This window comes from Lactuca sativa, chromosome 4, assembly GCF_002870075.4.
Source record: "Lactuca sativa cultivar Salinas chromosome 4, Lsat_Salinas_v11, whole genome shotgun sequence".
In the NCBI taxonomy this organism is placed as follows: domain Eukaryota; kingdom Viridiplantae; phylum Streptophyta; class Magnoliopsida; order Asterales; family Asteraceae; genus Lactuca; species Lactuca sativa.
In genome coordinates, this window is record NC_056626.2 from 107056008 (window position 1) to 107128096 (window position 72089).

At 36.7% G+C, this 72089-nt stretch overlaps 2 long non-coding RNA genes across 5 annotated transcripts; one reads left to right on the forward strand and one right to left on the reverse strand.

Annotated features, from left to right (window-relative positions):
- Nucleotides 1-14634: 14634 nt before the first annotated feature.
- LOC111886175 (uncharacterized) lies at nt 14635-19571 on the forward strand. 4 transcript variants are annotated; one of them, XR_006190594.2, is made up of 3 exons: nt 14756-14959; nt 15495-19068; nt 19174-19571. It is a non-coding gene; the product is annotated as an uncharacterized LOC111886175 (long non-coding RNA). The 4 variants fall into 4 exon arrangements; XR_006190593.2 differs by having other exon boundaries at nt 14757-14959; nt 15495-18976; XR_002848354.3 differs by having other exon boundaries at nt 14773-14959; nt 15495-15933; nt 18355-19571.
- Nucleotides 19572-29338: 9767 nt separating this feature from the next.
- Nucleotides 29339-30746, reverse strand: LOC111886268 (uncharacterized). The gene is made up of 2 exons (XR_006190595.2): nt 29856-30746; nt 29339-29562 (listed from the first exon to the last, which is right to left on the reverse strand). It is a non-coding gene; the product is annotated as an uncharacterized LOC111886268 (long non-coding RNA).
- Nucleotides 30747-72089: the final 41343 nt, after the last annotated feature.

The following is a 72089-nucleotide window of genomic DNA, read 5'->3' on the forward strand; positions in this document are numbered from 1 at the left end:
GACTCATCAGTAGCAAAACAAGGGCGAGACCCATAATAGGCGAGGCCTTAGGACAAGATCAGTTCGTATGTGTTTAGCTTATGTGGTGATATGTTTATGTGCTATTATTTGCTGGCGGGCGAGGCCCTATGATAGGCGAAGCCTAAGTGAAATAGATATGTATCCGTGCGGGGCTCGAAGCCAAGCGGGGCCTGGAGCGGCAGGGCCGTTGTAGCGGGCGAGGCCCGAGGCAGGCGCGAGGCCCAGGATAGTGGGCGTGGCCCAGTATGTGCACTATGTGGTTATGCATGGTATGTGGTAGGGTGGGGAAATCACTAAGCTTCGTGCTTACGGTTTTCAGTTTTGGTTTCAGGTACTTCCGGTAGCGGAGGGAAGAGCTCGGGGTGATCGCATGGCACACACCATAGATTAGATAGCCTAGGAATGTTTTACTCTGATAACGAACATGTGTTTTGGAAATTAATACTCTGATTATGTTTGGATTGATGATTTTGCTTTAAGTAATGTTTTATTAAAAGAAAATTTTTAGTCTTGAATTTTGGGACGTTACAAGTTGGTATCAGAGCCTTGGTTTGAGGGATTCGGGCATACTCTCGGGTGTGCCTGAACTCAAACTAAGGGGTCGGATAAAAAGTTTTCAAAAATGAAAAGATAGTTTTGTAAAAAGATTTTTGAGAACGAAAAACAGTTTTGGAAAAGCAAAAAGAATTTAGAAAGAAAAGAACTTTGAAAAGAGAAAAGGGGTGTGGTGCATGCAATCAACCGAGCTCAAGTAAGTACCCCAAAATACCCATACAAGTTTATGTTATGATTATCAGATAATAGAACAACATGCTAGATTAGGACTAAGGATCTAGGGATGATGTCGTATGTGCCTATTGTATGTGCTTTTGAGCTGCATGATAGTGCTGATTAGACAATAGTAGGATAACCTGTTTTGGTTATGCCTGAGTTTATGAGTTTGTGTGAGTCTATGAGTTTGTGTTGCATGCTAGTTCAGATTCTTGCTATGCGGATATGATTGCTTGAGTATGTTGTGGTTAGATTTTCCCTTGTCTGAATGTTGCTTGTTTTGTGCATTGTGGGATTCTGAGTGATGGGAGTTAGCCATTAGGTGAATACGTCACGTCACATGTGATCAGGGTTGAATTATCTCAGAGTGTTGGATTGGGCCCTATTGCGCAGCTCTCCTTTGAGTCTAACCATTGTAGGGATGAGTCTTTTACTCGAAGGATTATCTGAGCCTCGTCACATGTGATGGTATCCAGGTAATGGCTAATTGGCATCACAAGGAGACCTTCAACAGCTGAGGACTAGTTTGGTTTGAGTCAGAGGTTTCCCTAGGGTAAGCCTAGGATGAGATAATGTTGGGAGCAGTAGTATTGGATAAGGGACCTGGTGGAGTTGAAGCAATTCCTGAGGAAAGTACGGATATATATGGGAGGTAGTATGGGCCCGTACTACTGAAAGCAGAGGATCCGTACTCGATTCGGGAAAGGCCGAGACAAGACCGGGGACCTGGTAGGGTGTGTTTGGGTCTCGCAGCAGTGATCAGTGTTCTGATAGTGGTTGTGGTATATTTTCATCATGGTGATGTTGCGAGAGAGACCAGCGGGCGGATCAGGCACCGGAGAGGGATCAGGCTCGGGTTCAGGGGCCGAGCAGCTCAAGGAGCGAATGAGGGAGTTGATATCTATCGAGGTTACGCGCAGTATTCTAGATCAGACTCCTGTGATCTTTGGCACGGTCAAGGAGGGTATATTGGAGATTTTGGATGAGAGGCTGGGAGCCTTCCGTATTGAGATGATGGCATTGATGGGAGCGCGTACCTTGACATTTCGGGAATTCAGGGCTTGCGGGGCACCAGATTATCATGGGGCTAGGGACCCCATCGCTAGCAGCAGATGGTTGGCTGATGTTGCCAACGCGTTCCGTACGATTCGGTGTCCTGAAGAGGACAAGGTCAAACTCACTTCCTGTCTTCTGAAGGACAGAGCGAGGGATTGGTGGGAGGAGATTGGTCATGCTCTGGGGATGATGCCGCGTTGGACGCGATGACTTGGAGCGATTTCTCGCCCAGGTTCAGGGCGGAGTTTTCGCTAATTATTGAGGTGCAGTAGTTGGCACGGGAGTTTCAGGATTTGACGCAGACCACTGAGACTGTGGCGGAGATCACCGCCAAGTTAAGGGAGAGGGATCTTCTTGTACCGTAGTATGTCGCGGATGAGGAGATGAAGAAGGCCCGATATCACGAGATGTTGAGGGCTGACATCAGGGAGTTCGTGAGCAGGTCCGGCTGTAAGACGCTGGAAGATATGATTTCTCGGGCCAGTGAGAGGGAAATTGATTTGGAGAAGATCCAAGAGGAAGCCGGATGAGGTTCAAGTAGTCGCGAGTTCGGGAAAAAGGCCCAAGGGATCGGATTCGAGATCGAAGGATTATCAGGACCGCAGTCGATGCGGGAAGTATGGCAGGGCGCACGGGGGCGCATGCAGGAGTGGTAGCGGCGGTGAGTCTGGTTGCTTCAAGTGCGGTCGGACTGGTCATTTTATCAGGGAATGTACTGTTACCACCACTCAGGGATCCGACTTGATATGTTTTCACTACAATCAGCGAGGCCACAAGAAGGCCCAGTGCCCCAGTTTGTTTTCAGCAGGACGGGTGATGGCACCTGCCCCTACAACTTTGAGGATCACAGACGGCCGTCAGGGCCGTGCAGAGGCACCTGCGGTAGGAGGCAGGGTTTTTCAGATGACTACCTTGGAGGCACGAGCAGCATCGGACGTTGCAGGTATGCGATTTCCATTTTCAGTTCTTTTATTTGTGCATGATTATATTGTTATGGTTCTGCATCATTATCGGTATGAGTATTTTTTTGTGCGGCTTGCTTGTGATCGAGTTATATGCCATCTGCATACCTTGGATATTTGAATGGTAGTTAAGGGATGTGCTCTATTGGGGAAGGTTGCTTAGGATGCAGTAACTGTAGCATGCCTGGGAGGGACTTGGTATGTCTCGCTAATTCGGTGCCGTATTATTTTAGAATTGGATTGGTTAGATCCCTAGCTGTGGTAAGCTTGGGGTTCCTCAGCAGGTTGATTATGGAATGGTAGTGAGGATGGGGATTTCTTTTCGAGCATTGAGCAGCAAGGGTTAAGCAGGATCAAAGTGGGGGAGAATCCTCCGAGTGGGTAAAGGTAAGGGAACGCAAATCCAGAATGAGTGAGCGACCTCCGGGAAGGAAAAGGAAGTGGTACAGCATTGATGGATTGAGAAGTTCAGGGTTGGGAGCTTGAGAAACTTCCCCCTCAGCCAGTGCGTGTACTAGTGATGGTTAGTATGTGGTTGGGAATTCAGGATGGGGGATCGCCTGTAGGGCTCGAGTGATTCAGAAGGAAGATCTTGAGAACTGATAGCATGGGGTGCTTTCGCATTAACAGTCAATGGGGGGAAAGTGTTGTAAGACTATGGGGCAGCCGTAGCATTCACCAGCAGTCAGTGGTGGAAAGTGTTGTAAGACTACGGGGCAACCATAGCGTTCACTAGCAGTCAGTAGTGGAAAGTGTTGTAAGACTACGGGGCAACCGTAGCATTCACCAGCAGTCAGTGGTGGAAAGTGTTGTAAGACTACGGGGCAGCCGTAGCATTCGCTAGCAGTCAGTAGTGGAAAGTGTTGTAAGACTACGGGGCAGCCGTAGCATTCACTAGCAGTCAGTGGTAGGAAGTGTTGTCAGACTACAGGGCAGCCGTAGCATTCACTAGCAGACGGTGATAGAAGGTGATGTAAGACTGCGGGTAAGCCGTAGCATTCCTTAGCAGCTTCGATTGGCGGAGTTGGGGCGAGGCCCTTATCTCCTATTGATCGGATAGGGATCAGGAATGGGTAGTGGATGAGAATGATATGGAGTTTGCATGTATAGCCCTAGAGAGGTGAGACCTTGGGAGAGGCCGCTCCAGGATATAGTTGAGTGAGAGCCGTGGGCGAGGCCCATATGAGAATAACAGTATAGGTGAGATCTGAGAGCAAGGTTGCTTAGTAGTATAGTTGGGTGAGACCCGTGGGCGAGGCCCGAGTGAGAATGGCTAGACAAGTAGGACTAGAAGGATAGAGGCGGGTGAGACCCGTGGGTGAGGCCCGTGAGTTTTAGCAGCACAGGTGGGACCTGGTAGGGACCTTAGTGTCAAGATAGGGGATCGGGGATCCCAGGAATTGTAATGCCTGTATGGCAGAATAGATTGAGCAGTTATAGGTGGTTGAAGTTCCTTCGAAAGTCACTGGGAGCGACTAGGAGTTGTGTTGGGTCTGGTACCGGTGGGAGTCGGTAATCCAGATATTGGTAGATTGGTAAGGACCAGGGTGGTCTCAGTTCATCCGGAAGTCAGATGAGGAATAGCAAAATTTCCAGTCAGTAGTAGTGCGGGTATGCAGCGTATGGTGGAATTCAGTTAGTTGATCGTAGGGTGCTCGACACCAAATTATAGTATAAAGAAATGCCCAGTGGATACTGGCGATAATGACCCATACTGGAAGTAGCGGGAGTAATGAATTTGGTGAAGATAGGATCTTCACAGTGGCAGAGGAAGTAGTTGGTTATGGAAGGTTGCCCTGGAAAGGGCGGAAATTGCACAAGGAAAGAGGGGGTGAACCCTTATGGATTCAGTTGCAGTACTCGGAGAGTACCAGAAGGATTGTCAGTTAAGTAAGTTGTGTTTCCAGGATGTTCAGGGTCAGGGTTGACCCGAGATTATTATCCGCAAGGATTGATGTTAGTCAGAATGACCGGGCGGAAGACCAGCGAAGGTAGGCAGCTGGCATTGGGGTAATTAGTAGGGTATTGGGCGCAGATCACAGGCGGTGGGCCATAGCAAACTTCAAGGACGAAGTTTTGTTTAAGTCGGGGAGAGTTGTAACACCCAAAGTTTGGAAGGCCAAGAAACGAAAGAAAACCCTAATTTTAAGGGATGACTCGGCGAGTCCAAGGAGGAACTCGGCGAGGCCGAGCAGGATCCGGGTCGAGGAGTAAGTGACCGACTCGGTGAGTCGGCCAAGGAGACTCGGCGAGTCTGGTCTGTGCGAGGAAAACCCTAAATTCTGGACTTGGAGCCTATTTAAACGTCTCATTCTCTCCCATAGGATTCCTTTACTGCCTCATTCACCCAGAATATTGAACCCTAAGCCCCATTGTTGCCCATTCAAGCTTCCAAGCCATTTTTGAGTGATTTGAAGGAAGAAGAAGAAGGGGAATCATTGAAGCTTCAAGGATTAGCCTTAGATCTAAAGATTGGGGAAACTTTCTGAGCTATTGAAGGTATTAAGTCGTTTCCCTCCTTTAGATCTATTTTGGTTGTGAGTTTTGGTGGCTTTTTAGCCATGATTAACTACCCCTTTTGAGTTAGAAGCCAGATCTGAAGTTGCTAATTCGGATCTAAGCATATTATGGTCTTGAGAAGCATAAAGTATCTGCCTTTGAGTTGATTATGGAGCCTCTTTGCCTTAAACCCTAGTTTATGGTGTATTTTGCCTGGATCTCCTTCTCTACACGTAAAGTTTGCAACTTTACGTGAGGAATAGGCTTGGGAAGGGTAGATCTACAGTTTGGAGTCCATGCATGACTCAAAAGTCCTCTGCATTTATGGAGATCTGAATGGACTCGGCGAGTCCTTTGAGTGGACTCGGCGAGTAGCATGAAGATTTGGAGGAACTCGACGAGTGGGATGAACAACTCTTCGAGTCAGATGAAGTTGGGCAGGAACTCGGCGAGTTAGAAGAACAACCCGGCGAGTCTGTTGAAGGTTGTCTTGGACTCGGCGCGTTTGTTCTTGGACTCGGCGAGTCAGGTCGCGAAACCCCAAAACCCTTCGAGTTGAGACTCGAATCAATGAGTCGAGTGGAGACTCGGTGAGTTGGACAGGCCAGGACTCGGAAATCGGTAGACTCGGCGAGTCATGGACTGACTCGGCGAGTCGAGTCGCGAATGGAAGGACTCTGAACATATGAACTCGGCGAGTCAGTAGGGTGACTCGGCGAGTAGGGTTGACCTGGAAGGTTGACTTTGACCAGGACTTTGACTATGACCAGAGTTGACTTGGTTGTCTTTCGGGGGTCAGTTAGACTCAGTGTTGCATTGATATTGGTAGCTCGGGGAGCGAGTGGAGCAGGAGTTCAGAGAGTTGCCGAGCAGCAGCTAGTGGGATCATCAGCAAGTTCAGCCAGTGCAGGTGAGTTTCCCTTTGTGTGAATGGGTCTAAGGCCATAATGTCGGCCCATGTAGTTATGAGTAGAAGACCCGGGGGTTAGCCATAGGCACAGTATGCTAGTATGATATTCAGGACGAGGTCCAATGATAGCGGGCGGGTGCCCAAGGAATGGTTTATGTGATAGTTTATACTCGTTGTCTATGTGATACTTGTATGTGCCTGGTAGGGAGGTGAGTGTGGGCGAGGTCCCGTAACTCACCAATAGCAGAGTGTGGATGGTGTTCCACATCTCATTAGCAGCAGATCAGGGGCGAGGCCCGAGTTAGGAAAAGAGTGAGTGTGGGTTGGGCCCGTATCTCACAATCAGTAGGAGCATGGACGGGGTTCCATGACTCATCAGTAGCAGAACAAGGGCGAGACCCAGAATAGGCGAGGCCTTAGGACAAGATCAGTTCGTATGTGTTTAGCTTATGTGGTGATATGTTTATGTGCTATTATTTGCTGGCGGGCGAGGCCCTATGACAGGCGAAGCCTAAGTGAAATAAATCTGTATCCGAGTAGGGCTCGAAGCCAGGCGGGGCCTAGAGCGGCGGGGCCGTTGTATCGGGCGAGGCCCAGGATAGTAGGCGTGGCCCAGTATGTGCACTATGTGGTTATGCATGGTATGTTGTAGGGTGGGGAACTCACTAAGTTTCGTGCTTACGGTTTTCAGTTTTGGTTTCAGGTACTTCCGGTAGTAGAGGGAAGAGCTCGGGGTGATCGCATGGCACACACCATAGATTAGACAGCCTGGGAATGTTTTACTCTGATAACGAACATGTGTTTTGGAAATTAATACTCTGATTATGTTTGGATTGATGATTTTGCTTTAAGTAATGTTTTATTAAAAGAAAATTTTTAGTCTTGAATTTTGGGACGTTACAATTTATCATTTTATTTAAAACCGTAAGGTATGTTTTTATATCAAAATGAATAGAACATGTGTGTTTACTAAGAATTAGTGGGGGCATAGTGAAATTCCTAATCTTGTATGAACGAGACATAATTAATCATTTGAAATCACATTTTGACTAAGGAAGGTCATTTTCATATTAACTCGTAAAATATTTCTAAAATGAAAGACTTATGAAGGAGAAGATACATTCTTGGAATGTGAAATCTATAAGGGATAGATATAATGAATGTTAAAAAGTTTCATGTCCTTATACATATATTGGCAATATCTTGAAAGGGATCCAAACACAAGATTCTTTTGGAGAAGTCTTGGCATTGTCATAGGGCACCATTTTGAGCTAGCCTGAAAAGTACATAGCTCATAGGCTTAAACTAGATGAAATGATTTATATTCTATTTTCTTGGCAAATGAATTCATTATTTACGCCATATTATGCATACGACATGATATTTGATCATGCTCTAAGCATGTCATAGGATACTAATTGAATACATTGTTAAGTCACTGGATGACTAAGAGAGCATCCTAAGAGTACTTTAGAAGAACTAAGAGACTGTTTGTGAGACAATCAGTTTAGAAAGGATATTTATGGAAAGAGTTACACAAGGTGTTAATTCAGATATAAATAATTATAAATTATAATTGGATTTTGACTTCATTATGGAATGAAGAGTAAGTTTTGTTGGAATGAGGTCCAAGCAAAACATAATAACACAATCTACTACAAAATAAGAATACACAACTTTAGAAGTTGAACTCAAATATGATTAGATGAATGGGATCACTGGAACACAGTGTTGATTTCTGCCATTCAATGATCACATAGAAATCTTTGTGACTTCGAGAGTATACTTAATCAAGCTAAGAGACTCTATGTCACAAAAGAACACCACTCATATTCTCCAAGAAATTTGACTATAATTAGAGTAAAGTTAAGTATGGGGATGATAGTATTCACATAATTCATACAAATTAAATTTTGCCAGACTCATTGATAAAGTCATTCTTTTGAGCTAGGTATAAATGGTCGCACTTGAGCTGCAAGACTTTATTATTCCAGAAATGAGATTTTGATTTGGATTTGGTATTTGGATATTGGAACATTATAACAATAGCTATTAGATCATGTTATGATATATTGGGATATAGTCATCACATTAATACTTGTTGTGTTCTATATACATGTTTAATCCATGAATAATGTTATTGTTCTAAAGGTTCATAGTCAGTTATAATTGTGGGAACAATTATAAAGTAAGACTAATATAAATTGGATTGGTTGATTCTCTCTAGATGAAAGTAGGCAAGTGGTTGTAACCAAGTTTCATAGGTACTTGTCAGAGAACTAGTATTGAACTGACCCGCATCAAGATCATCTCATGGATCGCTATCATGATTGGTACTTGATTAAAAGGTACTATCTTTGTATCCTTAACACCTGAGATACATAGTGGGACTTAAGTGTATGGAGTACTATGATTTGATATGGTCAAATGTTGTTCCTTAACCGGACAGTTCTAAAAGCCATTTTCAAGTATGGTGTGAACTATGCAAGAGGCTTATATAGTCAAGGTGGGATTTGTTCCTCTTATCTGTTGAGAGTTAGACATCTAAGGCGCCTTACCAAAACTTGAAAAACTAATGAGATTGATTGCGATCTGTATCTCATGTTCAACATGATGTCCGCAACAAAGGGATAACTGATAAACTTACCTTATACACCAATTGTAGCATTGAGATTTTTGGGAATTAGGTGTTGATAGAATGGAACAAAGTCATATGTTGTTGGGGCAGTGAAATGTTGCTAGACGTTCACCAGTGTGTATATAAGTCTAATATTAATCTTACGCAAGTGGGAGATTGAAAGATCTAGTATGCTCAAGAATCATATTAAAGTGATATTGATAATTAACATATGATACTAATGGGTCACACTAATAACAACTTGATATAATTGATTATTTATTAGAAATTGATTTTAATAAATATTCAGAAAACTCTTATAATTAATTGGAAATTATTTATTTCTTGGAAATACTAATTTTCATTGGCAAGTAACATAATATATATCATATGGTATGATTTATTAAGTCATGTACTTTATTTTGGACTAGAAAGACTCTTTTGTCTTTTAGCTAAAAGTTAAAGTTTATATCTTATAAAGAGTTATAAGAATTTTATAAACTTGTATTCTCTTTTATTTATAAAATAAAAAGATAAGCTAGTTTCTAGGAAACAAGATATGCTCTTTTGAATATAATAAGGGAAAGTAAGTATGGCTTAACAGGCATGGGAGACATGTAGGCTTTAGGATATGGAGTGCTTAAAGTGTTAAAAACCCTTGGATAATGATTTAGCTTTATGAAGGCTTTCATCCCTTCATTTTTACTCACCAAAACCGTAGCTACCGCTTACTCTTTCATATTCTCTATTGCAAAGAAGTGTTAAAAGATTACTTGCTTGCATTTTGCTCTCTTTATGTCATATTTGGATATGGACTTAAAGCTTAAGAGTTTTGACTAGCATCTACATCAAGTTGGCTTCATGTTGGTGTCTCAAAGGTTCCACATTCTTCATCAACTTCCAAGTCTCCCAAGAGGACCCAAAGAACAACAAATGTTGTTATTTGTTCATACTTTATTTGGTTGGTGTTTAAATCTTTCTATAACTTGCAAGATGATCTTTGGTGGGTATAAAATGTTTATGTTATGTTCGAAATTTAAAGTCTTCCATTTGCCATGATAAGAGTTTTTAGAAAATATTTTTGAACTAAAACCCAACATGCTGTGGGGCTGGACTTAAATAATGGCATATACCATGTAGCATATGCAACGATAGAGACAGAAATCAACAAGTAGTTGGACCTGGTTCTTGGAACTATTAGGAGAAAATTTGGATCTAGGAGAAAATTCAAATTTTACATTCATTTTTGATAGACAAAAGGTATGTATCACTTAACTATTGGCTTGTTACTATTGCTAGATAGATTTGTGTAATTAATTTTGGTTACATTTACTTTTGTTTAGGGAATAATACCAGCAGTTGTGAAGGTATTCTCCAATGCAGAACACAAGTTTTGTTTGAGGCATATCTAGAAAAATATGAAGAAATAGTGGAAAGAAAAAGATTTAAGTAACCAGATTTGGGAGTGTGGTAGAGCAACAATAGTTAATCACTTTAACAGAGCAATGGATGAGTTAAAGAAGATAAATGAGGAGGCTCATGCTTGGGTGTGTAAGATTCCAGCAAATACTTGGTCTACATCCCACTTCAATGGTATGTTTGTTGAAAATTAATGATAAAGTTCAATCTTGCTTGTTGTCTTTTTACTATATGTGTAATTGTCTTCTCTTTATATGTGTTACATAGGCAGGGTACACACTAATTGTTTGTTGAATAATCTTTGTGAGGTATTCAATTCAAAGCTAGATGAGGGTAGGGATAAACCTATTATCACTTGCTTAGAGTATATTAGTGAGTATCTCATGAAGAGATTGTGTGTGCCTGTGTGGTGCAAAAGGAAATAGATAAGTGTGACGGACTACTAACCCCTACATAAATTATAGTGTTTGACAAGATTAAGACCGATGAAACTAAGTATGTGGCTAAATATAACGGGGTAGGAAAGTACCAGGTGTCAAGCACATGGCAGGATTAGTATGTGGTAAACTTGAATGAGCAAAGTTGTAGTTATAGGTTTTGGTAGATTACAGGTTTTCCATGTAGACATGCAATTTGTGCTATATGGGACAAAATTAAAAATGGAGAACATGCCCCACATGTTGATGAATGGGTCCATCATTGCTATAGGTTATCAACATGGAAAGCCATGTATTCCAACAAAAATTTTCCACTTAATGGACGTTTAATGTGACCAAAAAGTGACTGTCCATTCACTTTAAATCCACCAAAACATAAAACACAAGCTTGTATTTCAATTAGGCATAATATGTACTTTCAATGTGAACATGTAATTGGTTAATTTTTAACTATAATATATCAATATGTGTAGGTTGGGAGGCCTAAGAAGAAAACAAGGAGGGGTGTTGATGAGCCCAACAGCCAAGCAGGTAAATTGACTAGGAAATATCTGACAGTTACTTGTTCAAAGTTTCATAACAAGGGGCACAATTCTAGATCATGTAAAGGGCAGGGAGGCGGTGGTCAAGTTTTAGGGGGCTAAAAACTCTGTTAAGTAGTTAGTAGGATGTTTGTGTTGTAGGTCTTTTGAAACTTAAATCATGTTTACTTGTTTGAAACTGCAATGTCTGTATCGGTTGAGAACTTAAGTGTCATGTTTACTTGTTTTAAAACATAGTAGGATGGTTGTGTAAAAAACTTTACAACTTTACATGTAATGGTGTGTATGCACATTTTGGCAATGAAAGAATCTGTTTTGCGTACTACCCTCCAAAGGTTCATTTATAACAATGTACATTTCAATTGCACATCTAAACCATTTAAAAGATGCATTTACAATACACTATCCAATTGCAAATCAAAAACATTTAATAAATTCAACATCCAACTATAACAAAGTACATTCCATTACCATTCGATAATATTTATTTGTTACAACCTAAAGTTCATTACAATTCCATTACATTGATTTGATACATAAACCAAAATACAACAACACCAATTCCAAAACCCCCTATCTGATTAAAACCCAAAAACCTTGCACCAGTTAGAAACCAAAAACCCAAAATCCATTACCATCCAAACTTTCCAAAGAAACTTACTGGTTAAAATAAAACCGAAAAAGAAAACCCATGAACAAAACAACATCAGCTAGTAGTTCCACACTTTTGCACTCACAATGGCAACCCTATCTTCCAATTGATTCATTGATCTTAACAAACCTGGAATAACCATCAATGCCCTAGATCATATAGGAGGAGTCAAGCCATCGAAGTAACCCACATCTTGTATAGTTCCAAGATTGCCTTCCAGGGTTACGATCCATCAACGAAGTGATCTTTATTGCTTCATTCCCACATTTGTAAGTCACCATATTTGGATGCAAAGCATCTACAACGGTCAACGAACTGTGGAAGGGAGAAGAGAGAAGACAATCGCAGATAAAGGGGCTTGCCCAAAAATCGAGCATGCTATCTTTCTTTTAAAGTGTGACGGTTACGAGTGAAACGACAAAATTGCCCCTGCAATATAATATTGAAAAATGAGTTAACGGCTAAATGGGAACAGAGTGAGTTGGAGGGACTAAACATTAAAAATTTTAAAACCACAGAGACCATCCGTGATGTTTTTAAAAATTAGGGACAAAACTTCAGATTTTATGAAACCACAAGGACCATTTATGAAGTTTTGTCTTTGTTGTATTTAAGCAAATGTGGTAAAGTACTAAACAATTTGTTTTCTCTTAACAAAACCAATTCATTTTTATTTTGTACATGTAAACAAAAGGTGATGCTTTGTGTCTTCAATCATATATATTCTCAACAACTTATATTAATTTTTAGACAAAACTGCAAAATTGGTCCCTATGGTTATGCAAAAACTGTGGATGGAGTCCAAAAAGCTTCTGACTTGCATGGAAGGTCCAAAATCAAAAATTTCCCGTGGTTTTGGTCCCTGGATGAATTGAAAGGACAGTTTTGCCCATTTAATTCATTTTCTCCATTTTCTTATATTGATTAATTAAGTTTTATAATTAAAAAAAATGGGCCCACCTTACACCCATTATACCAGATAGTAACCTCTCCTTCTACTTTCGACTCTCTCTCACCTCATCCTTCTTCTAACCTACCTATTGAGAAAATCGAAGAAATACAAGCACCATGTTGAGTTTACTCTTTGATCGAACAACAACAAGGATTCAAAGGTCTGATTTTAGAGTAGATGAATATGAAAGCAGGTCTGGTGGAATCCCCCTCTTGCAAATCCCTCTTTGACAATCGGTTAGCCGCTAACCCACATTTGTACTTCAACATTTTGCTCTCAACTCCCTGTCTGCCGCCACCTCTAGTTCTCCCTTATCTCACTGAAAATTGATTTGTTGATATGGTTTTGTACAATCCATATGTTCAATCTCAATTGCCATCATCCTTCTGTTCCCTATTAATCGGAGGGGAGGGTTTCGTTTCTGTTTTGGGTAATATATGTCGGAGTTGTAGCAAATGAAAGGGAGTTTATGAAAGTGAAATAGATAGTGTCACCTCCTCAGTTGACGATTCCTTCATGATAATATATGGAAAAATGATTACATTTTGTGAGGGAATAGTTGATTATTGTGATAAATTTAATCATAGATTTTAGGCATATCAGTTGTGCTCTGGTAATCAGATTTTGATTCGAAGGTCTCCAATGGTTTCGATGGAGATGCTCTCAGAAAGTTTCGATCTTGAAAGATTTCGATCGTATTTGATTTCATGAAGTACATCCATCGATAGGGTTAATGGTGGTATAATTTAATTGATTATCGATGTAATATTGCTTTTACCGGTTAACAAAATCAAATAAGAATTTGGGATATTTCTAAATTTATGTCAGCTACTGAGAAAAATTTTACTGGGTAGGGAGGAGTCATAATCGACGAATTTGTCAGTGATGTTTTGGTATGTGTTTGAGTTATATGTGTACGTGTGTTGTTTTGTTAAGTTACAATTGTGTGTGTGTGTGTGTTTGACTTACAGGGGAAGGGGAAAAAGACGATGGACGGGAAGTGGGTTTTAAAGGTTTTCGGGTGAGTGGATGTGTATGTGTGTGTGTGAGAGAGAGAGAGAGGGAGGGTAACATTGTGGTAGGTGGGCCGTTATTTTGTTTTTCTTTTATTTTTAAATGAGCAAATTGTTAAAATAAATATATAAATGCAAAAAAGATTTATAGTAGGGCAAAATTGTCATTTCAACTTTACTAGGGACCAAAACAACAGAAAATACTTAATTTTAGACCTTTTATGCAAGTCGGAAACTTTTTGGACTCTATCCACAATTTTTGCATAACCGTAGGGACCAATTTTGCAGTTTTGTCTAATTTTTATATGTAATATTATATGATAGTATTAATTTGTTAATCTTACTCCAAATTAAAGTAAAACAAATGTGTGAATGCTTTAGTTCTTCATTCCCGTGACTAGCATGCGTCAATACAAAGACATTAGTATTGATAAAGGGGTTTAAGTAGCAGTGTTACGAATATTTTTAGTTATTAATAGAGATAGTATAAGATATAAGTGTTTTGAAATAAAACACAAACACAAATTAAAATCATATTTTCGGATTTCGGATATCTGAAATTTTACAAAATTGTTATCCGTATCTAAATCTGAAAAAATTGGATATCTAAATATTTGGTTATCCGAAATTTCGGATAATTTAAGATCTAATTTTTAGATTTTTCGAATTGGATTTTCCGATGTGGATATATTTGAACACCCATAGGTAGGGGTGGGGTGTTTCTTTTTGTCTTTGTTTTTAAATGTTAAAATAATAAAAAAATAAAAAATAGAAAAACCAAAATCAAATCCATCATTATAAAAAATTTAAAATTTTTTAGACCAAGCTTGCAATAAAATTCATATTTTGGTTGCAATAAAATTTGTATTTTGGACCATCGGTCAACTCTAAAACTTTTTGGACAAAATCCCAATTTTTGACATTCACGGAACCAAATTTGCAATTTTGTCTAATGCAAAGCGAAGAGGGATATACAGACCAAAAAATCAAATCCAGTTCTTCACTTCAGGTCCGTGGCTGCGTGCCCTAGCCTCCGTCCGGCGTCCACCCTCGTTCAGTCGTTCATCTCCTCCAGAAGCACCGGCGACTACTATCTCCGATTTTGTAGGTAAATCATTGCAATCGTCAATCGCTAAACACTCTTTCTATTCTACTGTTTTCGATTTGTTTCCTCTTCGGTTCTTCACCGCTTTATACACTACGCTATGCTGTTTTCTGTTTGAGCAGTTGCCCTTTCTGTTTAAGCACTTGCCCAGAAGCACCGAATGTCACTCTTCAAATGATAATAAGAGGCCATTTGTTGCATCTAATCTAAAAATCACAAATTCTTTGATATTTCTCACTAACAAACTGCTGTTCACACTCTATTATCTCTACGGTCACTCTTAGTATCAATAACACTACAATTATGGATAAGTTCCGATTTCTATCTTGTATTTGTATATAAAGTCTTTCATACACAATAGAATAAGAAGCAGAAAACATAGAATTTTTTTGTTCTACTGCTAACGGAAATTCCAGTTTCACTAAGAATTAATCGTCTCAGCAACTATGTTGCTGTTATTGTTGATGGATTCCATCCTTTGGATAACACACATATTGAAAATTCTTTTTGTTATCCTCATTATGTATTTATATTGCAGGTCGCGAATCAAATACATTTGGTCCATTTCAAACCTTGATCACCCACGTCATGGGTTGAAAGAAAAAGAACAATAGATCCAGCAATGATAAAGCATCCGGCCCGAATCAAGCATCCAACCCGAATCAAGAAACCATCTCAATATTGTATGATGCGCAAAACGGGGATAAAGCATCCGTCTCGAATGAAGAATCCAACCCAATGCTTCGTAATGTAGAACAACCGAAAGAAAAATCCGACCTTAAAGATGAAGATCCCAAGGGTGTTTACTTCAAAAAAGATAAAAAATGTGGGGAAAAATATTAAAAGAATTGCAAGTTATGGGTCCTGTTTTTAACAGAATACATGATCACGACTTCTATAAATAATCCTTGGAGTACAATGAGCGTAAAAGAATATCCAGGCTTCGTTGGGAGAAGTACTCGAAGGATTTAGATGAGGTAAGTAGATATTTTTATTGTTTATTTTTAAAATTACTTGTTAACATATTTTATTTTAAATATATGAAAGCAAAACTTTCTAGGAGTAGAAAAGATAAGAAAAAAACACACCAATCAAAACAATTGGCCATCATTCAAGATATTAGGGACTCTACTACATTTTTTTCTCGATCAGTTTGTTACAAATTATTTACACTATTGAATTATTTTAAAACTTTTGTCTGATTAAAACTCTAATTATTAAAGATGCTAATTGTAGAAATCATAAGCAAATATTTTCTCACACTTTTAACCTGCATGGACAAAGCGAATATTCTGTTTCACGTATCGTTAAGCTGTTGATGCTTTCATCATCAATGAGCAAATGTAAGCTTCAATTTGTTGATCAAAAAATATTTGTATCCAAGCATCTCATCTGAAAATCCGATCCGAAATTTGGATAGCAATTATAAAAAAATTCTATTAACTCCAATTTTTGTATGTAGGTAGCTAATAATCTAAAGTACATTGCTATAATCAGCTAAATACAAAATACAAAAAATAATGAGATACTGCTTAGGTTTTCTGTGGAGGATATGTGACAGAAATTCTGTGTAAATCGTTTATAAATATAAAAATTAAATTATACTTTTAGCAAGTTTTAGCAACGACTACAATTTAATGAAAAACCAATTCTAGGAAAGTTTTAGCAATTATCCAAAATGCATGCTATTAAGTGAAACATCGACAGTTTTTTAAAAATATTTGCAATTTAGTATACTAACTGTTCTAGTACATTAGCTTGTTTAAAATCAAATACATAAAAAATAAGGGAATTTACAAATTGAAAAGGATGCAAATCACCACTAACAACAAATGTTTTTTTTTTTTTTTTTTTTTTTTTTTGTATATGAAAATTGCATAAAAAGTAATCAATCTAGATGTTTTTTCTTGACAAAATTCGTATAATTTTTTGTTTTCTTTTCTGCAGATGCTAAACTTTATGCAATAATAATGCTCAGTTTAAATAAGCTGCAACTGTTGCAACTAATATACTTATGTAAAATGATGAAACTACCCTTCTATTATTACTGCTGCTGTAAACTAGTATCACATCCTAAAATAATTTTTTTTTACAAAATTAACAGTGTACTTTACAAATACAATGCATAACATGACATGCAAAAGTATAATGCTATAACATGCAAAATCTACTATCCGGAATTTCTCAAGTTTATACACTAATGGTATCTTATATGCAACTATCCACGATTTTACACTAATCACAGGCAAGGGAGATGATGATGTCAAATGTGTCGATGGTGCTCATGGGCAGCCGGTGACAAAGCCAGCTGTTGAAGACCTTGTGACAGGTCGTGGAATTACTCTTAGGAATCAAGTTACTACTTGTTTTAAAACAAACCCTCCCTTCATCTGTCTTACCATCAGTAGTAACTGGATTCCTAAGAGTAATTCCACGACCTGTCACGAGGTCTTCAACAGCTGGCTTTATCATCGGCCGCCCATGAGCACCTTTGACACCATCATCTCCCTTACCTGTGATTAGTGTAAAATCGTGGATAGTTGCACATAAGATACCATTAGTGTATAAACTTGAGGAATTTCGGATAGTGAATTTTGCATGTTATAGCATTATACTTTTGCATATCATGTTAAGTCATCCTACTTTGATAATCTGATAGCTACTTTATAAATAAACTAATATCATATGAACCATATCTATTTTTATGCATTGTATTTGTAAAGTACACTGTTAATTTTGTAAAAAAAAATATTTTAGGATGTGATACTAATTTACAGCAGCAATAATAATAGAAGGGCAGTTTCATCATTTTATATAAGTATATTAGTTGCAACAGTTGCAGTGTATTTAAACTGACCATTATTATTGCATAAAGTTTAGCATCTGCAGAAAAGAAAACAAAAAATTATACGAATTTTGCCAGGAGAAAACATCTAGATTCATTACTTTTTATGCCATTTTCATATACAAAAAAAAATCATTTGTTGTTAGTGGTGTTTTGCATCTTTTTCAATTTGTAAATTCCCTTATTTTTTATGTATCTGATTTTAAACAAGTTAATGTGCTGGAACACTTAGTATACTAAATTGCAAATATTTTTAAAAAACTGTCGATGTTTCACTTAATAGCATGCATTTTGGATATTTGCTAAAACTTTCCTATAACTGGTTTTTTATTAAATTGTAGTCCTTGCTAAAAGTATAATTTAATTTTTATATTTGTAAACAATTTACACAAAATTTCTGTCACATATCCTCCGCAGAAAACCTAAGCAGGATCTCATTATTTTCTGTATTTTGTATTTAACTGATTATAGCAATGTACTTTAGATTATCAGCTACCTACATACAAAAATTGGAGTTAATAGAAATTTTTCGTAATTGCTATCCAAATTTCAGATCGGATTTTCAGATGAGATGCTCGGAGACAAATATTTTTTGATCAACAAATAGAAGCTTACATTTGCTCATTGATGATGAAAGCATCAACAGCTTAACGATACGTGAAGCAGAATATTCGCTTTGTCCATGCAGGTTAAAAGTGTGAGAAGATATTTGCTTATGATTTCTGCAATTAGCATCTTTAATAATTAGAGTTTTAATCTGGCAAAAGTTTTAAAAATAATTCAATAGTGTAAATAATTTGAAACAAACTGATCGAGAAAAATTGTAGTAGAATCCCTCATATCTTGAATGATGCCAATTGTTTTGATCGGTGTGCTTTTTTCTTATCTTTTCTACTCATAGAAAGTTTTGTCTGCATATATTTAAAATAAAATATGTTAACAAGTAATTTAAAAAAAACAATAAAAATATCTACTTCATCTAAATCCTTTGAGTACTTCTCCCAACGAAGTCTGGATATTATTTTATGCTTATTGTACTCCACGGATTAATTATGGGGGTCGTGATCATGTATTCTGCTAAAAATAGGACCCATAACTTGCAAATCTTTTAATCTTTTTTCCCACATTTCTTTATTTTTCTTAAAGTAAACACCAATGGGATCTTCATCTTTAAGGTTAGATTTTTCTTTCGGTTGTTCCATTAGTGTATAAACTTGAGAAATTTCGGATAGTGGATTTTTCATGTTATAGCATTATACTTTTGCATGTAATGTTAAGCCATCCTACTTTGATACTCTGATAGCTACTTTATAATTAAACTCAATTACAAATATCTTATGTGTAGCTATTCACAATTTTACACTAATCACAGATAAGGAGATGGTGTCGATGGTGCTCGTGACAGGTCGTGGAATTACTCTTGGGAATCCAGTTACTACTGATGGTAAGACGAACAACGAACAGGGGGAGGGTTTGTTTTCAATTCAATGAAACTTAGAGGGATTTTACCTTTGAAGATTGAATGGTGTGCACCGGATAGCTATTTTTGGGGTTGAGGGGAATTTTATTCGGAAGATTTGACATTATATTTTAGGGAAAACATACTTGAAAAAATTTGTTTCTCACACGTGATCAACATCATTGTCCACTGATACTTCATCTACTCATGTCTACTCTTTATAGAACAACACAATTCATATATATTTCTTTATTTTGTCTGCTATGTATTGATTAATGATAATCATGTCTACTCTTTTTGGAACAACACAATTCATATACACTTCTTTAGAGTGTAATGAGACAAGAGTCAACAACCCATATTCATTTTGACTTTCACCATGATATACTTTATATTGTCTAGCATTTATTCATTCTGACTTTGACCATTGGTAACAACTAACAAGTTAACAACACAAGGACCATTAAATCCTTTGACTTTGAGCCATAAAGTTCGGTCAATAACCATTCATAAAGTTTCTTGTGGCTTTGCGTTTTACGATTGAGAGCTCGAGACAGGAGGGTTTCTAATTAGGCTAACTGGAGTGAGAGGACTAACCCACGCGTCTTGTTGATGTGTCTACCCTAACGACATGTGAACACCGCACCTAAGTGCGGTGGTTTGGGTGTGACATGGGTGCAAGGACGGACGAAGACGACGAATAAGAAAGCAGCAATAGCAACGGTCACATATTTCATCCTTTTTTTCCCTTTTCCTTTGTATCCATCGAAGTAAAAAAAAATTGGTAATGGTAATGACCCGTTTTTCAGAAAACGGGTGAAAAAAAAAACCAAGAAATAATCTGGTGGAAAAAGGACGATTCATATTTGTTTTAATTGGAATTACAAATTTGTTTTATATGAGAACCAAAAAAGGTTAAGAACTCTTAGAACCACTTTAATTTTTTTTCCTTAATGACATTTTGAACAAATCAAATATTAGTATTATACTAAGCAAAATTTTTCATTCACTAGTTTACAACTAGTTGTCATTTTCCGTCAGACCGACGCTGGATCATTGTCGGACAACCACCGGACCGTCGCCGAAGGAACACAAAATCCAGTGGCATTTTTCTGGTCATATTCACATCTTAATAGAAAAAATATTGTAGCTCTCATTTCTTTAATAATACTTTTTTAAACATATTATTTTATTTTTGCAGTCAAATATAAAATTTAAAAAAAAAAAAGAATTATACATCGACAAATTCAATTTTCTCTCTTTTAAATTGTGGATTTCTTTAAAAAGGGTATGTTTATAAGAGATATTCATAGTTTATCTATCATATTCACAGTTTAATAAACATAATGATTCACTAATATACAATTTAACATTTTCATGCATATATTCATTCATATTTTAACACAAAGTTTATATAAAATACATGACTTGTTACATTTCAGTCTTAGTTTAATACATAGAATTAGATTAGAGCCCGCGTTAAACGCGGGAAACACATAAAAAACATATAATCGTTTACAAATATTTCATAATGATTATAAAATATATATATATATGGTTATTGGTATTATTGAATTGTGTAGAAAATACATTGAAAACGATAAATATCTATAATCATTGAAGGACCTCTTTGTAGACAACATTTTATGTTTTATTAGTTGAACGACTTTCCTCGTCTCATATAGTTATAATATTGTTATATAATTATGAGCATTTTAATTAGACGTTCCTTCCATAATAAGGTTACCTAATTTAAACATATATTGACAACCAATATACCGTTTTTTCTACTGCATTAAATATTAACAACTATTTCATTTATTCAAATAAAGTTATATAATATAATTTATAGAATGTTAAATGTTATATGGATTTAATTTTAGTATATCATTAATGAAGATTCTTTTCTAAATCATGATTGGTTTATTTTAAATTGATTATCAATATAAGTGCTACTTTTATGTTTGTTCTTATTTATTTGGTGTTTGCAAGAACTTTGCATTAGTTTTGGCGCAACTTTGAATAATTTTAGTATATCATCAATGTAATTTGGTATATCTTTCAATTATATGAAATATCAAATAATGACATTTCATTACTATTTTGATGACTTAGTTTATATATTGTATTTTTACTAATCTTAACGGTCTTATTTTTTCTAATAACCGTAACGCTTTTACTAATTGTATTTTTTACAAATCTCCTAATATCTTATAATTTTTATCTTACTTTATAATTTTTCATAACTATGTTATTTTCAAGATTGACTGCCTTAATGGTTTTTTTTTTTTCAGTATATTCAATTTTATATTTCATTGTACAACATCATCGATTTGTATGTATTATGAAATTTCACTTTAAAAATGCTTAATGGTTACACCTTGATCTTAATTTTTTTAATAAACCCGTGTTATAATTATGGAATATATATCTCATTTTAATTAACAATTACTTCCTTTATTATATCAAATTCCTCATTAAACGAATATATTTTTGGAAAGTAATAATTATAATGGGGCAGCATTATTTAAGACGTAAATGCTTGATATACTTTTGGAGGAAAAAAAATCAGGATCATTAAAAAAATTTATATAAAGAAAATACAAATTGAAATTTGGTGAAATTATGGATGAAATTACTGGCGAAAATTATTTTGGAGGGAGTTGTATTTCGTAAGGTATAATAATATTATAAAATTCAAAATATGTATATTTGTTGTGTAAATTTATAAATTTTTTTGTTATTATATAAAGATAAAAAAGTAGGTTGATATGATATACAAAAACATAATAATTTCAATGATATTTTAAAGTCATGCCAAAATTAACTGGATTCTTATGACATAAAAACTAAAATAAAATCATAATCATCTGTAATATATAGGAACAAAAAAATAATTGAAAAAAATATAAAAAGCGAAAGAAGGTACTGACCTTCTAGTGCAGAATAGCGAATGTTTGAAGCACAGAATGATGATAAAAATTATAAGCAATAATAATGATGTTGTAGGAAAATGTTTGAATAAAAGAAACGATTGAAAATAAGTGTGAGCCGCGGATTCAAGGATGAATCGTATATGTATGTGATAAGTTGAATATGATTTTTCGGTATTAATGATTTCCTAATAAAAATAGATTTTATATGAATGGTTTACTAATATAAACGGATTTATACTAATGGTTGATATTAATGTATTGATTGAAATGGTTTGTTAGTGATATGCTTTTAAAATTAACCATATTAAAATCTTCATAACCGGAAATTCAATATTTAAAATATGGAAAGCTTTTATTGAATTAAATACATTCCATTTCAACGAATGTAAGTTATTGTTTAACAATTGGAAAACATTTATTGCAATTATATACATTCCATATGAGGAAGATGATGTCAGCAATTTGATCTAATGATGGAAAAAATAAGATTGAAATACAATCAAAGGTCCAGATTATTTAAGATGATGTCATAAGGTTTCTCTTTTAATAATATTTAGAGATTCACTACTTAATACAGTCTGTTATATACTAGTTTATATATTCACAAAAATAAAACTCAAACTCTACCACCACCAACTACCACACACCACCATCAATTACATGTGTCACTATCACAACGATCACTCCTTCCAAATCAGATCTGCACACAAAATCATAAATTCAAAACTTAAGTATTATATTCATAGTTTAATAAACCAGTCAATTCACTAATTCAATGTTGATGTAAATTAATTATAAAAACTAATATATTCTTACATATTTATACAACACAAAAAATAAATATATTCACAGCAAATTAATACAAACATTCTTACATAAATTATTCATATTTTAACACAAAACTCATAGCTTAATATAATCAATTCACAGTTTAATACAGTTAATCCACATCATAATACAATTAATTCACAGTTTACTACAATAAATTCATAGTTTAATACAGTCAATTCACAACTTAATACAATCAATTTACATTTTAATACACAAAATTCTCATCTTAATATAATAAGTTCATTGTTTAATACATAAAAATTATACATTCACATCCATGTTCTCAACTTAAAACTTACATTTACACATTTGAATATGGAGGCTAGTGCTTCTTTTTAAGTTTATTTACACAATATTCACAATTTAAATTTTACATAATTTATTCAAAATTAGATATATATATATATATATATATATATATATATATATATATATATATAATGTTTCTTTCATCTCTTATTTCAGAAGCAAACGCAAAGCTCATAATTTTTTTTACAACTTAATACAATTAATTCACAACTTAATGTAATCATTTCACAGTTTAGTCGACAAAAATGCACAGCTTAATACAATAAATTCACAGTTTAATACTCAAAATTTTTTACGTTCATAACCATATCTCGACTTAAAACATAAATTTATACTTTAATATATGGAGGTTAGTGTTTCTTTCAAAGTTTATTTATACAATATTTATGGTTTAAATTTTACATGCTTTATTCAAAAATAAAGAAAATTATATATGTATATAATGCATTTTCAACTCATATTTCAGAAGCAAATACAAAATACATAAAAAAATTTACAAATTTATACAGTTTATTCACAACTTAATACAATCCATATACAGTTCCGATATATTAATCCAATAACTTTGATATATTAAAATTTTCTCATGGCTAATGATAATAATATTTATTTATACTCTCAATATTAGTTCTAATTACAATTTTCAAATAAATCACATCCTCAAGATAAATACATACAAAATAACGTGTATATATATAATTAATTAACAAAGTTACTTCATCCATATCATAATTATATATAATATAATTATAGTATACGAATATCCACTAAGTGTACTTAATGCGTCTACTTTATTATATACATATACACACGCCTAACATTTATTCCACCCACCCTAAATAATTAAAGTATGTATACTTTAAGTGTACTTAATGCGTCTATTTTATTTATTTTATTTATTTATTTATTTGAAACGACAAATCTAACATACTCCAAAACTACTCCTTAAATTTACCTATGTCCACAACATGACTTGAACCCTCAACCTCAAATAAGGAGGGTAACACCGGATACCATTGGGCTACAAGCCCTTTGGTGTTTACTTTATTATATACATATACACACGCCTAACATTTATTCCACCTACCCTAAATAATTAAAGTAGGTATACCTACGGTAGCAATTAAAGTGTGAATTTAAGAAAATAACGTGTGAATTTAAGAAGGTACCCGGGTAAATCATTACCATTTAATCTTCTTCCTCATGCGACTAGCCATTCACCAGAGTTCATATATGAACGTTACACACACCCTCGGATAGCCTTTTGAGTTGTTATCACCGACTTTCACCATCAACATATACATCCGCCGAATTTGAAACTAAAACAAACGAATATTGTCGATCTCGCAAAGAAACACTGAAGATGGCTCAAACCGAAGGCAAGAGATTTCAATTATCAAAACTCGTATTCAATAGATCTAACAGGATCTAGACTATATACATTGTCGGAGATAAGAAAAAACAACAATAAATCACTCAATCTAATCACATCTGAGCAAAACCAGAAGGAAAATCACCGGAATCATGGATCTGCCAACCGACCACTACAGACGGCACGCGGAGGTGACCAGGAAGACCATTTTTTGTCCGATTTGCGCAAATAGTTTACTACATCTAAACAATTATAAAAAAAAGTCGTGTTTGGAGAAACCAAACCAATAAAATAAAAAATAAAAATTGGAATTATTTACAAATATACATTAATACATAATTAATTACTTGTGCATTATTAATCATGAACACTTTTTATACACCACATTTGATGTATATAATCAATTGTTATTGAATTATTCGTTATGTTTCACTAATAGTTTTGTATTAATACATGAAATTAAGTAAACTAACCATTATAAATGAGTTTTTTTTTTTAAAGAAATCAGTTTTTAAAAATGGCCACTTACTTCCAAATGTCTCATCCCAGATTTAGTCATCAAATTTCGGAGGTTTTTTTTCCAAAGCAATAGCTCTCCTTATGTCTTAAATGTCATTTTTAAAGTGGTTAATGGCACCACTTTTCCATCAAATGTTTGATTCCATGCCCTAAGATCATATATTGTTCAGAATTATTAGGGAAATCCCCGGAAAAGTCTCAATATTTTACCATAATTTACGAAAAACTCTCAAACTAAAATTTGTTTACGAAAAAGTCTCAATTACCGGTAAAAATGACGATTTGGCCCTATTTTCCCGGTTTATCGGTTTCATTACTTACTCGGTTTTAATAAAGTCCCATTATTTTAGCATAATTTAGGGGTGTTCGTTTGGATGGATCGGTTTGATCCGATCCAATCAAGTGAATCCAAATTGATTTCAGTTTTCAAAACATGGATTCGAATACTCCAAACTAAATTTAAATCCAATCCGATCCGATCCAATTACAATTCGGTTGGATCGGTTTTTATTATTCGGTTTTTAAAAACCGAAACATTTTAAAACGACAAATAATTATAATATTACTAAACTTTACACAATAAGCAAAAACAAATTACTTAATTGTGATTTGAAATTTATAAACAACTAATAAGAAGATATATTATAGTTAAATATTTTATAGATAGAAAACTTTTAAGTGAAAATGCATATTAATGTTTTTTTATCGGGTGAAACGTTCCTATTTGAAAAAAAATTTACAAAATTAATAAATAACTATAGATATATATTATAAATAGATAAAAAAATGTTTATTCAGTTTTTTGGACTATTCGGTTCTTATTTTATAAACCAAAACCAATCCGAAATCCAAAATAATAATTCGGTTTTGTTGAAAACCAGTCCAAAAATCTGAATATCCGAACCAAATTGTCCAATTGGATAATTCGGTTTTATCCGAATAGTGAACAGTCCTACCATAATTTATGAATAAGTCCCAAATTATGGTAAAATAATGGGACTTTAATGAAAATTGTCGTAAAATAACGAGACTTTAATGAAACCGAGTAAGTATTGAAACCAATAAACCGGAAAAAGGGTCAAATCGTCATTTTATCCGGTAATCGGGACTTTTTCATAAACCAATTTTACTTTGGGACTTTTTCGTAAATTAGGGTGAAATATTAGGACTTTTCCGAATATTTCCCTATTTATTATGCTTGTTTAGTTATTTGTTAGATTAAATAAAAAATGAATTTTTTTTCTTAAAATTGAAATTTGTTTAATAGAATGTCACTCATTCTTGAAATTCTCGAGGAGGGGGGGTTGTTAAAATTCGAAATTATAGCCTGAAATCTGGAATGTTAGTCCAGAATTTCGAAATGTCGATCAAAACTGTAATTTTTTTTCATAACTTTTTTTCTTAGTCCAGAGTGTTATTCTAAACTAAATGGTTATTTTTTTCAACAACAAATTTTGTCGGTGATTTTCTTCAATTAGGATAATGGCGTGACCTCTGGACTAAGGAACCTCAACCTCAAATAAGGAAGGCAACACTGGATACCGTTGGGTTACAAGCCCTTTGGTGTCTATTTTATTATATACATATACACACGCCTAACATTTATTCCACCTACCCTGAATAATTAAAGTATGTATACCTACGGTAGCAATTAAAGTGTGAATTTAAGAAAATAAAGTGTGAATTTAAGAATGTACCTGGGTAAATCATTACCATTTAATCTTCTTCCTCATGCGACTAGCCGTTCACGAGAGTTCATATATGAACGTTACACACATCCTCAGATAGCCTTTTGAGTTGTTATCACTGACTTTCACCATCAACATATACATTCGCCGAATTTGGAACTAAAACAAACGAATATTGTCGATCTCGCAAAGAAGCACTGAAGACGGCTCAAACCGAAGGCAAGAGATTTCAATTATCAAAACTCGTATTCAATAGATCTAACCGGATCTACACTATATACATTGTCGGAGATAAGAAAAAACAACAATAAATCACTCAATCTAATCACATCTGAGCAAAACCAAAAGGAAAATCACCGAAATCATGGATCTGCCAAACGACCACTACAGACGGCACGCGGAGGTGGTGCTTTGTCGGATATCGCATATATGGAGTGCTTACTGGTTTGCTGGAGGTGATGGGTTCGTCGCCAGACAAGGTGACAACGGTGGTCGATCGCGATGGCGGTGACCAGGAAGACCACTTTTTGTCTGATTTGTTCACCAAAAAGTGGTATTTTGCGTCGTCAAAGGTTACGACAGATGAAGAGAGGTGACGGTGGTTGGGCTACCGTCATCGGTGGTGGTGGTGTGGCCTCCGTCGGCGGCGGCTTTGGTGGTGTTCATCATTGGTACACAAAGATAAGTGTAATAGATGAGTTTAGGGATTTGTTGTTAGAAATAATTATAATCACGTCTAAAACAAAAATCTGACAGATAAAATATAAAATATAAAAGTGGGTTTAAGTTTTATAGTAACTACAAATATGCCATTTGTGTTTTACTTTTTTTAATTTGTAAATATTTATTTGAAAAATGTCAGATATAACATAATAAATAAAGAAAAAAATATTGATTTTTAGAGTTCTTAACATTTATTTGGTTCTTATTTGAACTTATACTAGCCGTTTACCCGCGCCAAGCGACGGGTGCGAATAGTTTTTTCAAAAATTATTTTCTAGATGTAATAGGTTTTTTTGCGCAAGTAGTTTACTACATCTAAACAATTATAAAAAAAAGTCGTGTCTGGAGAAACCAAACCAATAAAATAAAAAATAAAAAATTGGAATCATTTATACATTAATACATAATTAATTAATTGTGCATTATTAATCATACAAAACTTTTTATACACCACATTTGATGTATATAATAAATTGTTATTGAATTATTCGTTATGTTTCACTAATAGTTTTGTATTAATACATGAAATTAAGTAAACTAACCATTATAAATGAGTTTTTTTTAAAGAAATAATCATCTGTTCAGTTTTTAAAAATGGCCACTTACTTCCAAATGTCTCATCCCAGATTTAGTCATCAAATTTCGGATTTTTTTTTTCCAAAGCAATATCTCTTCTTATGTCTTAAATGTCATTTTTAAAGTGGTTAATGGCATCACTTTTCCATCAAATGTGTGATTCCATGCCCTAAGATCATATATTGTTCATAATTATTAAGGAAATCTCCGGAAAAGTCTCAATATTTTACCCTAATTTACGAAAAACTCTCAAACTAAAATTTGTTTACGAAAAAATCTCAATTACCGGTAAAAATGACGATTTGGCCCTATTTTCCCGGTTTACCGGTTTCATTACTTACTCGGTTTTAATAAAGTCCCATTATTTTAGCATAATGAAATAATTTATGAATAAGTCCCAAATTATGGTAATATAATGGGACTTTAATGAAAATTATCGTAAAATAATGAGACTTTAATGAAACCAAGTAAGTATTGAAACCAATAAACCGGAAAAAAAGGGTCAAATCGTCATTTTATCCGGTAATCGAGACTTTTTCATAAACCAATTTTACTTTGGGACTTTTTCGTAAATTAGGGTGAAATATTAGGACTTTTTGCGAATATTTCCTTATTTATTATGCTTGTTTAGTTATTTGTTAGATTAAATAAAAAATGAATTTTTTTTCTTAAAATTGAAATTTGTTTAATAGAATGTCACTCATTCTTGAAATTCTCGAGGAGGGGGGGGGGGGGGGGGTTGTTAAATTTCGAAATTATAGCCTGAAATCCGGAATGTCAGTCCAGATTTTCGGAATGTCGATCCAAACTGCAATTTTTTTTTCATAACTTTTTTTCTTAGTCCAGAGTGTCATTCCAAACTAAATGGTTATTTTTTTCAAAAACAAATTTTGTTGGTGATTTTCTTCAATTGGTGATTTTTTTCAACAACAAATTTTGTTGGTGATTTTCTTAGTCCAGAGGTCACTCCACTGTCATTAAAGATTATGCAAGCACATCAAAACCCCATTAAATAATCAAATTAAATAAGCATTTTTATGAACTAATTTGGATACTAAAAAGCCAACCAGGTTAGTAACTTAATCATGCAAGATTAGATTAACTATATTTGTCCAATAAACTGATTTCGGCATAAAAAATTCATTATCTTGAATTACTTCATGCATTAAATCCCTGCCTCAAGAAAAGCATCCTTGTTAATATAAGAACTGGTTAAAATTTGAAGCTACATTCTTAATGAACATAACAATACAAATATAAAAAAATAGTATACATATCTTGATACTGATAGTTTTTTTGATGATAAAGTCACTTGTTCTTCCATAAACTTTTCATACACATATACTACCTACATATAGAGAGAAACTTCATCTTATTAGCATTTATAAAGGAAACAGGAAAACAAAAAGGAAAAATACAAATATGCTCTTCTTTCCCTCTTCTCCAAGATTGTACTAGGACCTTTCCTTTCCGACTTATGTGTGTGTTGAAGGCAATATTGAAGGCAGTTAACAATGAAAACTTAACATGAAAACTTAGAAGCGTTATAAACATCAAATTAGTCAACCTTAAAACTCACCATTGAAAAGGAAATAAGAATGTGTATCGATCCATGTGGGAAAGTGATAGAAAATGGATTACCTTAAGACTCTCATTATAGGTTTCCTAGCAACCACACCATTCCAGTGAACACAAACCACAATCAATAGATCTTGAACTCTTCCTGAGAGTTTAGTTCTAAATAATTTCATTTGTAAGGTATTTTTTTAAATATTTAAACCAAAGACCACAAAGTCAATAAGAAATCATGCATATGAACTATAAAGGTTGGATCTGACGTTAGATCTTCAAAGTCATACCAGATTCTGAATGAAAGCAAAGTAAAACGATGAGGTTTTTTTACCTTCTATGACCCATAACAATATAGGTGAAAAAATGATACATGAGGTTAGATATTCAAAGTCAAACCACATTATGAGTAAAATCAAGGTAAAAAGGTGAGGTTTCGACCAATTATACCCAAAACACCATAGAAATCATGGTCAAAAATGGTACCTGAGGTTAAAACTTCAAAAATAGAAATCAAGGTCAAATGATGAGAGAATAGAATAGTAGCATATGCTAGATGTTGTTAGCTATTCGAGAGAGATGGCGGTGGTGAACGGTGGTAAGATGAAGTGTGACGGTGATGAAGGTGGCTTGTTTGATGGTAGTGAAGGTTATGTGACAATAAAGTTCACTGTTGGTGGGTTGTGATGTTTGATATTTAGGATTTTGGGTTTCTAAAGGAGAGATGCGAGAGAAGAGAAAGGCGGAGGCGTTTAGCAGCGACTGTGATTGTTTTCTCAATGGTGAATATGTGATGGGTAACTGCGTTGGATATGGGACTATGGGATGAATTTTAGAGTATTTTATAGAGAGGGACACTATTTAAGGAAGGAAGAGATGACGACTCATGTAGGGTTATTCTACAAGGAATGGGTTATGGAGACCGAGATAATAGATGATATATAAATTTTATCTATAGACCGATTCCCACTTGACCGATTCAATTGGCAAAACCTAAGGAAGAACTCGTTCTTCTTTGACCACCTTAGTTTAATTTGAAGATGAGAGCAAAGACCAATTCAAAATGTACGTAATTCAATAGGATAAGATTTGGTATTTTTGTATGCATAAACTGATTGTAAATAGTGCAATAAGCCCTATACCTTTTAAAATTCAGCAAAATCTTGTAAATGCTTTTTAAGGTATAAAGATATATCTTAATTACCTTATAAAGCATTTTTGGTCAAATGCTGAATTTTAAGTCGTACAAACATACAATGTATTTGTACAATCAATTTATGCATTACAAAAAAAGTAGAATACATATGGTTAACATTTGAAAATGTCAAATCTCTTATCCCCTATAAATAAGTTGTTTTTTAAACTTATTTAATTTAATCGGAAAATTTACAAAAAGATCCTTATACTTTGCCTTCATTGACAAAAAAAAAATCATCCTTGATTTTTTTTTGTTAACCATTAAAACCGGTAAACACTTGCCAAATAACCATTGTTACCGGTTAGTATCGGTTTTAAGGGTTAAATTACAATTTAATCTTATTAATGAAAAAGTCTTTAATATGAGACTAAATTGCACAAATGGTCCCTGTGGTTTGCTCAAAATTGTCACTTTGGTCCAAAAAGGTTTGGACTAGCACCGATGGTCCAAAACGTTCATTTGTTGCGTTTTTTGTCCAATTTGTTCTGATTTTTTTTAAAATGACGAATTTGCCCCTATTAATATGATTTTCTCTTTTTTATTATTTGTTTATGTTTTTCAAATTAAAAAAACAAGAAAATAAAAATAAAAATAAATCTCTCTCTCTCTCTCTCGTTTTCTTCTTCTCCACTATTACTGCATCGCCGCCCACCTGACATTCTTGCCAGATAACACCGCCGACCACCATATCATTTTCACCGGAAACACCATCGGCCATTTCTCCGGCCATCAAACAGACGAGAAGACAAAGAAACAAACAGAGATGTCTTCATTTTAGGGTTTCAATCAAAATGGTCTTGATCGAATACATGGATTTTCTATGACTGATTTTGATTGAAGATAATTTTGAAGAATATGATCTAATTTTCGTTGAGAGAGAGAGAGAGAGAGAGAGAGATTTTCTTTTATTTTCTTTATATTTTTTTAGTTAGAAAATAATTTAATAACAAAAAGAAAAAGCAAAAAACAAATGGAAAAAGGTAAATTTGTCATTTTTATATTTTTTAAATTGTTTTGGACCAAAACCGCAGCAAAATGAAAACTTTTGGACTATTGATGCTAGTCCAAACCTGTTTGGCCTAAAGTAGCATTTTTAGACATACCATAGGGACCATTCTTGCAATTTTGTCTTTCTAAATTGAATGAATTTTTTGGGACGTTACAAATATGATATATGATGTTGACAATGTGTTTAATCATATTGAAAATCTATATACTAACACTTTAGTCACCAATAACTTGGATAACACACAAAGTCTTCCTTATCCATTTTGCTATTTGTTTTGTTCTCTTTCGAAAACATAAGCAAAACCACCTTAAGCTCTTTGCATAACAGAAGTAAATAGTCTTTAGTTGTGGTGCGCAAATTTGTTCACCTCGATTAGTTATCGTACAATGAAGATAACCATCTTTCCACTTATTTTTTTCATATATAAAACAAAATATTATTAGTAAAAAACAAATCATAACTTGGTTAAAAAGCTAAATAAAAAATAAATCAATGTTTTTGTTCGAAAATACAAATATGCATAATAGAAAGATTGACCTTGAAAAAACATATGTTTTTTTCACGTCAATGTTTTGAAAACAGGTTTTTTAGTTGAACAAATATGGTGACCGGTTCAACCAGTTCGATCGTCGGTTCAACCGGTTTCTATAATGTTCATAATTTTTTTTCTATTTTTCTACACATATAGACATTCACACGTTTAAACATTTAAAAGACATATAAATACAAGTTGTTGATCAATCCAAATACATTAAAAAATTCAAAACTATAAGTTATTAAGTTTTACATCAATCCACGTACATCAAAAAGAAATTAAAGTATAATACAGAAACAAAATATAGTTTTAAATGAATAAAAACGTATTAAAAAACTTTATAACATGTACCATATATTTTTATTCAAAGAAATCTAAATAGATTTGAAAAAAAACCATAGTTTCTTATGTAAAATGATCAATTTCCACAAGTTTTTATTTAATTAAACCGGTTTTAACTGAGTTTTTTTAAAACCAATTGGTTTATTCCGGTTCAAAAATAGACATAAAATTGATGCTAGTTGAACCGTTCCCTTTTCCAACTCCGGTCTAACCGGTTCGACCGGCCAGTTCAAACCGATTTTTAAAACATTGCTTCACATTAATCATTTTGTTTGAAGCTTCCAATCTACCATACAATCGTTCAAAATTCCTCAAATCCTATCAAAATAATCTCAACATGAACTATATATATTTCAAGATTAATAATTAGTGTCATAAATACCATTAAATGTAATAAGTTATATGACTTCTAAATAATAATTTAGAATAATTATTAAATATATATATATATATATATATATATATATATATATATATATATATATATATATATTAAAGGACTCAATCAGAATTCAGACATGAATGTGTGCTACTTCAATCATCTTAATATCATCTACTAATTTCTACCTCTGATTTCTTCTTTTACTCTTTCTGTCTTTCTTCTTCTTCTCTTTTGTGGTTGCCGATTTTGACTTTTGGGAGGAAAAACACTTTTCAATCTCGACCTACTCAATCAGGTAGTGAGACAGAAGGCACTTATATTAGTGAAAAACAAATCGTGATTGATGTTTAGGATGAGGTGCAAAAAAGCCAATCGACAAGAACAACAAGAGCCCTACCCACTCAAGAAAAATATACAAGCATGCCACTTCTTGAAGAAGTAACATTCATTCATTCATCAACATATGTGACATCCCCAATTTCACGGCCAAAAAAGACCGATTTGTTTATGCTTTGTTTTATAAAATCAGAGTAAATCCTTTTGATTAAAAGAGTTGCGGAATTTGTTCCCAAAACGAAATATGATAAAATTTATCAAAACGTTTCTCAAAGAGAATGTATTTTCATTAAATAATAAAACCTTGGGATGTCATGTTCCGATACAAACCAAAAGCATAAACAATATAAAATAGACCTTACAACAGTTATTTGTAACTACTGATCTATAATCCAAAATCTCTCGTCAAGTCCACCAATTTATATTCTTGTGCCATTACCTATAATGCAAAGAAAACTGAGTGGGTCAGGCTTGGGAGCCTGGTAAGCATATAGGGTTTTCATCCCACAATAATACATTTATTATATTCAATTATCAAACAATCAACCCAAATACCCATTCCCATTATCTCCTTTATTTCTTAAGGATTTACCCTAAGAATCAACTATCCTTTATCCATTTATTCCTAAGGATTGACCTAAGGAATTGACACAAAGTCCACCACTGCCAAGGTCCACAAATTACGACTGGTAAACACTTAGTTCAACATACTTAACAAACACCTAGTTCTAACGCTCCTAGTGAACAATTTATTCAAAACATCTGGTGAATACTTAGTTCTAAAACACTTAGTGAACACACTCAGTTCAACAACACCAAGTGAACACATCTAGGTCAAAAATACTTAATGAACACATTGAGTCCAAAAATACCAAGTGAACACATAGAGTTAGGAAATACCTAATGAACACATTGAGTTCAAACACCAAGTGAACACATAGAGTTCAAAAATACCTAATGAACACACTGAGTTCTAAAATACTTGATGAACACAATTAGTTCAAAATACCTAATGAACACATTGAATTCAAGGACACCAGGTGAACACATATAGTTCAAAATACCTAATGAACACATTGAGTTCAAAACACCTAGTGAACACATAGAGTTCAAAAATACCTAATGAACACATTGAGTTCAAACACCAAGTGAACACATAGAGTTCAAAAATACCTATTATTTCGTCTCACATCAACTATTTCATCTACCCATGTTCTACCCAACATATTTGTAGATGCAAACACATATAAAGTTTAAATCTTTTAAAACATGTATAAAACATTATTTCAACATCTATCTCAAGTAAACAAACAATGTATAAACACCTAGCACATACGTCATAGCAAATACTTCATATCTATGCGGTAGAAGAAAATGAATATACATTCACACATATAACAACAAAATATACACATAACACGTATTTCGTATAAAATACTTTGTATTTATGCGTTAGAAGAAAGTAACCACACACTCACACATATAAACAACAATATATATATATATATATATATATATATATATATATATATATATATACACATAGCACGTATTTTATAATATACTTCATATCTATGTGTAAGATGAAAGCGACTATACACTCACTTGATCAGAAGATGATCGGACAACACTACGACCCTAAGAGTAGATATACTTCGGTGAAACCGGGATCACTTCACACACCAGGTTTCTCGTGGGCAGAGCTTCGGCTCGAAAACTCTTTTCTTCTCGGGATCTTCGGGTTTCAGAACTTGCTTCGGGTTTTGGGGTTGATATCGGGGCTTCGGGGGATTAAAATAGGGCTTAGAGGGTGTATCGGGAGTGGGAGAGAAGGGATGGAGCAACCATAGTCGGCTGGCCCTTTAAATCTATTTATAGGGCAAATTTGGCCCTTGCCACGTCGTGGCACCCTTTTTCCACGTCGTGGGCTTGGTCGTCACTGCATACGTTATTGCAAGTTGCATCTGGGGGACTCCCAGAGGTGTCAGGAGACTTGCCACGTCGTGGTCTCTAACACAGCTTTGGGGTTCGCGCCCCGAACTTCAAAAATTCATAACTTTCGCATACGAACTCTGTTTTCGACGTTCTTTATATCGATACGAAGGTGAGATTATGATCTACAACTCTCGTTTAGACTCCATTGGCTAATTTTGACTTTATTTTTAATATATTATAATTATATTACTTATATATTATTTATAGTAGGCCGGGACAGGAAAACTCTGTTCGAAATTCATAACTCCTTCATCTGAACTCCGTTTTCGTCCGTCTTTCCGTCGTTGCACTACTATCGATGAGATATTCAATTCTCATTTAGATTGTTTTGGATAAATATCTCTCTAATGTAAATTCACTATTTACGTCGCGCTGTGTCGTGTCGGTTCTGTCGCGAAACTTCGACAGGTCATAACTTCTTCGTTATAACTCGGATTTCGGCGTTCTTTATATTTTCGGAAACCTTGAGACATATACTACAATTTGGTTAAGATTAATCCTTCTAAATAATCTTCCATCAAAAAGTCATTTTTGATGCTTATTGTCTCTAAATTGACTAGCCCTAATCTATGGGCGTTACAACATAAAAAAAATGGAGGCACTAAGAATGGGTCTCTAACCAATGTAAAGGGGAATTTACCAACTCATATACTCGAATCCATGTGCATTTTTTCGGGGCTATAGTGGGGAAAAATCCAGAGATTAGACGGTACCAGTTATTTCTAGAGATACTCTGAAGTACACTGCTCTTGTTAATAAGGTTAAAGAAGCTGAAAACAGTGATGATGTTGCCAAATTCATTGAAGAATTCGGTCCTCTCAAAAACTGCATCTTAAAAAAGAAGGATTGAAGAATCATTTGGGATACTTGAGAGGAATGTTGTTGACCTGAAGATAATTCAAGTCTTGTATGCTAATGACATTCCATTTAATGTGTTACGGAACCCACAAAAACATGCATTAATACAAGACCGGACACAAACTTACTAAAACTGGTTTTCATAAATTATAGGATTTTCTGGTGATTACAAAGTTATACAAACCATTTTCACAAACATGCTTATGAACTCACCAACATTTTTATGTTGACCTTTTCAAATTAACTTGTATTCTTAGGAAACCGTTGAAGCAGGTTGAGCAGAACAAACTAATGGATATTTTGTTTCATCATACTTTGACTATTTTGGCATGTAATATTCAAATATAATACTCGATGTAAACAATGAATGTTGTTATATTACATGTGTGATGATGATGATGTTATGTTTCAATTATATACTATGTGATGATACTACAACAATGAAGTCACGTTCAATCACCCGGACGTTTCCCCCGTCTGGTTCGGGGGTGTGACAGGTTGGTATCAGAGCATTGTTTATAGTGAATTAGCATATCTAATCATACAAGATATGCAACTATAAATACAATGGGACTAAACTACTCTGAACATGATAATTAAAATACATACCTATGTGTGCATTTTAGAGTAATAACACAACAAGAATAGTAAAAGTCTTTGGAGGATTTGAACATCGCTATTAAACCCGGTCAGTTATGTAGTCGTGTTGGGGGTGAATGTAGCTTGATCAACTACATTCATTCAAAATACGATCAACATGTGATCGGGAGTAATCGTGATGGACAATGAATCAAAAAAAAACTTACCATCTAATTGTTCAAAGAGCTTATAGAACCAAACCCAATCAAAAATTAAAATACTATAAGAGTATTTGGTGTGTTGTTTGTTTCTAGTATTTATACAACTTTGTACAAACACTATGGTCGGGTATCATTAGCCAGGAGACCCCTACCTCTTTAGTCGGGGGAATGCAGGGTGGCTTGACCCAGAGAAAGAACCAGTGGAGGAACAAGAAGTAGAACTTACATATGGACCCGCCAAGCCAGTAGTGAACCTCGAAGAGGAAGAGCCCAAGGGCAATGACAATGATGAATCGGATGCAGAGTTTGAGGTCATCAATCCTTCGTACATGGCCAGAGTATCGACTTATCGTATGGGCCCCGAGGGCCCCACCCCCCATGAGCACATGATATTTGGAGATGGAGTCGCCAGCCGGGGATACGACCACCCTACGGTATGAACCAAGGTTTCTTCGATCTTAGTCAGAGAGGACCAGCTGACTGGGCCCTCCCAGTCATGGTCCGGCGCACCCGAGACATTGGCAACCAAGCTCAGGACAACCCAAATCAAACGGGCCAAATACGGTTGCTATTGAGAGATGAGAGAAAAACACAGGAAGTGATCAGTGACTCCCAAGCGAGACAGTTAGTTTGGGTGGCACGACTACGAGACACCGAGCGACGAGTAGCTCATCTTCAAGGCGCATCCACTTCATCAGAACCACCACCAGACACTTTCCGCCATGATTAGGATCGGCTTCCCCCCCCCACTAGTATTTTTTATGATTCTCTTTCGCATGCTAAGATGGTATTTACTAATAAAGCAATTATGTGTTTTCCTTATTTCATGTTATTGATCGAATTCACTTATATGCACAACCGAACCCCTGAAACCGCTAGATACTCAAGGATCTCGAAACCAAAATAATCCATGTACTCTAGGGATGGACTTAATATTCGTGCAGAATCTACTATGACTCACCACCATATATATATATACATCATAGGGATGTAGGTTAGAATATTTAGAATCATACGACAACATGCGGAATTTATAGAGTACAACTAGAAATGAACACCACTACTGACGATCTTGCTCATCATCATGCAGCAGAAAATGGCACCCCGCAGAAATAACAAGCGCACCCATGAGACACCAATCCTGCTGATGGACTCTACTACATTCCAAGCTGCTGTAACAGCTGTCGTAACCGCTGCTATGGCACAACTCAACGCAAACAACACCAACAGAGGTGGAAATTGTTGGATTAGTGTCTAAGTCCATAACTATTTTGGTATGTACTTGACCCAATTATGAGCATGGTCCTTTTGGGTTGCCTTCACCATAGCAATATGTAGGATGAATTAAGGAGAGAAAGGTTGATTATGATTTATTAATATATTATGAGAATAATATATTAAAGGAGAAATCTTATTGTTCAATTAATATTAGTCAAGAATTAATTAAGAATTAATTTTGTGGCTAAAAGAGATTAATTAAACTTAAGGGACTGGAATTGTAATTATAAGATAATTGCAAGAGTGGGCTAATGGACTCCATAGAGTGGAGTGGACGAAATTTATGGGGAAGCCCATAAGATTTCGTCCATGACTCTAAAGAAAGGGATCCATGGGCTGCTTAGGGCCTAAGCAGTCAAATTAGGGTTCCCTAGTTGAAAACCCTAATAGCCTACATGTATATAAAGGACCCTTAAGCCCCAAAAACGTGGACAAGTCTTCCTCTAGGGTTTCTAGACGTTTTGGACACCCTCCTCTCTTATCCTCTTCATCCAAGTTGCTTAGTGGTGTTTGTGACTCCATTAGAGGTGCAACACTTGAGGCACTAAGCTTTCTGAAGCCAATCAAAGCAAGGAATTGATTTTTATTACAATATAACAATCAAAGGTAATTACTAAACCCTTATTTCAGTTCTTATATGATAGATCTAGGGTTTATAGCTTTGGATATTCAATTGCATGTTCATTAGACAAACTAGATCCAAAAGCTATTAGGGTTTGCATGTACACCATAGGATTGATGTTTTGCTTAAAACCCATCAGTGGTATCAGAGCCTAGGGCTGTTTGTTTGATGTATTTGATGCAATTATGGTTTATTCTTGCTTTAAAATCGAAATTTAGGGTTTCTGGGGGCTGGACTCGCCGAGTCCATGGCTGAACTCGCCGAGTCCATGCCTGACTCGACGAGTCAGCTGGTCAAAAAGAGCTAATTTCGGGATTTTGTGCTTCTTTGGCTATGGGATAGTTACCAAAACGTCTTTTATTGATATAAATCAGATTTTTATGATATTAGGTGATTATCTTTGCCAAATTTAAAGATATCTTCATATTAATTGAATAATTACTTCCTTATAAGATTAAATTTAATTATTTGAAATTATTTGGTGAATTATCTTGCAAGAATTTGGACTAGGTCAAATTAGATAACCACAAATTAATTGTTAATTGCCTTATTTGAATTTTGTGATCTAGAATATTCTTGATAAAGTTTGGAAAAGTTTCAAATTACTCCCTTTTGGGTTTTATAGTTTAAATTTGAACTTAAAAGTTTTGTTTTTGAAATTTAAATAAGTTAAACCCTAATGTTTTTAAATGTTTCAAAACTTGCCCTCAAGTTTTGGAATTTAAAAATTGATTAAAAGTTTAATTTTGAAATGTTAAATTCTAAAACCCTAGTTATTTGAAAAGTTCAAAACACACCCTTATGGTTTTATTAATTAATTAAAGTGTATAATTACAGGTGTTTTAATAAACCCATAAAGTTTTGGTTTACATTTAAATAAATTAAAAGTATAATTTAGTGAATTGAACCACCTAGTATTTTAAAAGTGTAAAATGTTGGATAAGGTGTCTAAGTCCATAACTATTTCGGGCTTATATTTGACCCGACCCGGCATGGTCCATTTGGGTTGCATGGCACCATGCAATTGGATAGACTAAATGAGAGAAATAACACTTGGAGATTATTAATATATTATAAGTTCTAATATATTAATAATATTATTTAATTAGTTGATCAAAGAATTAATTTGGAATTAATTAAGTGATCAAAGGATAACTAATTAAATATATGGATTGATTATGTAAATCATCCATATCTTGTATAGTGGGCTAAAAGGCTCCATGGATTATCAAGTTGGGTTCTACCCATAGGATGCTCCATGGATGCTCCATGGGAATTACAAACCCATGGGTCATGGAAATGAAGAGTCATGACACATTAGGGTTTACATGGTGTAACCCTAGATGTGTCAACACTATATAAGAAGCATATTCTCCACCAAAATCGGCTACACAAGTTGGACACTAAGAAACTAGAGGGCTTGGCCGATTTTGAGAAGTGTGTGTTATCTCAAGAGTCTTTCCAAGAGCATTTGGTGTTGTGTGAAGCATTTGAGGCATCACACTTGGGGTGCTAGGCTCACAAGGTTTCAAGGAACATAAGCAACAACAAGGTAAGTTATTCTATCTTTCATTCAAGTTAAAATTGTTCCCCATGTATGCTAGATAGGAATATAACCTTGGAAATTCAACTTTGCATGATAATTAGACAAACATAGATCCAAGGTTATTAGGGTTGCATGTACACTTAGGAAGTGTTAGAATGCTCAAAACCCATCAGTGGTATCAGAGCCTAGGCTTGTTTGTTTGTTATTTGTGCTTAAAAGTTGAAGAAAGTCGAAAAATCTGCTGTCTGACTGATGGACTCGGCGAGTCCATGGGGAGGACTCGTCGAGTTCATGTGTATCTTCAACCTACTCGGCGAGTAGGTTTATGCACTCGGCGAGTAGGGTCGACAGAGTGCAAAATTTCGACTTGAGTTGCTGGAAATGGATTAGAATCATTACCCTAAAATGTTTTGGTACTTGAAAACTTGTTTTAGAAGGTGTAATGTCTTTTCTAACTCATTTACAACAACTAGTTATCAAAATTACAAAGATACAATGTGATTTTGATTCTTGAAAGTGTTCATATTCATATTCTTGTTCTTATGATGTTTAGATGATCATAGGAATTATTTGTAACCTATGTGGTAGATTAATTCATGATCATAATGTGTTTTAATGGAGTCCATAACTTGTCCTCAAGTTATGGAAAACCAAAAGTCTCTTGGATTAAAAACCATTAAAAGAACACAAGAGTTAGGAAAAATGAAAAGTCCTCATTTTATTACTCTATTAAACTCATAAGTTACAAGAAATGAAAAGTTTTGAAAGTTTACAAAACTTGCCCTCAAGTTTTGGAACAAGTAAAGTTAAGTTAAAACTTTAGTTCCAACCCCTAGAATTTTAAAAGTTAAAATTCAACCCTTATACTTATATTATTATGATTTAATAATTATATATATATATATATATATATATATATATATATATATATATATATATATATATATATATATATATATATATATATGTATAAGAACAAAGTCGTCTTACCGCTAGTACGCCTCATTCACGAAGCCGGTCTATAAGGTGGGTATAAGGTTGTTGCCTATAAAATGGTGACTTAATGGGTGTCCACTCTCACCCACCGCTTGCTTGATCGGTGGAGGGTCGTTAGCCGAACGGGTAAGACAAGGACTTATTAATTCTCATTCAAAGTATGATGAATATTATAAAGTAACTAAATGTTTTATTAAATTCCCAATCTTAGTTACTTTAGGAAAAATGTGAATAAGGTGCTATTCCATGAAATTACACTTTACACTTTGATTAAGTCGTTGGTGGAGCGTGTGTGGTTAACCGTCACACTAACTTGGACTTAACAAGGTAGGTAAAGGGTGACTTAGGGTTTATTATAGTATCGATGGAGCGTGTGTGGTTAACCGGCACATCGATTGAGTGATAAACTTTAAGGGTACCAAGTGATTTGCATGGTTACTTCACACCTCGTTTTGTGATCCTCGGTATCCCAGTCACAAAACTTGGAGGGCACACTCGAGATTGAAACATGCCTTTGAAAAGTTCATTGAATCTCAAAGAATCTAGGAATTTCTAAGAACCATTCAAAAACCTAATACTAAAATATTGCGGTTTTCGTGGTGGAAATTGGTGAATCGTCATTCACCTACCTTTCAAATATGATATAGCTTAGATTACGGCATACCTCTTCTAAGTTATATAATATTGTGATTGGATCCTAGCCTTAATATTACATTTGGGTGTTTTATTAAGGACTCTCTTATATCTAAACTAATCTTGTCCTCTTTCCTTCAGATGTCTTTCAACAATGCTTCTGGCTCTAATCCTAATGGCTCCTTTACCCTTATGAACTTGTGTGGGAAAGTCACCTTTGATGGATCCAACTTCAATGAGTGGATCAGAAACATCAGGATGGTTACCCGCTACGAGGACAAAGAATATGTCCTTGACAAGGAGCTTAAGGAGATTGATGAGTCCACTGCAACTCCTCAGGAGATCGCTGAATTTCGGGCACATGAAAGGGATGCTACGAAAGTGGCGTGCATCATGATGGCCACGATGACAGCGGAACTCCAAAAGTCTTATGAGGATTTCTACCCTTATGAAATGCACCAAGATTTGATGGAAAGATACCATCAAAGTGCAAGACAAGAGAGGTATGAAATCATCTGCTCCATGATAACAACCATGATGAAGGACGGGGAATCCGTCACGAGCCACATGCAGAAAATGCAAAGGTATGTGGATCGTTTGCTGAAGCTTAATGTGAACTTCCCGGAGGATCTTGCAATAGATATTATTTTGCATTCCTTACCATCGTGCTATGATCAATTCCGCATGACATATCACATGAACAAGGAAGAAGTCACCCTCAGCAAACTTCAGGGACTTCTCAAGACCGCAGAATCAGGTCTTAAGGGGAAGTCGGTTGCTATCACTCCTACTCAAAACTCTACTCCGGTTTTGGCAATCGGGAAAAGTCGAGGGAGGAAGAGAAAGAGCTCTTCTAAGGGTACCAAGGTTCGGACCCTTGATGGCTCTTCTTCAAGTGGAACCAAGAAAGGTTTCATTACTCCTTCTTCTGACCCAAAAGAGGCTGAATGCTTCTATTGCCATGAAAAAGCTTTATTGGAAGCGGAACTGCCCAAAATACCAGCAAGATGTGAAGGATGGGAAAGTTAAACCCAACCATGCAGGTATTTACACTATCATTTCTAATAACTCACCCCATTCTAATTCTTGGGTCCTTGATACCGGGTGTGGTATTCACATTTGTTGTGACTTGCAGGGACTAAGAAGAAGTGAGGATGTGGAGCAAGGAAGGATAAACTTGATCATGGGGAATAGGAAAGCTATACCTGTTACCAAGATTGGAGTTTATACTTTATCGCTAAGTAGTGGGTTTAGTTTAGATCTGAATAAGTGTTGTTATTCGCCAGGAATGGCAAGAAATATTATTTCCTTTCATGCTTTGTACAAACAAGGGTTTACCTTTTCATTTAATAATGAAGTTGGTTCTATTGATGCTTTCTTTAATAATGTTCTTTATTTTAAAGCATTACCTTGTGATGGTGTGTATGAAGCTGTATCTGTTGTTGATAACTTAGGAAATAATGTTTTGTGTATTGATTCTACTAATAATAACTTGGATAAAGCATCTTTATGGCATTGTCGTCTTGGACATATAAGCAAGAAACGCATAGGCCAACTCCAAAAGGATGGAGTCTTGGAGTCGTTTGACCTAAAGTCAGATGATAGTTGCGAATCATGCTTACTTGGAAAAATGACAAAGTCACCCTTCACAGGTTCGTGTGAGAGGGGTGAAGGTTTGTTGGACCTTATACACACGGATGTGTGTGGACCATTCAAACATGCCACAAGGGATGCTAATCGTTATTATTTGACTTTTACTGATGATTATAGTAGATATGGATATGTCTACTTGATCAAGCATAAGTCAGAGACTTTCGAGAGGTTTAAGGAATTTAAACAGGAAGTCGAGAATCAATTGGGCAGGAACATTAAGATGCTTCGATCCGATCGTGGTGGTGAGTATCTTAGTTCAGAGTTCCTCGACTATCTAAGGGAATGTGGGATAGTCTCACAATTGACACCTCCCAGGACACCACAGTTGAATGGTGTGGCTGAGAGGCGTAATCGAACCTTGCTAGATATGGTTCGTTCCATGATGAGTCGAGCTACGCTACCAATCTCATTCTGGGGGTATGCCTTAGAGACTGCCGCCCATATTCTTAATCTAGTCCCTACAAAGAAAGTTGCCAAAACTCATCACGAGATGTGGACTGGTAAAGTACCTAAACTAGACCACATCAAGATTTGGGGTTGTGAGGCTTTCGTGAGACGCGAGACTCATGATAAGCTCGAACCTCGAAGCGAGAGGTGTATTTTCATCGGTTACCCACAGCGATCCTTTGGTTACCTCTTCTACAGACCTAGTGACAATGTGGTCTTTGTAGCAAGAAGAGGAGTCTTTCGAGAAAGAGAGTTTATAAGCCAAGGAGACAGTGGGAGGCAAATTGATCTTGAAGAAATTCAAGAATCAAGCGGTGAAGGAACTTCAAACTCTAGCCCTCAACTTGAGGAGGAAACTCCTGTTGAGCCAATTGACAAATCTGTACCTCTGAGACGTTCCACGAGAGTTAGGAGTGCACCTGAGCATTACTATGGATTCCATATTACTGCAGAAGGTGAGACACTTATTAGTGATGAAACACTAGTAAGTCAAGATGACCCTAACAGCTACGAGGAAGCCATGGCAGGCCCCGAGTCTGCCAAATGGAAAGAGGCTATAGATAGCGAGATACAATCCATGTATGACAATCAAGTTTGGAACTTGGTTGAAAATGTACCAGGTCGTAAGACAATAGGGTGCAAATGGGTCTTCAAGAAGAAGACCGACATGGATGGTAAAGTACACACTTATAAGGCTAGACTGGTTGCAAAGGGCTTCTCTCAAATTCCTGGAGTGGACTATGATGAGACCTTTTCTCCGGTAGCCAAGATTAAGTCTATTCGGGTTCTATTAGCCATAGCTGCATTTCATGATTATGAAATATGGCAGATGGATGTCAAAACCGCTTTCCTTAATGGAAAGTTGGCTGAAGATGTTTACATGAGTCAGCCAGAGGGTTTTGTCAGCAACGAGTACCCTAATAGAGTGTGTAAGCTTGAGAAATCCATTTATGGATTGAAGCAAGCACCTCGCAGATGGAATCTTTGCTTTGATGAAAAGGTCAAGGAATTTGGCTTTTCTAGGAGTGAAGATGAATCTTGTGTGTATGTCAAGGCTAGTGGGAGTATAGTTAGCTTTTTGGTATTGTATGTGGATGACATACTACTCATAGGAAACGACATTCCAACTCTGCAGGAAGTAAAGTCCTGGCTTGGGAAGTGTTTCGCTATGAAGGACCTTGGTGAAGCTGCCTATATTCTAGGGATAAGAATCTTGAGAGATCGGAGTAAAAGACTAATTGGACTTAGTTAGAGTACCTACTTGGATAAGGTGCTGAAGAGATTCAGCATGCAGGATTCCAAGAAAGGAGAGTTACCCATCCAGAGTAACACCAGATTGAGTAAGACACAAAGCCCTAGCACTGAGGCTGAGATAGCAGAAATGAGTCGAACACCTTACGCTTCGGCTGTAGGATCGATCATGTATGCTATGACGTGTACTCGACCCGATGTAGCTTTTGCCTTGAGCATGGTTAGCAGGTATCAGGCGAACCCTGGCAAGGCACACTGGACTGCGGTAAAGAATATCCTCAAGTACCTACGAAGGACTAAGGATTGGGTCCTTACCCTCGGTGGGAGTGATGACTTGAGAGTTGTTGGGTATAGTGATGCTAGCTTCCAGACTGATAGGGATAATTTCCGCTCTCAGTCGGGCTGGGTCTTTACCCTAAACGGAGGAGCAATTTCTTGGAAGAGTTCCAAGCAAGAGACAGTGGCAGATTCTACTTGTGAATCAGAGTATATTGCAGCTAGTGAAGCAGCAAAGGAGGCGATATGGCTGAAGAACTTCATTGGAGACCTTGGAGTTGTACCAGCTATTAAAGAGCCAATGGAAATTTTCTGTGATAGTGAAAGTGCTGTTGCCTTAGCCAAGGAACCAAGGGATCATGGGAGATCCAGACACATCGACAGAAAATACCATTTCATTAGACATCGGATCGAAGAAGGACACCTCGTGGCAAAGAGGGTATCATCAGATGAGAATCCGGCAGATCCCCTCACAAAGGGACTGACTCGGGTTAAGCATCTTCAGCATGCTCGGAGCATAGGGCTGAAGGATGATATTAGATTCAGTAGTTAGATAACCCGGAAATTTGTAAAGTGTAATTGACATTTGATGATGAATAAAAGGTGTTTTATTTATGAGTAAAGTGTTGCTATCTCTTGTCAATCGTTTACTATATTTCTTTTGCATGTTTTGACTTCCAGAATAATTTTGTTTGGTATAACATATTATTCAAACCTCCACAGTCGGTCATATGTTGGAAGTAGATATGAATCAAGACTGTCATGTTTGGTTGTAGAGGTCTTGGACAAGGCTACAACAATCATGAGTGCTCATAAGTTCTGAGCATTGGACTCAACCCACGCTCACTGGAATCACTTCATGGAATTTTATCTCGAGTGATCGTGAGACGGTAATATCATATAAGTCTTCAAACCTAGAGATATGATTTGTTACTTACAAGTTGGTTATGCATTGACCGTACGAAACCGCATTGGTAACTCGATGTTATAAAACGTACTTTTGTGTGTAATTCAATAAGTGGTAGAACAAACATATGAGTCGAAGTTTATCTGTTCCTTCTTGGATTAGAAGCTGATATCTGGGCCCCTCGATGATTTTGTTTTGACCCTTGTACCGGGCCCGGTCAGAACTAAGTTGATGTGTTCAATTAAGTTCTATGTCAAACAAATCGGAAATCGGGAAACAAATGTTGGACAATAAGCAAGACAATGTTCCATGTATTTGTCCGGCTGATATCTAGAACGGAGGATTATATGATCACTTATCTTAAATGGCGTACCATCATCTTCTCAGTTCCGAGAGACCTTGAAAGAGCTACGATTGCCGGTCGGTTCCTGAAGTACTAGAGATATAGTTATTAGACTTATCCAAGTGGGAGACTGTTGGATAAGGTGTCTAAGTCCATAACTATTTCGGGCTTGTATTTGACCCGACCCGGCATGGTCCATTTGGGTTGCATGGCACCATGCAATTGGATAGACTAAATGAGAGAAATAACACTTGGAGATTATTAATATATTATAAGTTCTAATATATTAATAATATTATTTAATTAGTTGATCAAAGAATTAATTTGGAATTAATTAAGTGATCAAAGGATAACTAATTAAATATATGGGTTGATTATGTAAATCATCCATATCTTGTATAGTGGGCTAAAAGGCTCCATGGATTATCAAGTTGGGTTCTACCCATAGGATGCTCCATGGATGCTCCATGGGAGTTACAAACCCATGGGTCATGGAAATGAAGAGTCATGACACATTAGGGTTTACATGGTGTAACCCTAGATGTGTCAACACTATATAAGAAGCATATTCTCCACCAAAATCGGCTACACAAGTTGGACACTAAGAAACTAGAGGGCTTGGCCGATTTTGAGAAGTGTGTGTTATCTCAAGAGTCTTTCCAAGAGCATTTGGTGTTGTGTGAAGCATTTGAGGCATCACACTTGGGGTGCTAGGCTCACAAGGTTTCAAGGAACATAAGCAACAACAAGGTAAGTTATTCTATCTTTCATTCAAGTTAAAATTGTTCCCCATGTATGCTAGATAGGAATATAACCTTGGAAATTCAACTTTGCATGATAATTAGACAAACATAGATCCAAGGTTATTAGGGTTGCATGTACACTTAGGAAGTGTTAGAATGCTCAAAACCCATCATAAAATACACCCTATACTATATATATCATTAAAAGTCTAATATTATATATATGTATGAGTAAACAGACAATCTTACCGTTAGTAGGCCTCATTCACGAAGTTGGTCTATAAGGAGTGTTTAAGGAAATTGCCTATAAAATGGCGATTGAATGGGAATCCACTCTTACCCATCGCACTCTTGACTAGTGGAGGGTCGTTAGCCGAACGGGTAGGATAGGACAGAAACCTTCCATTATAAGTATAATGAAGTACAAAGTAACTAAATGTTTTTACAAATTCCCAAATCATAGTTACTTTAGGCAAAATGTGAAATTGTATGCTAATCCATGGAATTACACTTCGTACCCTTGTCAAACGTTAGTAGAGCATGTGTGGTTAACCGGCACACTAATTTGAGGATGACATTGGTAGAGAAGGGTGACTCGATGTTTGCCATATATCAATGGAGCGTGTGTGGCTAACCGGCACATTGATTAGGTAATAGTAGCATTGGGTGCACCACGTGATTCGTATGGTTATTCACACCTTGTTTGTGATCCTCGGCATCCCAGTCACAAATGGTAGGGCATAATCTAGATTAAACATGCCATTGAAAAGTTCAATGAATCTATAAAGATCTAAGAGTTTAAATTCATTTAAAACTTAAACATATTTTTCGTTTTTCATGGTGGAAATTGGTAAATCGTCATTTACCTACCTTCAAATATCCTACGACTAGATTACGGCATCCCTCTTCTAGGTTGTAGAGTATTGTGTTGGATCCTAGCTTGAGGTTTCATTTGGGTGTTACATCAAGAATTCTAATCAACTTAACTTGAATTTTCTCACGTTTTGTAGATGTCTAGTTCTGACAATCATGGTCTTCCCAAATCCCATGGAACAAACTTTCCAAATAAAGATGATGTTCCACGATATGATCGAGGAACAAGAGATCATGCTTCACTTCCTCCACCTCCTCCAATTGTTCTCCCTACCCCACAAGTTCAAAGGCTTGAAAAGTTCAAGCTCACTCAAGCCCTATTGGCAATTAAGCATGAAGATGGAAAGTCTGTGTGTGCACACGTCTTAGAGATGAAGTCGCACATTGATAGGTTAAGGATGTTGGGTGTTGATATCTCAGAGATGTTGACTGTTGACTGGGTTCTTCAGTCACTTCCTGAATCATATAGTGAGTTCGTTAGAGAGTACTATATGATGGATCACGACGTGACCCTCATTGATCTCACATATTTGCTTATAGCTGCTGAATCAGCAATGATTTGGCGTGCTGGTCAAGCAAATTTGTCTGGTGAATCAAACTCCAAAACTTCAATGGAGACTGACAACATTGGAAGTCCAAAAAGAACTAAGTCTGTGATTGTCCGATGTGTCGTGCCAAAGGAGTCCATTTGCTTTTATTACCTAGAGAAGGGGCATTGGAGACGAAGCTGCCCTAACTACCTAAGAGATCTAAGAGATGGGAGAGTCAAGACGTATGGCTCTGCTTCAGGTAAAAAAATCCATTAACTAACTCTTTTAAGTTCCTATTCTAGATTCTTAATACATGATGTGATAAGATTACATTTTGATGTTTTGTAGGATCAAAGAAAAGAGAGGAAGCTTAAGGGAAGAAGTGAGCTGAATCTAATCATGAAGAAAGTGGATTTCGATCGCATTGTTTGAAGATTGGATTTTGAGCTACTACTTGGAGTTAAAATAGATTGTTAAGAAATATGTAATAACATAGTTTTTCAATTGAATTGCATTGTAAGGACAAATTTTTTCCGCAATAAAATGAATTTTGATTTTATCTTATTTATTTATCCTTGCAATGGAATGTATGAAAAATTGATGTTTGAAGGTTTCTATTGTTAGCAATAATGGATTTGATTCTTGATTATGTTATTTGTGGAGATGTCAAAAATTCACCAAATAGGGAGAGTTTAGGAATGGCAATGGGGCGGGTTCGAGGCGGGGCATGGATTCCCAAACCCGCCCCGATAACTTTCGGGTATCTTATCGGGGCGCCCCATTGGGTTTCGGGTTTCCCCATCGGATTTCGGGTATCTTATCGGGTTTACAACAATTGATAACGAAATCTTTATTCTCTTTTAGGGTACCCCAATGTCTTATAAAATATACATGTTCTAGCAACTCTTTTAAATTAAAAACATGATGCATCACTTTAATAAAATAAACTGGACGTTATATTAAAAATTATTTGATTTAAGTTTTGTTTAATACGTCAAAACACATAAAAATGATCATTAACACCAGATTGTTAATAACTAAAAAATTTGTCCACAATAAGTATTTTATATTTGAACGCATACAATTAACAGCAAAAATTTTTGAGCATTATATATATATATATATATATATATATATATATATATATATATATATATATATATAAAATCGGGGCAGGGCGGGTCGGGGCGAGGATAACCCACTCCCTGCCCCGAACCCGATAAAAAACCCGATAACGACCTGTTACCCGACCCGAAATGATCGGGTTTCGGGTTTCCCCATCGGGTTCGGGCTTTTTTGCCATCCCTAGGAGAGTTTCTCATCACCCAAGTTTCAATTGGACAAAAACTTGGAATCATACAACTTGGTTGCGTGATGAATGAAAACTTTCATATTTGGAAATTAGACTAATTCTTTGACAAAGTGTCAAGTGAAGGACTAGGAGATCGAGTACACTAGGTTGTGCGTTGATCAAGTCCACCACAAAGAGAGATAAGATATTCGTCATGATTTTATAAAAGGTTAGTAATATGATTATACTTATAAGATTAAGTGTAATTCTGAGTTGATTGAAAGAGTTTCAATGAATAGTAGAACGAATAAAGAAGAATCAAGTAGGCAGAAAGATAAAAGTTTCTCTATTCTAAGAAGAAGGGAGAATACCTTTTATTGTGTTTTATGATAAGTCTTAATGATTAAGAACCATATCTCAATTGATTCTCTAAGTGACTCTTAGTGAATTTGTATGTCTAAGAAGAGGAATCAAGAATTGTGGAAATGGTTAAATCAAGAAGTCAATCATACTTCGTTCCAATATCGAATCTTAGAGTCATACTCCAAGATTGCGAATTGAGTGACAAGTCTTAAGTAGGTTTATAACACTCATCAATTGTGGAATTTGGAAAAGGTTTTCTTATTCTTGCACATTTAAAATTGGTAAGTTGTGATGTATTGAATAAGACAAAGACCAACCAGGACCAATTTGTGAAGTGTTTTGTCTTGATAAAAGCTACACTAACTCTTAAATATTTGTTTGTCAAGAAATGTTTCTTGAGAAGAGAACTTTATATGAGTCAGTGGGAGTTTTAATTTTTTGAAAAAGTTTCAAGAACAAATCAAGAATAAACCTTATCGATCATCACTAGCACACGACTTGAGGTTTACAACCTATCGTGTTGACATTATTTTGTTTCTGTGCCATTCCAATTGAGTTAACTATGCATGTGAATTCTATGAGTTCTCATTTGAATGCATAAAGACAAAATACCTTGACCGATGGAAAGTACATTGATATGTAAGGATAAGTTGCTAAACTACTTGGAAGACATGGTGGGAACTCGTCTTACCATAAGGCAAGAAATCAAGATTAAGAAAGTTCAGTCCATATGAGTTTGGATTTGTCGCCAACTTTGGTTTTGGCAAAATCACATGGATAGGAACTCATACACCATAAAATCTAAGTGTCATAAGATTCCCTCCTTCATGAAAATGACTGTGAGGAAATGCTTTCACTAAGAGAGATTTTAAGAAGATAGCAATTGTGAAAATTGTATTCTCAAATTCGATTATGGTTACGGCATCCCTTTCCATAGTTCGAATTGTGAGATTTGGCAATTAGTTTGAACGTTTGGAACTTAGTAACATAAGTTCTGAATTGTTTAAACACACATATGAGCTATCTAAGGCAAAGGTGTATAAGTTTAAGAAGCTTAGGTAAAGGCTTATCGAAGCATCTGGTATTGGAAATATGAATTTTAGAAATTCAATAGGCATTGTTTTTCTGGAAGTTCATGTGTTTTCTGAATACATGTCAAAGCTAGTGGGAGCATAAGTGTTATGCTTATATGATAATAATCATCATGATAGTGGGAGCATAAGTGTTATGTTTGTATGATTATTATGGCGAGTATTGCAAGTTAGCAATATTAATTATAGAAAAACAAAGATTCAATTTGCAAAGTTGCATGGGTTGAAAATTTATTTTGCTATAATTAAGGGAGAGAATATTATACTTCGTTTCAAAATCTAAAGCTTAGATTGAGAAATTTTAATAAATTTAGTCAAAGGATACATAGTTTGTTCTCAAATTTCGATTATGATTACGGCATCCCTCTTCATAGTTCGAATTGTGAGAACGTGACACATAAAATATTATGGAAGAAGATTGATAAAGTATCATATCTTTATGTAAGACATTATGTATCGTGTCCCATACGTTTCAAGCATAGGATCGATTGTAAATGCTATAATATTTGACCATTCTAAAATTTTCCAAATGTCTAGTGCATTAAGAGGGAAAAAGGACTAGAATCGGTTTTGACTAAAAAAAATTAAACTATCAAAGGACGATCCAAAGTTTGTTGAGGATTGGTCGATTGTGAGTAGTTGGAAGTATTGTATTGGATGGACCATATTGACATTATTATGAATAGATAAGATTCTATTAAGAATGAGTTGTCACATGGCAAATGTGGAAATGTTTCCATATTGGGAGTTGGATATTGAGAATCTATGTCGAGATTAGAAACTTTTATGCAAGAAGGATGTTCAAAGGAATGTACTTTGAATGTGAGACTTCACGTCTATGGATTTGTCTTGTAACAATTTCCGATAGAGTACTTTGTAATTTCACTGACAAGTCTTGGTGACTTTTGTGCTATGACTTTGCGAAAGGATCGTTGCATAAAATGTTAGAATCTAGCATATTCTAATAGTGGCAAAGAACCTTGTGTTCTTAAACTAATGGTAAGGATTGGGAATTGTGAAATGAGCATCATTGGAAAAGTTTTTCAATTGATCTATTTCACAAAGAATGGACCATAGGAAACAAAGTGTGCATGCTTGGAGCATGGGACAATTGTTGTTGTAATTCAAGTAATGAGTTGATTATCCGAAACATTAAATGATAAATAATGAGTAATCAATATGGTGGATAAATAGAAGTGTTTTATTTATTCTCACGAGTTTGGGGCCATATAGGATTAAGTATTATTATTATGTTTCAGTTTGCATGTTTTGACTTCCAGAATAATTGGGTTATTCAAACCTCCACAGTCATTCATACGTTGGAAGTAGGTATGAAGGAAGACTGTCATGAAGAGTCTGTAGATTGTCTGAAGAGTTTAGACATAGCACAAATTTGCTGCAGAGCTCATGAGTGCTTTGATAAGATTAGAGTATTGGATTAAACCCACGCTCACGTGAATCACTTCATGGATTATATCGAGAGTGATTGTGAGTCGATAATATTGTATATTCTTGAAACCAAGACGTGTGAGTGGTTATTTGTTGGTCGGTTGCACATTGATAATAAGTGAACGCACTAGTAACTTGGTGTTATAAAACTTATTGTTGTGTGTGATTCGATCAGTAAAAGCAAGAGAACATTTGAGTCAAAGTTTATCCATTCCTTTTACCCAAATTGGGATAAAAGCGATATTTGTGGGCCCCTCGATGATTTAGTGATGACACCTAAGTGCTTGGCCAAGCCGGGACTAAGTTGATGTGTTCAATTGTAGTCTGTTGTCAGTCATCATAAATCGGAAGTCGGGAAACAATATATAGAGAATGATTGAAATTCATGTCTTATGTCCATACGATATCTTGAGAATGGAGGAATATATGATCCCTTATCTAAAGGACACGCTATCTGATAAGATCAGAGTTGACAGCGGCTTTTGAAAGCTACGATTGTTGATCAGGTTTTGAAGTCATACGGAAAATAGTTATTAGACTTATCCAAGTGGGAGACTGTTGGATTAGTGTCTAAGTCCATAACTATTTTGGTATGTACTTGACCCGATTATGAGCATGGTCCTTTTGGGTTGCCTTCACCATAGCAATATGTAGGATGAATTAAGGAGACAAAGGTTAATTATGATTTATTAATATATTATGAGAATAATATATTAAAGGAGAAATCATATTGTTCAATTAATATTAGTCAAGAATTAATTAAGAATTAATTTTGTGGCTAAAAGAGATTAATTAAACTTAAGGGACTGGAATTGTAATTATAAGATAATTGCAAGAGTGGGCTAATGGACTCCATAGAGTGGAGCGGACGAAATTTATGGGGAAGCCCATAAGATTTCGTCCATGACTCTAAAGAAAGGGATCCATGGGCTGCTTAGGGCCTAAGCAGTCAAATTAGGGTTCCCTAGTTGAAAACCCTAATAGCCTACATGTATATAAAGGACCCTTAAGCCCCAAAAACGTGGACAAGTCTTCCTCTAGGGTTTCTAGACGTTTTGGGCAGCCTCCTCTCTCATCCTCTTCATCCAAGTTGCTTAGTGGTGTTTGTCACTCCATTAGAGGTGCAACACTTAAAGCACTAGGCTTTCTGAAGCCAATCAAAGCAAGGAATTGATTGTTATTACAATATAACAATCAAAGGTAATTACTAAACCCTTATTTCAGTTCTTATATGATAGATCTAGGGTTTATAGATTTGGATATTCAATTGCATGTTCATTAGACAAACTAGATCCAAAAGCTATTAGGGTTTGCATGTACACCATATGATTGATGTTTTGCTTAAAACCCATCAGAAATAACATCGACAACTCCAGCCAAAGAAACGAGCACGAAAACCAATGAGTGACAGCTTATCAAGGCACTCCAAAACCCAAGATTAAGAGCAGGAAGCGAAAGTCTGGGAGTAAGAGAAAAGGACAGCTAACTCAAGGGTCCTCGAAGAAGCAACATGTTGTTGCTGTCCATGCGACCATGACACCTACTACATCAACACCAGCGAGACCATATGCTGGAAGCCTTCCAAAATGCAACAAGTGCACTTTCCATCATAAGGGAGCCTGCCAGATGTCGTATTGTAATAAATGCAACCGAAAGAGTCACATCGCCAGATACTGTAGAACTTATCCACAACAGAATCAACAGCCTAACAACAACACCAATTCTGGGGCTAGTCACACCTGCTATGTGTGTGGAGGAACCGGTCACTTCAGGCACACTTACCCCAAGGCTACCAATCAAGGAGCAAAAGGCTCAGGAAGAGTCCTGACCTTGGGTCAAGGCGAAGCAGTCCAAGACCCGACGGTTGTTCCTAGTACGTTCCCACTTATCAACTCTTTCGCTTACATATTATTCGATATTGGAGTTGAGAAAATCTTCGTTAGTAACATATTCAAACACTTACTAAAACAACTGCCCCATAAGCTAAACGAAGCCTTCACGGTGGAGATGGCTAATGGAAAAAGCTGAATCAACTAAAGATATCTATATAGGATGCACATTAACACTAAACAACCACTATTTCCAAATAGATTTGATGCCTCTAAATGTTAGGACTTTTGATGTGATAATTGGCATGGATTGGTTAAGCCCCCATCATGCTGATATTATGTGCCACGAGAAGGTCGTTCGCCTTCATCTTCCCAATCACGAAACCCTAATAATATACGGAGATAAAGCCAATGTAAATCTTCGTCTTATCTCGTGCATCAAGGCACAGAAGTGCTTGCACAAGAACTATGCATTCCTTGCTCCTGTTGTAGACAAAGCCAAAGAAGAAATCGACATTTAAGACATCCCACTAGCATGCAATTTTCCGGATGTATTTCCTGAAGACCTTCCGGGAATACCCCCAGAAAGACAGGTTGGCTTTCGAATCGACCTCATACCAGCAGCCATATTAATTGTCAATTCACCCTACATGTTAGCTCTCTTCGAAATTCAGGACTTATCCAGTCAATTAAAAGAATTATTGAGCAAAGGATTCATCAGACCAAGCTTATCACCCTGGGGAGTTCCAATCTTGTTCGTCAAGAAGACGGATCCTTCAGAATGTGCATCGATTTTAGGGCATCGAATAAGCTCACTGTCAAAAACCAATACCTACTTCCACAGATTGGCGGCCTATTTGACCAGCTTCAAGGAGCTAGTTACTTCTCCAAAATAGATCTAATATCCGGTTATCATCAGCTCCGATTCCGAGAAGAGGACATTCCAAAAACTGCCTTCCGAACTCGATACGGCCATTTCGAATTGTCGTGATGCCCTTCGGTCTAACAAATGCCCCCGCGGTATTTGTGGACCCCACGAAACAAGTTTTCCTAACCATTCCTAGTCAACCTTTTAATTATGTTCATCGATAACATACTCGTTGCCTATGAAACAAGAACAAAAACTGTTAACACTTACGACCGGCTTGGGAGGCATCAAAGTCGGAGAATATCGCGAAGGAAGCGTTGCGTGGATTTTGGTAAAAATCTCGAAGTCAACAAGACGAAGCTTATTATTATAAAAGTTGGATTGGGCACTACCTGGGTGATCGTCGATAGGTTAACCAACTCTGCTCATTTCATGCCGATAAAAGAATCGTACAAGATGGAAAGATTAACACGGATCTATACCAAAGAGACCGTGAGACTCCAGGGAGTGCCAGTGTCTATAATCTCGGATCGGGATAGTAGATTTACCTCACGATTTTTGGTAGTCACTCCGGAAGGAAATGGGAACACCACTAGACATGAGCACTGCTTACCACCCTCAAAACGATGGCCAAAGAACCATCCAAACACTCGAAGACATGCTCCGAGCTTGTGTGATTGATTTCGGCAAGTTATGGAATACCCAATTGGCCTTGATTGAATTCTCATACAATAACAACTATCACATAAGTATCAAGGTTGCTCCATTTGAGGCCTTATATGGTCACAAATATAGATCGCCTCTATGCGAGGCTGAGGTGGGTAACACCCAGCTGGCAAAAGGGCAATAATCAAGCAGCACACTTACAGGACCAGAAATCATTCGAGAGACTATAGAAAAGATAATTCAAATCACAGCCCGATTTTAAGCATCCCAGGACCGATAAAAGTACTATGCTGACAAACGACGAAAACCTCTGGAATTCCAGGTCAGAGATTGGGTACTATTGAAGGTCTCTCACTGGAAAGAGATGATCCGTTTTGGGAAACGGGGGAAACTAAACCCGTGATACAATGGGCCATTCGAGATTTTTGCCCGAATTGGTCTAGCGGCTATTAGCTGCAGTTACCTGCGGAGCTCAGCAACGTACACCCCATGTTCCACGTCTCTAATTTGAAAAGTGCTTATCAGATGAAACTCTTGCCATTCCGTTAGAAGAAATCAAAATAAACTAGAATCTCTTGTTCGTCGAAGCACCAGTCGAGATAATGGATAGGGAAGTGAGGCGTACGAAGTAGAGCCATATTCCGATTGTGAAGGTTTGATGGGACGCTAATCATGGACCAGAATTCACATGGGAATGCGAAGACCAGATGAAGCAGAAGTACCCTCACCTATTCTCTCATTCAGAAAGGTGTACCCTTCTGTTGGAGTGATAAGCAAGAAACTGCATTCCAAACGTTGAAGAAAGCCTTATGTAGCGCACCTGTTCTGTCTCTGCCTGAAGGGACAGAGGATTTCGTCGTCTACTGCGATGCGTCTAATCAAGGTTTAGGCTGTGTGCTTATGCAAAGAGGAAAGGTGATTGCTTACGCCTCAAGGCAGTTGAAAGAACACGAGGTCAACTATACTACACACGACTTGGAACTAGGAGCTGTAGTCTTTGCATTAAAGATTTGGAGACATTATCTCTACGGAACCAAGTGCACAATCTTCACTGATCACAAGAGCCTACAACACATCTTTAATCAGAAAGACTTAAATATGAGGCAACGGCGATGGGTTGAATTACTCAGTGATTATGAGTGTGAAATCCGTTACCACCCCGGCAAAGCCAACGTGGTAGCAGATGCCCTTAGCCGAAAGGATAGTGCAGACCACAAAGTGAAGAACCAGACGATGACCATCCATTCCAATCTACCCATGCAAATCCGAGAAGCTCAGTTAGATGCCCTGAAACCTGAGAACGTGCCAGCGGAAGCTTTGAGAGGAATGGAAAAGAAACTTGAGATCAGAGGTGACGGAGTTCACTGTTTCATGAATCGAATCTGGATCCCCAAATTCGGAGGATTCAGAGAAATAGTCATGGAAGAAGCGCACAAAACTAAATACTATGTTCACCCAGGTTCTGATAAGATGTACTTGGATCTCAAGAAACAATATTGGTGGCCAAACATGAAAGCTGAGATAGCTACGTTCGTGGGCAAGTGCTTGACTTGCGCCAAAGTCAAAGTCGAACATCAGAAACCTTCAGGTCTGCTTCAACAACCCGAGATTCCAGAGTGGAAATGGGAGATGATTACCATGGACTTCATCACCAAACTACCCAAGTGTTGTAGTGGGTACGATACCATTTGGGTAATTGTCGATCGTTTGACAAAATCCGCTCACTTCATTCCAATTAAAGAATCATACAAAATGGAAAGACTTGCGCGAATCTACATTCAGGAGGTAGTACGTCTACACGGTGTACCTGTATCCATTATCTCTGATCGAGATAGCAGGTTTACCTCCAGATTCTGGCAATCCCTTCAGAAAGCCCTTGGAACCAAACTAGATATGAGCACGGCATATCATCCTCAGACCGATGGACAAAGTGAAAGAACAATTCAAACCCTGGAAGACATGCTTAGGGCATGTGTCATTGACTTTGGAAAATCGTGGGACACTCATCTATCATTGATCGAATTTTCGTACAATAACAGTTACCACACCAGCATTAGGGCTGCTCCATTCGAAGCCTTATACGGTCGTAAGTGCAGATCCCCTCTGTGTTGGGCCGAGGTGGGGGATACACAGTTAGCCAGAAGTCGAGTTCCCGACAGTGCTCTCACTGGTCCTGAAATCATCCGCGAAACCACCGAAAAGATCATTCAAATCCGTAACCGACTGAAAGCTTCATGTGATCGTCAAAAGAGTTACGCTGATAATCGTCGGAAACCCCTTGAATTCCAGGTTGGAGATTGGGTTCTGTTAAAAGTCTCGCCCTGGAAAGGCACTGTACGTTTTGGTAAACGTGGGAAACTTAATCCAAGGTACATTGGACCCTTTGAGATTCTCTCCAGGATCGGTCCAGTTGCCTATAAACTTCATTTACCTCATGAACTCAGTAACATTCATCATGTCTTCCATGTTTCAAATCTATCCGATGAAACTCTAACGATTCCATTAGACGAGATCGAAATCAATGAAAACCTTAACTTTGTGGAAGAACCAATCGAAATCATGGATCGAGAAATCAAATGTACGAAACAGAGTCGCATTCCGTTGGTAAAGGTTCGCTGGAATGTCAAGCGAGGACCGGAGTTCACTTGGGAGCGAGAAGATTTGATTAAACAAAAATATCCACAACTCTTTTCTAATCCATGATTTGTATCTTGTCTTGTGTCTTAAACTTTGAATTTCGGGACGAAATTCCCTCTAACAGGGGGATAATGTAACAACCCGAAATTTCATGTCAATTCTTGTACCACAACTTGTAATTCGATCCGATCAACCAAACGTCATTCTCAATTTAGTTTCCAATATTCGCCATTTTATTAAGTCATTAATTTATATTGATTTAAAATGACTTAATGGGTGTCTTAATACATATAGAAATCATTTTAACACCCAACTTTAGTGATTGGAATATTTCTAGAAATTTCCATATCGGATTACGGTAACTCAATCGGGTACAACCAAAATCCTCATTTAACGTCGGTATCGGGTAGAATTCGATCGTGTCCAATTCCCGAACACTATATAAACATGATTTAGACTCCATTTGAAGCCTTTGGCCAAATTCACACTAAACTCTTACAACCTCTCTCCTCCAAGCTAGAATTAAGGTCCAAATTTCAAGTTTAAGGCTTCAAATCTTTAAGGTAACCTCTCTAGCATGTTATTCAACATCTTTAGCCTTCAAATTGATGAATTAATTGAGTTTTAGGGTCAAGAACATGAGTTTACGGCCAAGGAGCAAGCTTGGGCCGTAAACTCCATTTTATGGGGTTTTAAGCTCTTAAACTCCTTCCAAAACTCAATTGGACTTTTAGATATGGCTAAGGGACTTCAAGTTATGGACTTAGAACATGTAAATCTTTGATTTTGTGGACTTTGAAGGAGTTTACGGCCAAGACATAAGCTTGGACCGTAAACTCATGAAAATGGTGTTTTTCATGCCTTTAAACCCTTCCAAATCACCCCTACAGCTTAGATATGAATTATAGGACTTTGATTCTTGCATTTGGACACTTGAAACATTAATTTTGAGGGACTTAGATGATTTTACGGCCAAAGAGAGTTCTTGGGCCGTAAACTCCACAAAACTTGGCATAAATCTCATTTTAAGGTGTTAGAAAGCCATCCAACACCACCAAAAGCCTTGGAATAAATCAAAGGACCAACCAAAATACTTTGAGGGCCTAAAACACAACATTTATGGGGTTTCTAAGAGTTTACGGCCAAGACCTGTTCTTGGGCCGTAAACTCCAAAATTATTGGTGTTAGAATGCAAACTACACACCCCTAAGGCCCTTAGATGAATTTTAGAAGTCTTTTCATGCATGTTCTAGACCTTGAAACACCTTGGAGCACCACACACAAGAGTTTACGGCCATGAAGGGGGTTTCATGGGCCGTAAACTCCATAAATCCCCCAAAAATCCCCTACAAACTCATGTTAGGCCTTGGATTAATTTTACCAATCACATGTGATTTGTTCTAGCACCATTTAACATCATTTTCATAAGGATTAAGGAGTTTACGGCCAGGAGCCTATGCTAGGCCGTAAACTCCCATAAATTAATCATTTTGGTGATTTTAATCCATTCCATGCTTTTAGATCAAAGCCTAGAATCATTTCCCACGTCCATGTAAGCCATTTAAGCCATTTAAACACCCAAAACCACACCCACATGAGTTTACGGCCGTAAACTCATGTATGTGTGTGTTTTGTGGTTTTAAACTCATTTAAACGTTTACTTATGGAGAGTAAACTCAAGTCCCAAGTCCCTAGTGCCTTTACAAGTCCTTAAACGCCACCCGGGTCACTCCAAACGCTCATTTTAAGGTGTTTAATCACATTGGAGTGTAATGTTCCATATGATTAGTGAATATATCCCTAATTGTATATATATGGACATTATTTTATTTTACATAGGGTCATCGCGAGTAATCAAACCCCGAACCAACGACTAGCATTCAAAACCGACACGTTCCCGAGTCCGGTGAGTTCATACCCCTACCCTTTTTCACTGTTTTTACTGTTTTTAGGGGGGGGGGGGAACACAAGCAAAGTACAAGGGAATTCTTGTACTCAAAACATGTTTTCAGATGTGTGTTTATTAATTCATATGCTTTTGTTACTGATTATCACAACTGATAACCATTTGAACATGCATATCACGTAACATATATTTGTGAATTAGGTCTTTAAACTGTTATGTTTTATATATATTTCACAAATGATTTTCCACAATTTATCAGTTAAAAGCATTACATACGAAATTTGAATATAATACCTGTATACTGTTTTGTCCTCGGTAACACTCCACATATATACGCGAGTGGAGGACTATTCTATTATTACTAGTAAATTTGTTAATCCTGTATAATTGGAGACACGTCCTTGGAGAACACTCCACCAAGGTACGCGAGTGGAGGACTACACCCATAACCAGAATCTATGGTATTTAGAGAGCGTGACTTGAGTGTATAGATCTATACGGGGCTGACTACCCCACACCTGGCTGCTAGCTACAGCCGAACCGAAATGGTTCAAGGGTGACGAAAGTCATAAGTATGTGGACGACTTATTGCCACATGTGGACTACTTATTACCACAGATTTTAGTCTATTGTATGGTTATGGAACTCGCAATTGGGATGACAGAGATTTACTTATAGTAATAATGAATCACTTTATACATCTTTTACATCCTTCACATCTTTCTTAACACTGTAACCAACATTCAGGAAAGTACGGGACTTTCCTGGTGAAAACATAGAAACCAATCACAATTGCATCTTTTACATCTTTACATCGTTTACATTTGAAACCAACATGCAGGAAAGCATGGGGCTTTTCTGGGTAACACTTACCTAACTAGAAAGAGTAACAAACTGGATAACATTACATCTTTTACAATTTGTAATATACAATAAGGAAAGTATGGGACTTTCCTGGTATCACATGATAAGCAAACAAATCAGTTTAACAATCAGATAACCAGCTATACATTTTCACATGAATAAACATATTTATAATGTACAAACTTATCATACCTTTCATTTGTGAATTAATAACTAACTATTAAGAAAATATGGGATTTTCTTGGTACATTCGACATTTCAGAAACAGAAAGGAAACTTGAATCATGTTCACAAACAAACCGCTTATGAACTCACCAGCTTTATGCTGATTTTCAAACCGCTTGTGTTCTCAGGTCAACGTTAGTACAGGTACCCGAAGATTTCTTTTGATCAGAAGATGAAGTACATGAAGACCCGTTTCATTTTGTCTATATATACTATGTATTACAACTGTACAAACTTTACTTTTGAAACATCTGTAAAACTTTATTATGTAATGTAATGGTTGTTTTACTTTACTTACTATATACATTGGATTTGATACTCAACGTGGAGTTAACCCCGGAAATGTTTCCGCCTTCAGTTTTCGGGGTGTGACAGATTGGTATCAGAGCCCTTGTTTATAGTGAATGAAGTATACCAAACCTTACATGGTATAAAACTATAAACACTAAAGGGGCCTAAGTGCTCTGAATTAAAAGTATCTTCAAACTATAAATATTTTCAAAAAGTATTCAAGTATACCGAATCGTCGCTATCCGTAACTACAAGTAGAACCAAACATAAGTAATTGGGTGTGGTGTACTATGGTTAAACCTGGGCAGTTATGTAGTCGTGTCTAGGGTCAATATAGCCTGGCCAACTATATTCATTCGAGACACGGCCAACATGTGCTTGGGGGTGACTGTAATATACGGCATGCCTAAAAGTTACCCAATATCCCAAACAACAAATCGTCTCTGCAGCAAACCATGAAATACTATGGGATTATTTCTTGAGTCGTTCCTTTGTAGAAATTCTTGTATACGCGTTAATCCTTGATTATTACTCTTGTGATATAATGTTCTATATATATAACTCCTTTCTGCTTATTCGCTTAGTATGATGCTATAATTGCCTTGATGAGATATCTCCTGTCCCATATCTCTTGATTCAATTCAGAGGACTTATGATCCTCTCTTTCCTGATCTTTTAGATCAAGATGCCTCCAAGAAAAAGACCCAGCTCAAAGAACAACGATAATCCCTCTTCGCCGCCACCCCCTCCCCAGTTTGACCTAGCATCACTCCAAACGATGATGACAGCTGCAATGGTAGCAGCTATGTCGCAGATGAACTCTAATAACTCAGGAGGTGGTTCTCAATTTCAAAACCCTGAGGGTAGTCAGGGACATCAAAGAGGAAATTATTATAAGGATTTCATGAACGCGAAACCAACATCCTTTAATGGCACTGGAGGTGTCATATCCTTATCCCGATGGTTCGAGAAAATCGAATCCATCTTCGAAATCTGTGCTTGTGCAGAGTCTGATAAAGTTAAATTTGCGGCTTGTACCTTCGAGGATAAAGCCTTGACTTGGTAGAATGGCCGAGTCAAATCTCTGACCTTACCTGTAGCCAATGCCATGGGCTGGGAGGCCATGAAAGAACTTCTCATTGCTGAGTACTGCCCCCGTGGCGAAATGCAAAAATTAGAACACGAGCTGTGGAACTTAAAGATGAAAGGTTCTAACGTTGCTGCGTATATTTCCCGATTTGATGATCTCGCACTTCTCTGCCCGGGATTAGTCACTCCTGAAAACAAAAAGATCGAAAGGTTCATTTGGGGGTTATCTCAACCGACAAAGAGTCATGTTTTGGCTGCTCGTCCGAATACTTATGATAGTGCCAAGACTTTGGCTCAAATTCTGATTGATCACAGCGACGACGTTAAGGAAATCACTACCACTTCTGAACCGACTCAAAGGAGTGGTGAAAAGAGGAAATTCTGGAAAAAGAAGAAGGGTCAATCTTCTCAAGGATCTTCCAAGAAACATCAGACGGTAGCAGTCCATGCTGCTACTGTTACTCCTGTCACTGCAGTTTCTGTCATGGGATCCACAGCTTCAACTCCTACCAGTAAATATGCTGGTAACCTTCCCCTGTGTGACAAGTGTAAATACCATCATCATCCTGGTCCTTGCCGAGAATTGTCTTGCACAAGCTGTGGCAAGAAAGGGCACACGGTTCGATTCTGCAGAACTCCTACCCAACCAGCCAACCAATCATCGGGAGCAGGTGTTAGTCAAGCCTGCTACAACTGTGGAGAAGTTGGGCATTTCAAAAGGAACTGTCCCAAGAAGTCAACTGCTGATAACACTAGAAGGATTTTAACCATGGGACGAGAGGAAGCGGTTGCTGATCCCACTGTTGTTTCGGGTACGTTCCTTCTCGACAACTCATATGCTAGTATACTTTTCGATTCGGGTGCTGAAAGGAGTTTTGTTAGTCATGCATTCAAACATAATCTAAAGCCAAATCCTCAACCATTAACTGAAACGTTTACCGTCGAGATGGCTAATGGTGAGAAAGAACGCGCTAACGATATATTCATAGGTTGTACGCTTACCTTAAACGATCACTCATTTCCTATAGATCTCATGCCCGTCTCCATTAAGAGTTTTGATGTTATCATTGGCATGGATTGGTTGAGTCCCAATCATGCTGACATTCTTTGTTACGAAAAAGCTATCCGCCTCCATTTTCCTTCAGATCAAACTCTGGTAATCTATGGCGATAAACCCAGTTCCAATCTTCATATCATCTCTTGCATCAAAGCTCGCAAGCTCCTCCGAAAGGAGTGCGTTGCATTCTTAGCTCATGTGATCAACAAGAATCAAGAAGTTAAAGGCCTCACGAGCATTCCCGAGGTCTGCAATTTTCCCGATGTGTTCCCTGAAGAGCTTCCAGGAATTCCTCCCGAACGTCAAGTCGAGTTCCGTATCGACCTAATTCCTGGAGCTACTCCCGTAGCAAAATCTCCGTATCGTCTAGCTCCAGCAGAAATGCAGGAGTTATCCAGTCAACTCAATGAGTTGCTCAGTAAAGGATTCGTTAGACCGAGTTCCTCACCCTGGGGAGCTCCGGTTCTGTTTGTCAAGAAGAAAGATGGATCCTTTCGAATGTGTATCGACTATCGTGAACTGAACAAATTGACCGTTAAGAACCGATATCCTCTTCCACGTATAGATGACCTCTTTGATCAACTTCAGGGAGCCAGCTACTTTTCTAAGATAGACCTTCGGTCAGGGTACCATCAGTTGCGAGTTCATGAAAGTGATGTGCCCAAAACAGCTTTTAGGACTCGGTATGGACACTACGAGTTCGTAGTGATGCCCTTCGGTCTAACCAATGCACCGACTGTGTTCATGGACCTTATGAACCGGGTGTGCCGTCCCTTCTTAGACAAATTCGTCATCGTGTTCATTGACGACATCCTCGTTTACTCCCGAAGCGAAGAAGACCACAAACAACACTTGAGGCTAGTGTTGGAGACCCTCAGATCCGAAAAATTATACGCGAAATTTTCCAAATGTGAATTCTGGATACGGAAGGTAACTTTCCTCGGCCACGTGGTAAGTGGGGAAGGTATTCATGTAGATCCTTCCAAGATTAAAGCAATAGAGAATTGGCGGCACCAAAAACACCCACAGAGATTCGTCAATTTTTGGGTCTCGCCGGCTACTATCGACGATTCATTCAGAATTTTTCCAAAATCGCCAAACCTTTAACCACTCTAACACAGAAAGGTGTACCCTTCTGTTGGAGTGATAAGCAAGAAACTGCATTCCAAACGTTGAAGAAAGCCTTATGTAGCGCACCTGTTCTGTCTCTGCCTGAAGGGACAGAGGATTTCGTCGTCTACTGCGATGCGTCTAATCAAGGTTTAGGCTGTGTGCTTATGCAAAGAGGAAAGGTGATTGCTTACGCCTCAAGGCAGTTGAAAGAACACGAGGTCAACTATACTACACACGACTTGGAACTAGGAGCTGTAGTCTTTGCATTAAAGATTTGGAGACATTATCTCTACGGAACCAAGTGCACAATCTTCACTGATCACAAGAGCCTACAACACATCTTTAATCAGAAAGACTTAAATATGAGGCAACGGCGATGGGTTGAATTACTCAGTGATTATGAGTGTGAAATCCGTTACCACCCCGGCAAAGCCAACGTGGTAGCAGATGCCCTTAGCCGAAAGGATAGTGCAGACCACAAAGTGAAGAACCAGACGATGACCATCCATTCCAATCTACCCATGCAAATCCGAGAAGCTCAGTTAGATGCCCTGAAACCTGAGAACGTGCCAGCGGAAGCTTTGAGAGGAATGGAAAAGAAACTTGAGATCAGAGGTGACGGAGTTCACTGTTTCATGAATCGAATCTGGATCCCCAAATTCGGAGGATTCAGAGAAATAGTCATGGAAGAAGCGCACAAAACTAAATACTATGTTCACCCAGGTTCTGATAAGATGTACTTGGATCTCAAGAAACAATATTGGTGGCCAAACATGAAAGCTGAGATAGCTACGTTCGTGGGCAAGTGCTTGACTTGCGCCAAAGTCAAAGTCGAACATCAGAAACCTTCAGGTCTGCTTCAACAACCCGAGATTCCAGAGTGGAAATGGGAGATGATTACCATGGACTTCATCACCAAACTACCCAAGTGTTGTAGTGGGTACGATACCATTTGGGTAATTGTCGATCGTTTGACAAAATCCGCTCACTTCATTCCAATTAAAGAATCATACAAAATGGAAAGACTTGCGCGAATCTACATTCAGGAGGTAGTACGTCTACACGGTGTACCTGTATCCATTATCTCTGATCGAGATAGCAGGTTTACCTCCAGATTCTGGCAATCCCTTCAGAAAGCCCTTGGAACCAAACTAGATATGAGCACGGCATATCATCCTCAGACCGATGGACAAAGTGAAAGAACAATTCAAACCCTGGAAGACATGCTTAGGGCATGTGTCATTGACTTTGGAAAATCGTGGGACACTCATCTATCATTGATCGAATTTTCGTACAATAACAGTTACCACACCAGCATTAGGGCTGCTCCATTCGAAGCCTTATACGGTCGTAAGTGCAGATCCCCTCTGTGTTGGGCCGAGGTGGGGGATACACAGTTAGCCAGAAGTCGAGTTCCCGACAGTGCTCTCACTGGTCCTGAAATCATCCGCGAAACCACCGAAAAGATCATTCAAATCCGTAACCGACTGAAAGCTTCATGTGATCGTCAAAAGAGTTACGCTGATAATCGTCGGAAACCCCTTGAATTCCAGGTTGGAGATTGGGTTCTGTTAAAAGTCTCGCCCTGGAAAGGCACTGTACGTTTTGGTAAACGTGGGAAACTTAATCCAAGGTACATTGGACCCTTTGAGATTCTCTCCAGGATCGGTCCAGTTGCCTATAAACTTCATTTACCTCATGAACTCAGTAACATTCATCATGTCTTCCATGTTTCAAATCTATCCGATGAAACTCTAACGATTCCATTAGACGAGATCGAAATCAATGAAAACCTTAACTTTGTGGAAGAACCAATCGAAATCATGGATCGAGAAATCAAATGTACGAAACAGAGTCGCATTCCGTTGGTAAAGGTTCGCTGGAATGTCAAGCGAGGACCGGAGTTCACTTGGGAGCGAGAAGATTTGATTAAACAAAAATATCCACAACTCTTTTCTAATCCATGATTTGTATCTTGTCTTGTGTCTTAAACTTTGAATTTCGGGACGAAATTCCCTCTAACAGGGGGATAATGTAACAACCCGAAATTTCATGTCAATTCTTGTACCACAACTTGTAATTCGATCCGATCAACCAAACGTCATTCTCAATTTAGTTTCCAATATTCGCCATTTTATTAAGTCATTAATTTATATTGATTTAAAATGACTTAATGGGTGTCTTAATACATATAGAAATCATTTTAACACCCAACTTTAGTGATTGGAATATTTCTAGAAATTTCCATATCGGATTACGGTAACTCAATCGGGTACAACCAAAATCCTCATTTAACGTCGGTATCGGGTAGAATTCGATCGTGTCTAATTCCCGAACACTATATAAACATGATTTAGACTCCATTTGAAGCCTTTGGCCAAATTCACACTAAACTCTTACAACCTCTCTCCTCCAAGCTAGAATTAAGGTCCAAATTTCAAGTTTAAGGCTTCAAATCTTTAAGGTAACCTCTCTAGCATGTTATTCAACATCTTTAGCCTTCAAATTGATGAATTAATTGAGTTTTAGGGTCAAGAACATGAGTTTACGGCCAAGGAGCAAGCTTGGGCCGTAAACTCCATTTTATGGGGTTTTAAGCTCTTAAACTCCTTCCAAAACTCAATTGGACTTTTAGATATGGCTAAGGGACTTCAAGTTATGGACTTAGAACATGTAAATCTTTGATTTTGTGGACTTTGAAGGAGTTTACGGCCAAGACATAAGCTTGGACCGTAAACTCATGAAAATGGTGTTTTTCATGCCTTTAAACCCTTCCAAATCACCCCTACAGCTTAGATATGAATTATAGGACTTTGATTCTTGCATTTGGACACTTGAAACATTAATTTTGAGGGACTTAGATGATTTTACGGCCAAAGAGAGTTCTTGGGCCGTAAACTCCACAAAACTTGGCATAAATCTCATTTTAAGGTGTTAGAAAGCCATCCAACACCACCAAAAGCCTTGGAATAAATCAAAGGACCAACCAAAATACTTTGAGGGCCTAAAACACAACATTTATGGGGTTTCTAAGAGTTTACGGCCAAGACCTGTTCTTGGGCCGTAAACTCCAAAATTTTTGGTGTTAGAATGCAAACTACACACCCCTAAGGCCCTTAGATGAATTTTAGAAGTCTTTTCATGCATGTTCTAGACCTTGAAACACCTTGGAGCACCACACACAAGAGTTTACGGCCATGAAGGGGGTTTCATGGGCCGTAAACTCCATAAATCCCCCAAAAATCCCCTACAAACTCATGTTAGGCCTTGGATTAATTTTACCAATCACATGTGATTTGTTCTAGCACCATTTAACATCATTTTCATAAGGATTAAGGAGTTTACGGCCAGGAGCCTATGCTAGGCCGTAAACTCCCATAAATTAATCATTTTGGTGATTTTAATCCATTCCATGCTTTTAGATCAAAGCCTAGAATCATTTCCCACGTCCATGTAAGCCATTTAAGCCATTTAAACACCCAAAACCACACCCACATGAGTTTACGGCCGTAAACTCATGTATGTGTGTGTTTTGTGGTTTTAAACTCATTTAAACGTTTACTTATGGAGAGTAAACTCAAGTCCCAAGTCCCTAGTGCCTTTACAAGTCCTTAAACGCCACCCGGGTCACTCCAAACGCTCATTTTAAGGTGTTTAATCACATTGGAGTGTAATGTTCCATATGATTAGTGAATATATCCCTAATTGTATATATATGGACATTATTTTATTTTACATAGGGTCATCGCGAGTAATCAAACCCCGAACCAACGACTAGCATTCAAAACCGACACGTTCCCGAGTCCGGTGAGTTCATACCCCTACCCTTTTTCACTGTTTTTACTGTTTTTAGGGGGGGAACACAAGCAAAGTACAAGGGAATTCTTGTACTCAAAACATGTTTTCAGATGTGTGTTTATTAATTCATATGCTTTTGTTACTGATTATCACAACTGATAACCATTTGAACATGCATATCACGTAACATATATTTGTGAATTAGGTCTTTAAACTGTTATGTTTTATATATATTTCACAAATGATTTTCCACAATTTATCAGTTAAAAGCATTACATACGACATTTGAATATAATACCTGTATACTGTTTTGTCCTCGGTAACACTCCACATATATACGCGAGTGGAGGACTATTCTATTATTACTAGTAAATTTGTTAATCCTGTATAATTGGAGACACGTCCTTGGAGAACACTCCACCAAGGTACGCGAGTGGAGGACTACACCCATAACCAGAATCTATGGTATTTAGAGAGCGTGACTTGAGTGTATAGATCTATACGGGGCTGACTACCCCACACCTGGCTGCTAGCTACAGCCGAACCGAAATGGTTCAAGGGTGACGAAAGTCATAAGTATGTGGACGACTTATTGCCACATGTGGACTACTTATTGCCACAGATTTTAGTCTATTGTATGGTTATGGAACTCGCAATTGGGATGACAGAGATTTACTTATAGTAATAATGAATCACTTTATACATCTTTTACATCCTTCACATCTTTCTTAACACTGTAACCAACATTCAGGAAAGTACGGGACTTTCCTGGTGAAAACATAGAAACCAATCACAATTGCATCTTTTACATCTTTACATCGTTTACATTTGAAACCAACATGCAGGAAAGCATGGGGCTTTTCTGGGTAACACTTACCTAACTAGAAAGAGTAACAAACTGGATAACATTACATCTTTTACAATTTGTAATATACAATAAGGAAAGTATGGGACTTTCCTGGTATCACATGATAAGCAAACAAATCAGTTTAACAATCAGATAACCAGCTATACATTTTCACATGAATAAACATATTTATAATGTACAAACTTATCATACCTTTCATTTGTGAATTAATAACTAACTATTAAGAAAATATGGGATTTTCTTGGTACATTCGACATTTCAGAAACAGAAAGGAAACTTGAATCATGTTCACAAACAAACCGCTTATGAACTCACCAGCTTTATGCTGATTTTCAAACCGCTTGTGTTCTCAGGTCAACGTTAGTACAGGTACCCGAAGATTTCTTTTGATCAGAAGATGAAGTACATGAAGACCCGTTTCATTTTGTCTATATATACTATGTATTACAACTGTACAAACTTTACTTTTGAAACATCTGTAAAACTTTATTATGTAATGTAATGGTTGTTTTACTTTACTTACTATATACATTGGATTTGATACTCAACGTGGAGTCAACCCCGGAAATGTTTCCGCCTTCGGTTTTCGGGGTGTGACAATATCCTACTCTATGCTCAATCAAAATCATCCATTCGAATCCAAACTCTTGAATGAAGGTCAAAACCTAATACAATACATCTCATATAGTCAACTAGGGGTTGAAAACCCTAGTAACCCGATTCAAGTTTATTATGGACCAGGATCATCTAATTGGGCCTATTGGGCCAATAAACTTTCAAGTTGACTATCTTGAGGCCAAGAAACCCTGATTGGGTTCTAATTGGACCCAATTTATGAAACTATAGCATTTTTGGCCATTTGGGGCTAGAATGATTCATTTTATCCCTAATGGGCCATAAGTGAATTAATTAGCCCTAATAGGTCGTAAACCCCATTCCCTTTATCTCGTTGGGCCGAGAAAAATCCATTTGGGCCTCATAAAAATCGAAATAAAGACTTTATGGCCCAAACTTTCCTTCTTCTTTTCTTTTTTCCCTTTTCTCGGCCCACACTTGTATAAAAAAAGAGAATAATTGAATTGATGGAATTGGTGACAACTCATTTTTATATTGTGGTAATCCAAGTTAGTACCTCACATATCTCTAAGCCAAATCCTTCATGTATTAACCTCTTTGGGTCTTCTCCTATCTTCTCTCTACTTATGGTCGAGAGCATCACCAATCCCCCTTATTTTTCTTACTTCCAACTTAGTAACAATCCTCTCATATCTTCCAAGAGCACAAAGAAAATTCCTCCTCCTTCCTCGTCAAAAATCGTGGGTGTGTGTGGGTGTTTCGAGAGTGTTCA